The sequence below is a fragment of the Lathyrus oleraceus genome, chromosome 7 (genome assembly GCF_024323335.1).
Source record: "Lathyrus oleraceus cultivar Zhongwan6 chromosome 7, CAAS_Psat_ZW6_1.0, whole genome shotgun sequence".
NCBI lineage: Eukaryota > Viridiplantae > Streptophyta > Magnoliopsida > Fabales > Fabaceae > Lathyrus > Lathyrus oleraceus.
Window position 1 is genome coordinate 285,276,473 of NC_066585.1, and position 72,089 is coordinate 285,348,561.

Consider the following 72,089-nt stretch of genomic DNA (forward strand, 5'->3'; position numbering starts at 1 on the left):
CAACTCTGCCCCATCTGCTACTTCCTCATTCACCTGCCTGGCTGATAGAAATAAACTCTTTCCTTCTTCCATCTCAGGAAATATCACAGTCTTATCAAAACAGTTGATAGAAACTCGGTTAAACACCAACCAGTTCATTCCCAAGATAACATCAATCTGCACTAGTGGAAGACACACAAGGTCTATCCCAAATTCTCTACCAAAAATACTCAAAGGACAATTCAAACAAATTGAAGTAGTAGTCACTGAACCCTTCGCAGGAGTATCAATCACCATACTTCCAAGCATCTCAGATATCTCTAACTTAAGTTTCACAGCACAATCCAAAGATATAAAGGAATGAGTAGCACCGGTGTCAATAATAGCTACAAGAGGAAAGCCATTAATATAACACGTACCTCGGATCAAACGATCATCTGCAGAAGTCTCAGAACCCGATAAAGCAAAGACTTTTCCTCCTGACTGATTCTCTTTCTTCGGCTTAGGACACTGTGGACTGATATGGCCCACCTCTCCACAGTTGAAGCAAGTCAGAGTCTTCAACCGGCACTCTGCCGCCAAATGACCACCTTTACCACACTTGAAACACTTCTTTTCAACACTAGCACACTCATGGAAACGATGTCCCGCCTGACCACATCTGTAACACTTAGCAGGAGCACTAGAGTCTCCCCCACTAGGCCTCTTCATCCCACTCTGCTTCTGAAAACCTTTGCCAGCTGCATACGGTTTTCCACGATCATTCTGGTTCTTGCCTTTCCTATCAACTCTCTGTTGATAGCTCTCTGCTCTGGCTTTGGAATCCTGTTCAAAAATCCTGCAACAGTCAACCAAGTCAGAAAATACTCTGATCCGCTGATACCCAATAGCCTGCTTGATCTCGGGACGTAACCCATTCTCAAACTTCACACACTTTGAAAATTCTCCAGTAGCCTCGTTATAGGGAGTGTAATACTTTGACAGCTCTGTGAACTTAGCAGCATACTCAGTAACAGACCTGTTACCCTGCTTCAATTCCAAGAACTCTATCTCCTTCTTTCCTCTGACATCCTCTGGAAAATACTTCCTCAGGAATCTCTCTCTGAACACCGCCCAAGTGATCTCAGCATTCCCAGCAGATTCCAACTCAGTGCGAGTAGCAACCCACCAATCATCTGCTTCTTCTGACAGCATATGCGTACCGAACCTGACCTTCTGGTTATCGGCACACTCAGTCACTCGGAAGATCCTCTCGATCTCCTTCAACCACTTCTGAGCACCATCTGGATCGTATGCTCCCTTGAACATTGGAGGATTGTTCTTCTGGAACTCACTCAGTTGACGAGCAGCTCCCATTCCCACAACATTCGGATTTCCTCCAAGTACTCCAGCTAGCATACCCAGAGCCTCAGCAATGGCAGCATCATCTCTACCTCTTCCAGCCATCTCTATTCTGAAAACCCAAACAACTAAAACAATGAGTACTGATAGGGTTACACAACACCTATCCCGTACAGGGGAAACAGAATAATTACGACTCGACTCGACCGACTATGCTCTGATACCACTAATGTAACACCCTTCTAAAATACCCCAAATATTTTAATTAAAATAATAAACATATAACAATCAGAGTAATTATGCCATTCAAGGGTGTCACACAAATTTTTCCCACCATTCCTCATAATATTTAGTCATGCTCATTATTTAATTCAAAACATAAATCTTTGCATAATACGCAGCGAATGGAGATCAAATCGATCAAAACATGTAACATACTACATGTAAACTGGTTCAACAATCCTTAACATCATAATTAAAAGGTTCCCTCCCGATGTTACATCTATCAGAGCATGACCCACTAAGGAGACTACACTAGACTCCAAGCATTCGCTTCTACTCAACTCATTTCTCGTTACCTGAAAAATAGTTGTAAGGGTGAGTTCCTCAATCAATATAATAAGCATTATAAAACATCATGTCATGTTAAGTAATTTAACACATTAATCACCCTAATCACATAACACATTCAGTAACGGTACATCAACTCAAACATCATATTCAATACCGATGCAAATCATACTCATACTCAATATCAACACAAACACACGTATAATATTGGAATACATCCATTCATATTATACGCCATACACATTTTATGCAATGAGACTCCATGCATGCGGTACCGACTATTCGTGAACATATAGTTCAACTTCACCGACCAAATCCAGGTACGGCTACCAAGCTCACTAGTCCCACTCATTTGAGACCTAGTGACTCACATCACTAATTCCTCACCATGGGAATTAGCTACCACCCCAAGGGCCATGCTATGCACGCTAATCACCTAGCATGCAAATATCAACAACAGTCCAAAATGACTAACATCACTAATTCCTCACCATGGGAATTAGCTACCACCATAAAGGCCACAATATGCACGCTAATCACCTAGCAATGCAACATCAACAACAATTCAAGAATAGACATATGCTCACTGTCGCATCACGCGAAAAACCGGCGGGAAAACAAGAACAACAGAGCCGCCACCGTGCGTTATTTATCCCAAAAGAGGGAAAGGAAACGCTCAGAGTAAACCTGGGAAAAGACATGGTCTCGCGACCAAAGAGAATGGGATCGGGAGTCGGTTATGCGAAGGGAAGGTATTAGCACCCCTACGCATCCGTCGTACTCGATGGGATCCACGCACAATAGAAAGGAAAATGGTTGCTAAACACTGCTCAAACACACACACACACTGGCTGAAAGAGACACAAGAAAACAAACAAGACTGAAACTGACTCGGCAGGATATCGCATCCTGGGCCTACTTAGTATATCAGGCATAGACATCAGAGTCGAAGTAGTTCGGACCGGGGAAACGACACATGCTCGCTAGGATGTCGCATCCTATGCATACGTATCTTCTCGGACGAGAGAAGAATCAGAGCATTCGTAGCTCGGCTGACACGCACACAAACAAACACAGGCAAAGGCAAACGTGGAGCCTGAATGCCAATCACTGGACTTACATCAGCATCCGAACCAAAACGCACTCAAGAAGGCAAACATGGCGCCTGAATGCCAATCACTGGACTTACATCAGTATCCGAACCAAACAAACCCACACTGGAACCCGAATGCCACTCGATGGACTTACATCAGCTTCCAAGCACACAGCAAGACAAAACAAAGACACGGGCGCCCGGAGAGATCTGCTCATCTCCTGCCTACGTACCTCATCTGGTATGAGGATCAGGGCGACGTAGTTCCCCTACAGAGGGATAAAGGACTAGCCTAACCAGATAACAGAGGGAGACACAACACTAGGGAGACTACGACTCGAGCCTAGATGTTATCATGCAAATTCATCCCTAAGTTAAGGTTTCTAGCTAACTGGCACAGGGAGCCAGCCTATCCTAATCATGACTTGCACAGGAAGCAAGCCACACACACACTTAACTTGCACAGGAAGCAAGCCAAGCACAACCTAACTTGCACAGGAAGCAAGTCTAAACTAACCCTAACTTGCACAGGAAGCAAGTCAAACAAACATACAAGCACAGATAGCACACACTATACACAAGCAAGTGGCTCAAACAAGGGTTAGGTTTTAGTCGAGGGGTCACATCAACCTCAACAAACAAACCTTTGGAACTGGGTGAATGTGCTCTTAACCTTGCCATTGAGGGGCTAAGGTGAAGCAGATGGAAGGTGAGTGAAGATAAGACTTCACAGCTCTTATCCCTGGCCTGGGAGAGCTTAAGACAAGAATGTGTGGGTTCAGAAAGTGGGAACCCTTCTACACATTTGATACTGACTCAACTGTACGATTGTACAAGATCTTGGGTTTGTATCTGCAATGCATCAACACAGTGGTGTGAGCAAAGCGGATGACACACAGAATAGCAGGGGATAGATTGCGTATCCCTTGGGTTCTGCCAATTGCCTCTTCACTTAGGAGGACTTTGACTCTATGCAAGGACAAAATTAAACATCCACAAACATTGCCTCTTAAGGGGGACTTCAGACAGTTGCCTGGCCAAGTAACAGGCCAGGTCTTCCAGACTACATGAAGATTAGAAGTATACCTCAATGCAAATTGCTTATACAAGCAAAGCAAAGCAAAAGTTCACAAGGAACTGAGCAACTAAAGTACCTGAAACCAGTCAAGCACAGTTAGTATACAAGTCAAAGTTAAATCAAGATGAAACAGATATCAACCAGTCAACACAAGCAAGTGAATGTGCAAGGCACAAGGCTTAAGGCATGTGAGCCAAGCAACCTACAAAACAAAGAGGTTAGACAATGATATTTAAGCAAGCTCAATCAAAAGGAAATGGCCTCATTGGTCATTTGTTGGTCAACCTGAAAACATGAACTCAAAGGTGAGTAACAAGACCACTAGGGCAAACCTAGGGTCAAAAAGGAATGAAAAAGTCAAAACAGCAAAGGTCAAGTATCCAAAATCATGTTCAAACAATTAAGAAACACAACCAATTGGGTTCATATGCATATCAATCACTATCATCATTTCATGAACAATTTAGGTCAAGGTATGGCAAATGAGAGCTCATAGGAGTCAACAGCAAGACTTAACTCAAAACCAATCATAATCAATTCCAAAAATCATCAAATAATTCATGATCAATCACAATCCATAACATGACATGCATATCAAATTTCATCCCATTTGGACAAGTGGAAGGCAGTCAATGAAAATCAGAAAGTCAAAGCAATTTTGAACATGCTCAAAGAAGTCAACCAAACATGCATCAACTTGAGAAATTCATAAATCAGTGATAGCATATGAGAAATGAATGGGACTAAAACCATGGCAAAGATGAGGATGTCTAGTTATCTCATGTAAAATTTCATGTCCATCTAATAAAGTATGAGAATTTCACAAATGAAATGGGAACATGTGTCACAAAAAGTCAACATTTGACTAAGCAGGGGAGAAAATCTCAAACAATTAGGAAATGCCACAAATAATTCCAGGAAAATTCACATGTGAACTAGACATACAAGAGTAGGTTCATGCAAAAAATCAGATCAATTGGAGGTCCAGAAGCATGGTATCAAAAATCATGAAGTTGCACATCAATGGTGTGACACAAATTGTCATACCCTAATTCAAAAACTCATAACTCATAAACCAGCAATGATAAATTCACAAACTCTACACCAAAATCACCATGAGTGTGTCTAGTTTAAGCACAAAAAATTTGGGAGCCATTGGATAAAGCATCATCATTTCACAAATGTTTTGGCAAAGTGTACAAAATATGCATACATGTCACAAACCCTCATACAAATTAAAATCCATTGATCACAAAATTCTGGAAAAATTATGATAAAAAAGTAGAGATCATGATGAAGATAATGCAAAAATTCCCATGAGAAATGGATTTAAAATGAATGAGTTATGATTTTTCAAAGTTTGATGATTAAAATGAAATTAAAATAAAAAAACAATGTCATTTAATGGGTCATGTGCCACGCTGATGGCAAACTTGTAAATAAACCATCCACTTAATCAAACGGCCGTGTTTTGGCAAAGGAAATGAAATAATGTTATTGGTTGATGGCCCAACAATGCCATGCAGCACGTGAAACAGCAGAAAAAATCTGGAAAAAATGGCTTTAGGGTTTCTAAGCTACAGTAGCAACTTCATCTTCTTCCCAAATCGTGAAAATCGAAATATGCCCAGAAATTGGAAACAAGCATGGCAATCAAAACATTAGACAAACCTTATCAACATCCTAACATCAAAAATCATGAAATCGAGCTAGCAATGGAAGAACTAAGCAAAACATCATTCACATGTAAAACTTTAAAACAACATAACTTGCTAAATACTTGACCATTTTCAAAAACAAAACCATCATGAAGCCCAGCATGGAGAGACCTTTCTAAAGCATGCATCTATTTTAAGAAACAAGGAGGTCGAAATTTTACCAAAGTTGATGAACAGTTGTGATACAGTCGTTATTTGGTAGCTTTGACTCAAAACAGGTGCGCCTCAAGCTTCTAAAAGATGGATGATGCAGAAAGTCTGGTTTGAAACAACTTGATTTGGCTCTGAATAGCTTCTGCCATTGAAGATGTTTGAAGATGGACAGCCACGAAAAGCTTCTTACAGTGGAAGGATGATGGTTGAAATGTGCATGAAATGATGCTTGGATGATGCAGCAACAGTAGTATGGTCGTGCTCTTTGAAGGTTTTTACAGATTTTGGAAAAATGCAAAAAATGAAGTTTGAGAGAATGAGTGAAGTTTTTTTGTTTGGAGGCTGCAACTAGGGTTTTCTAAGTGACAGAAAATCATCTTTTAATTCTCTGTTTGAAGGTACAAATGATGGTTCATGAAAATATGGAGTAGAGTGGGTGAGAAGTGTACTTTCTTTCCAATTTTCAAGCAACTAGGTGATGGCTATGTGTACTGCATAAAAATGGGCTTGCAACAAGTCATAAACCACATTTCTGAACTATTTCAATTGGCCAAATGGTTTAAAAATGATTATTTTGAAAAGTCAAAATTCTACTCACTTGAAATTAATTAAGGCAAGTTCAAAAAGGCCATTTTGCATGGTGATGTTTTGGTGAATGAAAGTTACATTTTTGGAAAGAGGAGGTCAAATGTGACTTGTAGGAAAAAACCCCACCTAAATTGGCCAAATGGTTTGAGAGATATGGCCTTTTGAAGTTCAAGAATTTTTGAAAATGATTTGATCATATCTTGCCAACCATACATGGGAATTGAGTGTTCTTGGACTTTTTGGAAATGGGAGAACAAGATCTTCAACTTTCATGTTGGGCAAAAATTCATTTGAAGCTTGTATCATGATGTAAGTTTGAGGATCAAGACTTTCCATTTTGGGCAGGTTTCAATTACAGGTCCAGTTTCCATTTTTGGAAATTTCTGATCTGGCTTCAAATTCTTCCATGATGGTGTTTGACATGATATATGAGGCCTATTTGGACACGAATAAGCTCTCTCAAACCAATTTCCATCATCAAATCACTGATTAAATGGACAGTTGACCAACAGTTGACTTTTAGGGTTTCTGTCTGATTGTGCATTGACTGATGACTTCTGAACATCCAATCCTTGACCAAAACCCTTCAAATGGATCCCCAAGTCATGTGAACATGTTGGACCAACCCTAGGGCCTTGGCTCCTTGAGAATTGTGCTTGCTTGCTTGACTGACTGATCTCCTGACCAGTTTGACCTAATTTCTTGATTGGCTTGCACTTGAGGCAAATGGGACAATGCAATGCTATGCAGTGGACCATGTTATGTTATGACCTAATATGAGAATGTATGTACAATTATAGGTGCAAATTTGAGGTGCTACAGCTGCCCCTATTCAATCAGCTGGGAACCCGAACGGATGATAGCAACGGCTGTCAGACTTTCAGGGTAAACAGGGATTGAATACCAAGAACCGTAGAAATTTGCACTCTGTCGGATATGATACAAGGAGAACCACGTCATTTACCGATGACGCCTGCAATTGACAACTTCAGAAAGGCGAAACCATTTACCGATGGTTAGAAACTGGAAACTTGATATTTACCGATATCAACCTCAGCAAGACCATTTACCGATGGCTGTTGGGAAACAACTCTGATGTAAAAGGAAGCAAGACCATTTACCGATGGTGGCTTCAAAGAAACTTGACATTTACCGATATCAACTCCAACTCGACCATTTAACGATGGCTACTGCAACTGGGGATCCGATATTTACCGATATCGAAGAAAACGGGGCCATTTACCGATGGCGGATAAAACTGGGCATTCAATATTTACCGATATCGAAGCATACGGGGCCATTTACCGATGGCGTTTCCACTTGGGGAGGAACAAAATCTTTGTTGTGTAATCAGACAAGACGTTTACCGACGACTTCTGGGGATCTAAATTTTATCAACAAGGAATCAAAGCATGACCAGACATTTACCGATGACTGGGATGAGACTCGACGTTTACCGACATCGAAAGATGATGTTTACCGACATCAAAACAAACGACCAGACATTTATCGATGACTGGGAATGAGAAATTTATTGGGGAGATACAAACAAATATTCGCAACTGGAAACCAGACAGGACATTTACAGATGATTCTACTGGGGATCTCTAACTGGGGATTATCAGACATTTACCGATGACTGCAGAAAAGACTCGATGTTTACCGACATCGAAAGATGATGTTTACCGACATCAAAAAATGACCAGACATTTACCGATGACTGGGGAGAAAACCCGATGTTTACAGACACCGAAACAATGGTGTTTACCGACACCAAAAATGATGACCAGACATTTACTGATGACTGGAGAGAATACCCGATGTTTACAGACACCGAAACAATGGTGTTTACCGACACCAAACAAAGAAACACACGCGGGTGCTAGTATGACACTTACCGGTATCACAAGAACGACATCTTAGATATGTCAAGGCAAGGTTGACCACTTGCTGGGGGTCTCACTGGGGAGAAACAAACTTTCTGTCACCAACGGGTGAGGTAATAAACCTTTGTGGGGATATCAATCCTGAATGCTGTCAGGAGCAACTGTAGCAGACTTGCTGTGCTGATGTTGAATGAAATGATCCGCCTCTGCCGGGGATACGGTCTGGTGAGGTTAACACATGAATGCATATGTTTGAATTTTTCTATGGCGTAATGCTCCATATGGAATGGAAATGCTACGCGGTTTTGAGGATGCAATGATTACTACATGCAAAATGCAAAATGATGAAAAACTCCGGCTGGGGAGCCAAAACTGATTGGACATTCCAACTTTGCGGGGAGACTCTGCAGGGAGAGCAACGACTTCTCACTCATGTTGGAGAATAGCACTACTGCTGGGGGAAGGTAAACTCCGCTGGGGATATCCTTCAGTCCACATATAGGATAAATGTTGGAGATAAATTTCAAAGAACCTGCCTCACTCGGGGAGGAAATCGGCAAACACAGGCCTGCTGGGGATAGGCAATCCTTAGATCTGTTGGGGAATAGAAGGCACTATCCACAGACGTCTCCGCAGGGGAACATAGCTCTGATAGCTTCCAAACTTGCTTGGGGAAAATATCTGCTGAGGAAACGTCCTCACAGATGCCAACCTGAAAAACAGCACAACAAAATGCCCCCAGGGGATACATGGACAAGATACGCTCAAGTGTCCTCAACATTCAAAATGATTTTCAAATGTTTTATCTTTCTGCACATTATTGTGTAGCCTTCATGTTCTTATATGCAATGCTTATCAAAAGTTCGGACATTTTTGCAAACAAAACAGTAAAAAATAAAAACCAAAGAGCTATTTATCTGAATAACGACTTTTATTGATTGAAAATGTGCCTGAAAAGGCAAATACATTGGGAGGCAATTCCTAGAAAGAGGTAATTGCGCACAAAAGGAAAAATCTATCCTAATGGCAACGTGAACACGGCATCCACTATTTCCCAATTCTGTTATAACTCACAGATCATCAGTTTTCCTCCCAACTCCTTGCTTTCTGAGAAGAATGACTGGACGGATCACATCTTTCGAGATGGCAGACGACAAAGCTCGATGAAGTACAGACAACTCAGACTGTAGTCTTCGCTTTAATCCCTCTTTTGCCTGGATCGCCCTTTCGGGTTTTCAATCCACCGGGATACCCATTTTTGCCTAAGCCGCCCTTGCGGGTTTTCGACTTACCGGGTGTACAAATTCTTTTCATTTTATCCCTAATTTTTGCCCGAACCTTTTCTTTCTGTTTTTTGGTTCGCCGGGATGCCTTTTTTTTGCCTGGACTCTTTTTTTTCTTTTTGTCCAGCGGGTCAATTTATGCGAAGTATTTTTTGACTACATCTGAGTTAACAGGAGACGGAAAATCTTCACCATCCATAGTTGTAAGCATCAAGGCTCCACCGGAGAAGACCTTCTTCACAACATACGGACCTTCATAATTAGGAGTCCACTTGCCCCTGTTATCTGCACCGGGAGGGAGGATCCTCTTCAAAACTAGATCACCGATCTGATAGCTTCGAGGACGCACTTTCTGATCAAAGGCTCGCTTCATCCTTCGCTGATACAACTGTCCATGGCATACAGCTGCTAGCCGTCTCTCCTCGATAAGGCTCAACTCGTTAAACCTTGTTCGAATCCACTCGGCTTCGTCCAGCTTGACATCCAATAAAACTCTCAGAGAAGGAATCTCCACTTCAACAGGTAGGACAGCTTCCATACCATACACAAGGGAGTAAGGGGTTGCCCCGGTCGACGTACGTACTGAGGTACGGTACCCATGCAAAGCGAAAGGCAGCATCTCATGCCAATCCTTGTACGTAACGACCATCTTCTGCACAATCTTCTTGATATTCTTGTTTGCCGCTTCTACAGCACCATTCATCTTCGGTCTGTAAGGAGAAGAATTGTGATGTTCAATCTTGAAATCTTTACAAAGCTCTTTCATCATCTTGTTGTTGAGATTCGAACCATTGTCAGTGATGATTCTCTCAGGAACTCCATAACGACAGATGATTTCTTTCTTGATGAACCGGGTAACCACTTGTTTGGTAACGTTAGCATAGGAAGCTGCTTCCACCCATTTGGTGAAATAGTCAATCGCTACCAAAATGAAGCGATGTCCATTCGAAGCAGTAGGCTCAATCTTCCCAATCATATCAATGCCCCACATGGCAAACGGCCAAGGCGAATTCATGACATTCAGAGGGCTTGGTGGTACATGCACCTTATCAGCATAGATTTGACACTTATGGCACTTCCGAGCATACTTGAAACAATCGGATTCCATAGTCATCCAGTAATAACCCGCTCTCAACAATTTCTTAGCCATTGCATGTCCGCCGGCATGAGTACCGAAGGAACCTTCATGAACTTCCTGCATTAACATGTCCGCCTCGGGTCTGTCCACGCATCTGAGCAAGACCATGTCAAAGTTTCTCTTATACAACACATCATCCTGATTCAAATAGAAGCTTCCAGCTAGCCTTCTCAGGGTTTTCTTGTCATTCTTCGACGCACCTTCAGGATACTCCTGAGTCTTGAGGAAGTTCTTGATGTCATAATACCACGGCTTCTCATCAACCACAACAGACTCGGCTGCAAACACATACGCAGGCCTCTCAAGTCGATTCACCGCAACATGTGGCACATGATTCCACCAATGAACTTTGATCATAGACGACAAAGTAGCCAAGGCATCAGCCATCTGATTCTCATCCCGGGGGACATGATACAACTTCACCTTCTTGAAGAACGTCAGTATTCTTCTGGTGTAATCTCTATACGGAATCAAATGCGGCTGATTCGTATTCCAATCTCCGTTGACTTGATTGATCACTAGAGCGGAATCTCCAAATATATCAAGAGTTTTGATCCTCAGATCAATGGCTTCTTCTATCCCCATGATACAAGCCTCATACTCAGCTTCGTTGTTGGTGACGTCAAACGTCAATCTGGCAGAAAAAGGTATATGAGCACCTTTAGGATTGATCAATACTGCCCCAACACCGTTACCGTTCATATTCACAGCCCCATCAAACATCAGTGTCCATTTGTCATCCGGATCCGGTCCTTCCTCGACAAGAGGCTCTTCGCAATCTTTCATCTTCAGATACATGATGTCTTCATCAGGGAATTCAAACATCATAGGCTGATAATCTTCAATCGGTTGCTCGGCGAGGTAGTCTGACAGAATACTACCTTTGATGGCCTTTTGTGACGTGTACTGAATATCATATTCTGTTAGAATCATCTGCCAACGAGCAACACGTCCGGTGAGAGCTGGTTTCTCAAAGATGTACTTCACTGGATCCATCTTAGAAATCAATAAGGTAGTATGGTTCAACATATACTGCCTCAGTCGGCGAGCAGCCCAGGCCAAAGCACAGCAAGTTTTCTCGAGCAGTGAATATCTTGTTTCACAGTCGGTAAACTTTTTGCTAAGGTAGTATATGGCATGCTCTTTTCGACCAGACTCGTCATGCTGTCCCAATACACACCCCATCGAGTTCTCAGTCACTGACAGGTACATTATCAGAGGTCTCCCTGGAACTGGAGGTATAAGGATTGGAGGTTTCTGTAAATACTCCTTTATCTTGTCAAAAGCTTTCTGACAGTCATCATTCCACTTGATCGCTTGATTCTTTCTGAGCAGTTTGAAAATTGGTTCACATGTGGCAGTTAGGTGAGATATGAACCTTGCAATGTAGTTCAATCTCCCTAAAAACCCACGGACTTGCTTCTCCGTTTTCGGTTCAGGCATCTCCTGAATAGCTTTGACTTTTGCTGGATCAACCTCAATCCCTTTCTCACTGACAATGAAGCCTAACAACTTCCCTGATCTCACCCCAAACGTACACTTGTTCGGATTCAACCTCAGCTTGAACTTTCTCAATCGGTCAAACAGCTTCTGCAAATTAACCAGGTGCTCCTCTTCTGTCTGCGACTTCGCAATCATATCATCTACGTACACTTCAATTTCTTTGTGCATCATGTCATGAAAAAGAGTCGTCATTGCCCTCTGATAGGTAGCACCAGCATTCTTTAGCCCAAATGGCATCACCTTATAGCAGAACGTGCCCCAAGGTGTAATGAATGTCGTCTTTTCCATGTCCTCTGGCGCCATCTTGATCTGATTATATCCAGAGAAACCATCCATGAAAGAGAATACCGAGGATTGAGCCGTATTATCAACCAATACATCAATGTGAGGTAATGGGAAATCATCTTTCGGACTCGCTCTATTCAAATCCCGGTAATCGACACACATTCTGACTTTGCCATCCTTCTTCGGCACAGGAACGATGTTGGCCACCCATGGGGGATAACTTGTAACAGCCAAAAAACCTGCATCCCACTGCTTCTGAACCTCTTCCTTGATCTTAGTTGCCATGTCAGGACTCGTTCTACGAAGCTTCTGCTTGACCGAAGGACATCCTTCTCTAAGAGGTAATCGATGCACCACAATGTCTGTATCTAACCCAGGCATATCTTGATATGACCAGGCGAATATCTCCACATATTCTCTCAGCATCTCAATCAGCCTCCTCTTGACAGAGTCCTCTAAAGCAGCCCCAATCTTGATTTCTCTTTTGGCGTCCTCAGTACCCAAATTAACAACCTCCAACTCCTCCTGATGAGGTTGGATGACCCTTTCCTCCTGCTTCAGCAATCTGACCAATTCTGCAGGGAGTTCACAGTCTTCCTCACTCTCCTCTTCAGCTTGGTAGATGGGATTGTCGAAATCATACTGAGCCATAACAGAACTGTTCATAGTGAATGCCATAAGATCGCTTCTGCATGTTTAATGCTTTGTTTTAGAAAAAGAGTTCAATAAAGTCACAAAAACAAAAACATTGCCATTTTTATTGTTTTTGAAAAAAAGATGAAAACAAAAAATAGAAAGACAGGGATCACAAAGTTTGATTTCAAAAAATGTCCTTCATTAATGATAATCATTAAAACATGATGAGGCCCTACAATGAATCACTACGCCTTGGGCAGATCGTAGGATTTTCATGCAAAATGACAAAACAACAGAAAATTACTCTGTCAGAAGAGTAACTTGAACCACTTCTTCAGCCGTCCAGTTGTTGATAGACCCCCCTGGTGCACACGGGCGAACCCAGTTGTCCAAATCACAATCACTGTCACAGTCTTCACTACCGGTTGCAGAGACGTCGCCATGATTCATCAGCCCAGCGCTGGTAAAGGTACTCGGACCCGCTTGACCATTCTGCTCTGCTTGGAGAGGCTCATAACCAACGCCAAATTTGTCTTCTTTAACAGGCAAGTCCACCATCTTGCCCCAGCCTTCAGCTTTGCCAGAATCAACAACCTCCTTAGCCTGCTTGTAAGAAGTAATTGAAGCACCTGGCTTCCTCTGCTCAGCGTACGCCACTTTCTCAAGAGCCACAGTCTCAAACGCCTGGCATAAGGTTTCGTGGATCTCGCCATCCACCTCAACATATTTGAACGAGGATAGATGACTCACCAGAATCTCTTCTTCACCGCACACGGTCACAATCTGACCGTTCCAGACATACTTGAGCTTTTGATGGAGAGTCGACGAGACTGCCCCTGCTGCATGAATCCATGGACGCCCCAATAAACAACTATAGGCGGGCTGGATGTCCATAACATAGAAGATGATATCGAATACCTCAGGACCTATCTTCACAGGCAAGGTAACTTCCCCACACACAGAACGTTTGGATCCGTCGAAAGCACGAACGATCAGGTCACTGGGAGTAAGCACAAACCCTTCCACATCAATCTTCTTCAGAATCTGCTTAGGCAGCACATTCAGCGACGACCCGGTGTCTACCAATACGTGAGACAACACTGCCCCCTTGCACTCCATGGTGATGTGCAAGGCTTTGTTATGGTTTCGCCCTTCAGGCGGTAAGTCCAGGTTGGTGAAACCCACACCATGCCTGGTGCTCACATTGGCCATCACACCCTCCAGTTGATTGACAGAAATCTCCTGAGGCACGTAAGCCAGATTCAACATCTTCAGCAAGGCATTACGGTGTGCCTCAGAGCACAACAACAGTGAAAGTATAGAAATCTTGGACGGAGTTTGATTCAACTGATCTACAATCTTGTAGTCACTCTTCTTGATTATCTTCATAAACTCCTCCACGTCCTTCTCAAATGACCCCTCGGGCGCTTCCTTCTGGACAGGCTCTTCCTCAACCACAGCTTGCTTACCCTTTGCTTTGGCGAGAGCCTCAGCATTATTGTCCCTCAAAGGCTGCGGTGCGAACAGACGACCGCTTCTGGTAAAACCTCCTGGACCCCCTACATTATCCACAGCCGGACCAACAGTTGCAGGAACTCTATTCGGTAAACCAATTGTCACTGGAGTTTGATTCACTGGTCTCGTCTGACTTTCAGCCCTTCTGTTACTGCGGTAAGCATTATCATACTTCCACGGCACGGCTCTACTATTCTCAACAGCCCTTCTTCCAGACGCAACGATAGTAGTTGGAGCACTGATGGTTACAGGCACGGAAATGGTAACTGGGGTACCATTTGTTGCAGGTGCACTAACGACCCTTTGTCCACGTCCTTCAGACGGTTTAAAGTAAATGGTGATAGTTGACACTGTTCCACGATCTTTTACAGCCCTACTGAATTGCAAACAACCCTCATCCATCATACCCTGGATACCGGCCCTTAACTGGTCGCAACCATTCTCAGATTCTGCACAGCCCAAACAATCCTCATCACAGCCCGAGTAGACACCCCCATTCAGCAGACGGCCCTTCACAACTAGCAGAGAAGTCTGAACATCATCAACATTAACAACCAGATCTTCAGCTTCTTTCCCCTCAATATTGTTCACTCTATGCCCACCATGCTGAGGCATAGGGTTGTTTACGACGTTAGGCACTGGAGCGAAGTTGATTGCTTTGGCATCGATCAAATCTTGGACCTTGTGCTGGAGAGCCCGACACTTCTCAGTATGATGCCCTGGTGCCCCAGAGTGAAAGTCACAACGGACGTTGGCGTCGTACCCAGGAGGCAATACTGTAGGCGGAGCCATTGTACGCAACTCAACCATCCCCAACCTGAGTAGTTCGGGCAGCAGTTCGGCGTACGACATGGGTAGCGAATCAAAACGTCGATCAGGCATCCTTTGTCTGGGCTGATACGGACGTTGCTGTTGTTGTTGTTGCGGTTGTTGAACTCTTTGTTGTTGTTGTTGACGAGGTTGAGGTGCCGGAATGGTCACTGCAGTAACTTGACGGTATTCACTTCTGTTCTGATCTCTGCGGTGTTGAACAGCATTAGTTTCACCCTCTCTTCGACGAGGTGCCCCAGCAAATGGCTTCTTAGAAGAAGAGGAACCAGCATCTTGGATCTTCCCAGTTTTAATCAAGCTCTCAGTCCTCTCTCCACAAATGACAACATCAGAAAAACTACCGAATGGGCAGCTCCCCATCCGGTCCATAAACACACCTTGAAGAGTACCGATAAACATATCTGTCAACTCCCTCTCCAGCATAGGGGGTTGAACTCTAGCAGCCAGTTCACGCCACCTCTGGGCGTACTCCTTGAAGCTTTCATTGGATTTCTGACAAAGACTCTGCAGCTGAGTCCGGCTCGGTGCCATGTCCATGTTGTGTTTGTATTGCCTCAAGAAGGCCTCACCCAGATCCCTCCAGCATCGGATAGAATCTCTCTTCAATTCCATGTACCAGTCCAAAGAAGCCCCAGATAGACTATCTTGGAAAAAATACATCCACATCTTTTCATCATCGGTATACGCAGAGATTTTTCGATAATAAGCCTGCACATGGGTGCGAGGGCAAGAAGTACCGTTGTATTTATCGAAGGCCGGTGCTTTGAACTTGTAAGGGATTCTCAAACCTTCCACCAACCCCATATTGGTAACATCAAAACCGAGAGAATTCTGACATTCCATAGCTCGGATCTTCTCAGCAAGGGCATCAACTTTACGATCCCTCTCATCAACCCTTCCCAGAACGTCTTCGTCTCCACTAAGCAGAGAGAACATATCCTCTTGTCTGTCAACAATCGGAACAGGATTACGGGCCGGGGCACGGACTACTCTGGCATTAGCGGCATCTGGAACAATAGGTTGACCGTTGATTCGAATACCCCCCAACTCATCACCTACAGCATAGTTGTTGATGGGTACAGCAGCGGCAGCATTGTTATCATTGATTGGGCCTCCCTCTGGCGGAGCATGGTTGGCCGGTGGATTTGCAGCCTCTTGTCTCTGAACCATGGCTCGAAGCTCTTCCTGACCTTGTGCAACCCCTTGCATCATATTCATAAACTGGGCCATGTTAGCCTTCATCTCAGCCAACTCAGCTTGAACTTGATCCATACCTCTCTGTTGATTCAGTCTTGTTGAGTAGCGGTGCGGACGTTGATCAGCTATCCTGCCTCAAACAGGAACCAGAGTGAGAAGTCACGACCAAGAACACCTGTTATGCAAAATGATATGAGTATGGTGCTAATGATGCGTATGATGCACATGATATGTTCATTTCTCAGGCATTCAAAGAGCCTGAGTCATCCTCAAAAGATGGCAACCTGCAGCAAGAACAACACAGAAGCACAGAAACAACATACACAAGGGTGATGAGTACAAGGTGAAACCAACAACCCCATATATATGAGTAACAGGATCATACAACAAAGTCGACAAAGAAAATCCAAACAATCGGAGTACAACAATGAATCCCATCCAACAAGCCTGGAGGTGATTCTCAACATACATATCAAAGATACAAGCTAAGACAAACGGCCTCCCGGAATGAGAGTCTTCAAGTACTGACACTGGTCTATCAACAGGTCACATTCTGAACATTCTGGAAAAAGAGTGATCTTCTCCTTCAGTTGTCGTCTAAGCTCTACCACTTCTCCTCCAAGGTGGTCCTCTGATGCCTGTCTCAAGTCTACTTCCTTCTTCAACTGGATGTCTTTATCTCTGAGTTGCTTCTCCAAGTCTCTGATCTTCTTCTGATAGCTGGCCTCAACCCTCTGCAACCTCAAGCACTCCCGGTGTTCTGCATCTAACATGCTCTCCATCTCCTCGTAGGATCTCTTCTTGTTTCTCAGTCTGCTAGCATCTTCTTCTCGCACTCCTCTGAGTTGATGAGCCAAATTCAACCTATCAGCTTTGGCTTTGTACAGCTCCATCTGGGTATCTTGCTCCTTCCCTCTCAAACGGCGATTCTCCATCAGGGCTTGCTTGTAGTGCTCCGCGGGCACACTCTCAGCAAGGATCGAAGGTGGTTGCTCTTGCAACGGCTCCATCCTATCGTAGGGTAACAACAAAGTTTCTACTCTCTCCTTGACCCAATCAGTGTAATCAGGCATAGCAACGGCAAACTTCTTCCCTAAGACAGATCCATCCTTCACACCAATAGACTTCCAAGCTCTTCCTATCTGCTCCAATCTATCCGGGTCACTCTGCTTCTCAAAATACACACTTTCAGCTACCTCAGCCTCAAGTGGTCTTCCCTTCATCACAAACCCCAACTGGCGAAGAGAAAGAACCGGGTTGTAATTGATGCAACCCCTAGTCCCTACGAGTGGCACATTACGGAATCCTCCACAGCTCATAATGACGTTACGCACATCCATCCGGTAAGATTGCCACCTGATATCATAGGAGGTAAGAGACATAACCCTCTGAGTCCACTTATGCGTGCTCTGAGCATCCACAAAAGGTCCACTGACTGGCAGGAGAGACAAGAACCATCTGAGCAAAAGCGGGAGACAACACCTGATAGCCCCACCCTTACCATGCCTACTGTGAATAGCATAGTAAGTGTCAGCCAACAGAGTAGGAACTGGATTTCCTCCAATGAAAATACTGACTGCAGCATAGTCAACAAAATTGGGCATACTCGGAAACAGGACGATCCCATAGATCATGACGGCCAACTGAGCATGAAAGGCTTCCCAACTTCCCTTCTCTGCTTCTTCTCTAGCTACCCTCAACAGAAACTTCAAAGGCAATCCTACAACATCCCCACTGGACTTCCAACTATCACTGACTTCCTTGATACCCAAATGGAGAGCTCTGGCAACAACTCTGAAATCAACCTCCTTGGGCACATCCAAGAAAGGAACCTGATACCGGACCGGGACACTCAGCAGAATGGAGTACTCCTCAAGAGTAGGCGCCAACTGATAATCTCGAAAGGTGAAACAATGAAGCTCTGGGTCGTAGAACTGGAGAAGAGTCTGCAACGGCACCGGATCGACTACCATCTTCAACAGTGTCAGAATATCTCCATACTGGTCAACAAACCCCTTCTGGTTACCACTGGTCATAAGGTTGCTCAACTCAATCAGAGACGTCAAAGGTTCACGATGAAAGCTGTAGGAACAAGTCTTCCGCTTCAACTCTGGGACTGTTGCCATCTATATCAGTGAACAAGCTCTGGAATGTACCTGAGAAATGATATGCATGCAGGGATCAATTTTTTTCTTTTTCCTTTTTTTTCCTTTTTTTTTTTTTTTTGTATTTTTCATTGCGTTTCTTTTGAAAAATAAATATGCTATGATGCAAATGATGCAGACACGACTGGTTGGCTGTGTCTCTCAGAACACAGGATCAAAACTTCGGCTTGAACTCGGAACCACAAATTTATCTGAAACCCAAAGTCATCTGAGACCCCAAAATTCTGAACCAATAGTCACCAACAGGATCACAAGTCACCAACAAGTCACCAACAAGTCACCAACTGTACCTGTACCTGTGATAATGATCATTCCCTCCCCACTCACGGGTGTCATCTAGGCCAGGGTAAGGTCGGGAGAAACGCAGCATAAATAACCTTTCGCAGAACATCATCATATACACACCCGAAGTATGTAACGATAATATCCCACCAGGGTCTGAACTGCTCGTGATATCAATGTTCCGCTAAGTGGCGCAATACCACCCGCTTCCCATGAATCACTCTATTCCTAAGTATCCTAGATTTCACTCATGGCCTGGGTATTGGGCCTTTTACCTCATGTAACTCCCACCCCAGCAGAGAGAAACAGACAACCGACCAGGTGAATAATGAATGTGAATGAATGCAAACATAAGTGCAAACATAAATGCAAACAATAAATGGAATGAATGCAATAAAAAACAGCAAAAGCAACCAAACCCTAACCTAGAGAGCGCTAGGAGAGACTCGCTTAGGGAAGATGGACCAGCATAGGTCAACTTCTCTAGTAATCCCCAGCAGAGTCGCCAGCTGTCGCATCACGCGAAAAACCGGCGGGAAAACAAGAACAACAGAGCCGCCACCGTGCGTTATTTATCCCAAAAGAGGGAAAGGAAACGCTCAGAGTAAACCTGGGAAAAGACATGGTCTCGCGACCAAAGAGAATGGGATCGGGAGTCGGTTATGCGAAGGGAAGGTATTAGCACCCCTACGCATCCGTCGTACTCGATGGGATCCACGCACAATAGAAAGGAAAATGGTTGCTAAACACTGCTCAAACACACACACACACTGGCTGAAAGAGACACAAGAAAACAAACAAGACTGAAACTGACTCGGCAGGATATCGCATCCTGGGCCTACTTAGTCTATCAGGCATAGACATCAGAGTCGAAGTAGTTCGGACCGGGGAAACGACACATGCTCGCTAGGATGTCGCATCCTATGCATACGTATCTTCTCGGACGAGAGAAGAATCAGAGCATTCGTAGCTCGGCTGACACGCACACAAACAAACACAGGCAAAGGCAAACGTGGAGCCTGAATGCCAATCACTGGACTTACATCAGCATCCGAACCAAAACGCACTCAAGAAGGCAAACATGGCGCCTGAATGCCAATCACTGGACTTACATCAGTATCCGAACCAAACAAACCCACACTGGAACCCGAATGCCACTCGATGGACTTACATCAGCTTCCAAGCACACAGCAAGACAAAACAAAGACACGGGCGCCCGGAGAGATCTGCTCATCTCCTGCCTACGTACCTCATCTGGTATGAGGATCAGGGCGACGTAGTTCCCCTACAGAGGGATAAAGGACTAGCCTAACCAGATAACAGAGGGAGACACAACACTAGGGAGACTACGACTCGAGCCTAGATGTTATCATGCAAATTCATCCCTAAGTTAAGGTTTCTAGCTAACTGGCACAGGGAGCCAGCCTATCCTAATCATGACTTGCACAGGAAGCAAGCCACACACACACTTAACTTGCACAGGAAGCAAGCCAAGCACAACCTAACTTGCACAGGAAGCAAGTCTAAACTAACCCTAACTTGCACAGGAAGCAAGTCAAACAAACATACAAGCACAGATAGCACACACTATACACAAGCAAGTGGCTCAAACAAGGGTTAGGTTTTAGTCGAGGGGTCACATCAACCTTAACAAACAAACCTCTGGAACTGGGTGAATGTGCTCTTAACCTTGCCATTGAGGGGCTAAGGTGAAGCAGATGGAAGGTGAGTGAAGATAAGACTTCACAGCTCTTATCCCTGGCCTGGGAGAGCTTAAGACAAGAATGTGTGGGTTCAGAAAGTGGGAACCCTTCTACACATTTGATACTGATTCAACTGTACGATTGTACAAGATCTTGGGTTTGTATCTGCAATGCATCAACACAGTGGTGTGAGCAAATCGGATGACACACAGAATAGCAGAGGATAGATTGCGTATCCCTTGGGTTCTGCCAATTGCCTCTTCACTTAGGAGGACTTTGACTCTATGCAAGGACAAAATTAAACATCCACAAACATTGCCTCTTAAGGGGGACTTCAGACAGTTGCCTGGCCAAGTAACAGGCCAGGTCTTCCAGACTACATGAAGATTAGAAGTATACCTCAATGCAAATTGCTTATACAAGCAAAGCAAAGCAAAAGTTCACAAGGAACTGAGCAACTAAAGTACCTGAAACCAGTCAAGCACAGTTAGTATACAAGTCAAAGTTAAATCAAGATGAAACAGATATCAACCAGTCAACACAAGCAAGTGAATGTGCAAGGCACAAGGCTTAAGGCATGTGAGCCAAGCAACCTACAAAACAAAGAGGTTAGACAATGATATTTAAGCAAGCTCAATCAAAAGGAAATGGTCTCATTGGTCATTTGTTGGTCAACTTGAAAACATGAACTCAAAGGTGAGTAACAAGACCACTAGGGCAAACCTAAGGTCAAAAAGGAATGAAAAAGTCAAAACAGCAAAGGTCAAGTATCCAAAATCATGTTCAAACAATTAAGAAACACAACCAATTGGGTTCATATGCATATCAATCACTATCATCATTTCATGAACAATTTAGGTCAAGGTATGGCAAATGAGAGCTCATAGGAGTCAACAGCAAGACTTAACTCAAAACCAATCATAATCAATTCCAAAAATCATCAAATAATTCATGATCAATCACAATCCATAACATGACATGCATATCAAATTTCATCCCATTTGGACAAGTGGAAGGCAGTCAATGAAAATCAGAAAGTCAAAGCAATTTTGAACATGCTCAAAGAAGTCAACCAAACATGCATCAACTTGAGAAATTCATAAATCAGTGATAGCATATGAGAAATGAATGGGACTAAAACCATGGCAAAGATGAGGATGTCTAGTTATCTCATGTAAAATTTCATGTCCATCTAATAAAGTATGAGAATTTCACAAATGAAATGGGAACATGTGTCACAAAAAGTCAACATTTGACTAAGCAGGGGAGAAAATCTCAAACAATTAGGAAATGCCACAAATAATTCCAGGAAAATTCACATGTGAACTAGACATACAAGAGTAGGTTCATGCAAAAAATCAGATCAATTGGAGGTCCAGAAGCATGGTATCAAAAATCATGAAGTTGCACATCAATGGTGTGACACAAATTGTCATACCCTAATTCAAAAAATCATAACTCATAAACCAGCAATGATAAATTCACAAACTCTACACCAAAATCACCATGAGTGTGTCTAGTTTAAGCACAAAAAATTTGGGAGCCATTGGATAAAGCATCATCATTTCACAAATGTTTTGGCAAAGTGTACAAAATATGCATACATGTCACAAACCCTCATACAAATTAAAATCCATTGATCACAAAATTCTGGAAAAATTATGATAAAAAAGTAGAGATCATGATGAAGATAATGCAAAAATTCCCATGAGAAATGGATTTAAAATGAATGAGTTATGATTTTTCAAAGTTTGATGATTAAAATGAAATTAAAATAAAAAAACAATGTCATTTAATGGGTCATGTGCCACGCTGATGGCAAACTTGTAAATAAACCATCCACTTAATCAAACGGCCGTGTTTTGGCAAAGGAAATGAAATAATGTTATTGGTTGATGGCCCAACAATGCCATGCAGCACGTGAAACAGCAGAAAAAATCTGGAAAAAATGGCTTTAGGGTTTCTAAGCTACAGTAGCAACTTCATCTTCTTCCCAAATCGTGAAAATCGAAATATGCCCAGAAATTGGAAACAAGCATGGCAATCAAAACATTAGACAAACCTTATCAACATCCTAACATCAAAAATCATGAAATCGAGCTAGCAATGGAAGAACTAAGCAAAACATCATTCACATGTGAAACTTTAAAACAACATAACTTGCTAAATACTTGACCATTTTCAAAAACAAAACCATCATGAAGCCCAGCATGGAGAGACCTTTCTAAAGCATGCATCTATTTTAAGAAACAAGGAGGTCGAAATTTTACCAAAGTTGATGAACAGTTGTGATACAGTCGTTATTTGGTAGCTTTGACTCAAAACAGGTGCGCCTCAAGCTTCTAAAAGATGGATGATGCAGAAAGTCTGGTTTGAAACAACTTGATTTGGCTCTGAATAGCTTCTGCCATTGAAGATGTTTGAAGATGGACAGCCACGAAAAGCTTCTTACAGTGGAAGGATGATGGTTGAAATGTGCATGAAATGATGCTTGGATGATGCAGCAACAGTAGTATGGTCGTGCTCTTTGAAGGTTTTTACAGATTTTGGAAAAATGCAAAAAATGAAGTTTGAGAGAATGAGTGAAGTTTTTTTGTTTGGAGGCTGCAACTAGGGTTTTCTAAGTGACAGAAAATCATCTTTTAATTCTCTGTTTGAAGGTACAAATGATGGTTCATGAAAATATGGAGTAGAGTGGGTGAGAAGTGTACTTTCTTTCCAATTTTCAAGCAACTAGGTGATGGCTATGTGTACTGCATAAAAATGGGCTTGCAACAAGTCATAAACCACATTTCTGAACTATTTCAATTGGCCAAATGGTTTAAAAATGATTATTTTGAAAAGTCAAAATTCTACTCACTTGAAATTAATTAAGGCAAGTTCAAAAAGGCCATTTTGCATGGTGATGTTTTGGTGAATGAAAGTTACATTTTTGGAAAGAGGAGGTCAAATGTGACTTGTAGGAAAAAACCCCACCCAAATTGGCCAAATGGTTTGAGAGATATGGCCTTTTGAAGTTCAAGAATTTCTGAAAATGATTTGATCATATCTTGCCAACCATACATGGGAATTGAGTGTTCTCTGACTTTTTGGAAATGGGAGAACAAGATCTTCAACTTTCATGTTGGGCAAAAATTCATTTGAAGCTTGTATCATGATGTAAGTTTGAGGATCAAGACTTTCCATTTTGGGCAGGTTTCAATTACAGGTCCAATTTCCATTTTTGGAAATTTCTGATCTGGCTTCAAATTCTTCCATGATGGTGTTTGACATGATATATGAGGCCTATTTGGACATGAATAAGCTCTCTCAAACCAATTTCCATCATCAAATCACTGATTAAATGGACAGTTGACCAACAGTTGACTTTTAGGGTTTCTGTCTGATTGTGCATTGACTGATGACTTCTGAACATCCAATCCTTGACCAAAACCCTTCAAATGGATCCCCAAGTCATGTGAACATGTTGGACCAACCCTAGGGCCTTGGCTCCTTGAGAATTGTGCTTGCTTGCTTGACTGACTGATCTCCTGACCAGTTTGACCTAATTTCTTGATTGGCTTGCACTTGAGGCAAATGGGACAATGCAATGCTATGCAGTGGACCATGTTATGTTATGACCTAATATGAGAATGTATGTACAATTATAGGTGCAAATTTGAGGTGCTACACTCACACTCTAAGCCATAAACAGTCTATTCACAATGCATACATCACTGATACATTCACAGCATTATGCATACCATTACACATTATCAACACATTTTATCACAAAAGCATATTACATCATGCCAAAACAACAATCACAGTATTAGCACACTCTACTAATACCTACTACATCATACATCAGCTAAGTTACGTCACTCAGCCTAAACAACCAAAAACTGCACAACAACAGCTCAGAAAACCACAAGTCTGCCCATACGCGTACTGCCTAGTCCCATACGCGTATGGCCCATTCCTCAGCCAAAACCCATACGCGTATCATCTGCCTCATACGCGTATGCTACGCGTACCAACAGAGACAAATCTACGTTCAAAATATCATTTTCCTCACCCATACGCGTAAGGCCTCATCCATACGCGTACCAGCCATCACATACGCGTATTGCCTAGTGCCATACGCGTATGACCAGAAACCAGAATTTCCAGATCTGCAATGGCTTTCTCTGCTACGAGATCTATCCAATTCAACCTTCCACAGTCCAAATTTTACACACAATTCATTCATATCATCTAACACGAATCATACACTTTCGATTTCACAAATTGCTAACCTTTCTACCTCTAATTCCTACGAATTTCTTCAATTATAATCCAAATTTCGTTCATCCCAAAAGTTCATAAATTCATCATACATCATTCAATCAGAGGCAAATCAATGGTTTCTCACTACCCATCACATATTATCCCATAATACCCATTAATCGATGATAAACCCCCCTTACCTGAGTTAATCCGGCGAATCCTGCAGCTTCAAGTTCTTCCTCTCTTCAACCCTTGTTCTCTGGCTCTCTTTGCCCTTTTCCACTCTTCTGTCCCTTTTTCCTTTTCACGTGAAAAAAAATAACCTTTTTACTAAATGGGACCTTTTCTAAATTCCAACTTTTATTCCAATAAAATAATAACCCAATAATAATAATAATTTCAATAAGAATATTCCAATTATTTAATTAAATTAATAAATATATTATTAACTTAAATTAAACAATTATCTTGTTTTATCGGGGTGTTACATCGATCCCCGTAATGTGTGTTTTCTTTGGTGTCAAGTAAACATCATTGTTCGATGTCAGTAAACGTCGAGTTCCCTCCCAGTCATTGGTCAATGTCTGGTCGAGTTTTCTTTGGTGTCAAGTAAACATCATTGTTCGATGTCAGTAAACGTCGCGTTCCCTCCCAGTCATTGGTCAATGTCTGGTCGAGTTTTCTTTGGTGTCAAGTAAACATCATTGTTCGATGTCAGTAAACGTCGCGTTCCCTCCCAGTCATTGGTCAATGTCTGGTCGAGTTTTCTTTGGTGTCAAGTAAACATCATTGTTCGATGTCAATAAACGTCGAGTTCCCTCCCAGTCATTGGTCAATGTCTGGTCGAGTTTTCTTTGGTGTCAAGTAAACATCATTGTTCGATGTCAGTAAACGTCGCGTTCCCTCCCAATCATTGGTAAATGTCTGGTCGAGTTTTCTTTGGTGTCAAGTAAACATCATTGTTCGATGTCAGTAAACGTCGAGTTCCCTCCCAGTCATTGGTCAATGTCTGGTCGAGTTTCCTTTGGTGTCAAGTAAATATCATTGTTCGATGTCAGCAAACGTCGAGTTTCTTCCCAGTCATCAGTCAATGTCTGGTCGAGTGTCCTCTGATATGTCGCCATCGGAGTGGCGTTTTGGTGTTATTTCCGACGTTGCCAACGGAATTATCACAAGTTTCTGGAGAGTGGGGTTCAAATGGAGAAAAGGAAGGGTTGAGGCATTTTCTGGAGAACGGGGTCCAAATGGAGAAAGGGAGACACGGGGTGTTTTCTGGAGAGAGGGGTTCACAATGGCGATCGCAAGTTATCGTCAGGCGACTGGGGTTCAAATTGGAGAACGGGGTTCATTGTTTGGCAAACAAGACTACTATGAAGTTGCCGGGGTTCAACTACGGTGATCCGGGATCATTCGCGCAAAAGAAAATGTTCGTTCGGGGTCCAAGAAAACTAAAAAGAGTATCACTCAGAAGGTTCCGGGGTTCAAGAAAAGGTACAAAAATGATAATCCCCAGCGGATAGGTGGTGTTCAGGCCATGGTTATCCCTGTGTTACCATTTATTTCGGTATACAGGTCAGTATTTCTGTTCGGTATTCAGGCCGACTTTCTCCGTACCAGACGGGTTCTTCTTTAGAGATTGCTTCTTTGCCGATTCTAACAGGCCTTGTTGATTATTTTCCCATCAGAGTGCAAATTGTTCGTTTGTTCTTGGTATTCAATCACTCTTCACCCTGATCATCTGAAAGCTGAGGCTATTCATATCGACAGGTTCACAGTGGATTGAATAGGGGCAGCTGTAACACCTCAAAATTTGCCCTCCTCTCTTGGGACTAGCTTAGCATATTGCATTTCATTTTGTAGGTCATTAGTCATTGCATCTTTGCATGTCATGTGGAAACATTGAGCAAGTCATCCTCCTAAGTCTTGTTCAGAAGATAAAGAGGTTAAAAGATTCAAGCCTGATGGTCTTGTTGAATTGATCACTAATCATCTGAGGATTGTGCTTCAATTGGGGTTTTCTTGGTTCCTCAAGGAGGTTGATCTTTATCTTGGTTGAAGTGGTACACCATCATCATGGATACATCATCATCACCAAGAGGTTCATTATTCCTGGCAAGTTTCCTTGGGATTAGGGTTTTGACCTCTGGTCAACCCTAATCAGTTGAATTATGCCAATCAGGGTTTTTCAAGGAGAAGAGGTCTTTCATGAAGATGGGGATCATTATATGTGTTTTAATGAGCTTGTATAAGCTAGGGTTTCATTTTGGAGCCATTTCATCAGGAGAATGAGGCCCAAGTTCATCTGTGCATGACCAAGTCATCTATCAACTGAAAAAGTCAACCAAAAGTCAACTGTTGGATTTGGAGGTGGGAAGTGGTTAGAAATACTTCATTCATGTTCAAACAAGTCTCATTTGACATTTCAAACATCAACATTGAAGAAAATAAAGTCAGGACAAAAATTTCCAAAAATGGAAAGTGACTTATAATTCAAAATTGCCAAAAATGGAAAGGTTTTCTCCTCAGGATTACATCATCAAAAATGCTTCAAATAAAATTTTGTTGAACATGAAAGTTGTAGATCTTGTTCTCCCATTTCCAAAAAGTCCAAGATCATGAATTTCTCATGTATGGTTGAAGAGATATGGATCAATCTTGGTCAAATGAACATGGAACTTCAAATGAGCATAACTTCTTCATAAAATGTCCAAATGAGATGGCTCTTTTTGCTAAATTCTTGTTATGACCTCTAGTTCCCAAATTTGACATCACATGGCATGCATTCCATTCACATAAATATTTGAAAATTCAATGCATTTTGGAGGGAAAAAATCAAGTTCAAAATTGGTGAATCATTTGCACATTCTATCAATTCCATTGGTCTTAAAACATTATTTTGAGAGAAAATGAATGCAAAAACGTGCACTATTCACATGCCATGCCATGCATAAGGTGAAAAAGTCATTTTTGCAAAACACCTCCAAAATTAACCATTTTTCATTAGCACTTGATTAGAGCTTAATTAATCATGATTAGTGGAGCATATAAATAGAAAATCATAACAGAATTTACACAATTTCCAAGTTTGGATCTAGAATTTTCAACTTTCTCTCAAATTTTTCTTCACTTTTTTTTCAAATCAATTCACAATTTCTTCAAACACTTTGCATTTTTCTTGGTTGATTCATCATCTAGCATCATTGTGGAGCAAGATTGAAGCTAGAATCACATGAATTCGTGGAGTTTGAAGCCTATGCAAGCTTGAAGTTCATCAATGGTGGAATCAAAATTTTGTTGAATCAAGTGCAATCAAGCCTCAAGACTTCATCCACACACTCATACAAGCTTGCTAGAACACATTGGAAGCATTGCAAGACATTGAAATCACACGAATCCAAAGCTGCTCTTCAAGAGGTCCGTTTTTCGATCTCTTTAATTCATGAAATTGTTGATATGTTCTTGTAGATCTTTTAATGGTGAGAATTCTGCGATTTGAATCGAGTGATTTGGTGAAATATTCATGAAGTTACATGCGTTTAAAGTTTCACTCATGATTCTTGAAACCTTCGATTCTTGCATATGGTGTTGTTTCGTGTCAAATTAATTGTTGATTATTGTTATGTGATGAAAGATCTACCAATTAGTATGTTTAATTTTAAGAAACAAGAAATTTGTTCTTGATGATGTTGAATTCGTACTGTTCATGGCGCGAAATTCTGGTGAAGAAGAAGAGGAACTTTTGGCCACGGTTTTTTCCATGTAATAGCGTTGCCTTAGGTCTGGTAGGGTTTGCATGCTACTGTTTGCATGGGACGCACATGCAAGCATCTTGGTTGGCTGGGCAAGCGCGCCATTCTCATTCAAAAGGCTGCTGGGTTCGAATCCTGGCAGCGTGTGATTTCCTTATGCTTCATTGTATTTTTCTCCATGCTATGAACCTTGCTCCTTCATGTTTTTTTTTGTTTTTTTTCTCACTTTAAAAGTTCATAACAATTAAAATAATCATCCAAAAAATATGGTTGTTTTTGCATTGTGTCAAATTTTGTGTCTAGTTTTTTATCATCATTTTTTCATGAATTGTGCCTGGCTGGATTTAATTTTGCCCTAGGGTTTGTGTATACATGTCATGTTTTGACCTTGCCTTGATATGTCAATTGTGAAATGATGGTTGTTTATCCAATGCTCATGAAATTTTACATGCTTAAACTAGACATCTTGCTGAACATTTTGGTGTTGAGTTTGCATTTTTATCAATTGCCATTGCTGAGTTATGAGTTTTCTAAGTCAGGTGTGACAATGTGTGTCACACCTTTGCTTGTCCAACTTGATGGATGCATTTACCATACCAAATAAATGCCAAATGTTCTGATTTTTTGTATGGTGCTTCTTGTGAATGTTAGTATTGCTCATGAATTTTTATGGAATTTTTGGAATCATTTATGGTTTGTTTGGGATTTTTCTTTCTGGATGACCATTTGTGGACTTTTGAATAGTCATGAACTTCAATGATTTGGGAAATGCTGGTTGTTTATCATGTGAATTTGAAATTTTGCACATTGTTTATAGACACATTGAAGTTTATTGTGGCTTTGGTTTGAGGTCTTTATCATTTGCCAATTCTGTTTTAGGCTTGTGCTAAGTTGATGTACCAAATTGTGTCTCAATTGAGCTTGTTTGTGCTTGCCTTGTCTTATGGAATTTGACTGCCTTGCCTAAACTTGTCCAAATGCCTTGATTTTTGGTGTGTTGATCATGTGATGTGTTCTATTTAGCCATGATTTTTCTTGGGATTTATTGAATCATTTTGGAATTAATGTGGATTTATTCATTTTGTTGCTTCAATGTGCTTCCAACTTGCATGCCTTGCCTTATTTGTTTTGTGAAATGAATTTGGTTGATGCTATTGACATGAGACTTTTTGGATTGTGTTCCTAATTGGTTTAAGTTGATTCATGTCAATTTTCATGTTCTGTTTTGAATTATTTCTCCCTCTTTGACCCTAGGCCTTGTCCTAGTGGTTTGTGCTTATGTTTGAGCTTTGTTTTCAGGATAAGAAGCATATGGCCATGAGGGGATTGATTCATTTGCTTGAGTTGGATTATTTGGTTGATGTTGACTAATATTGACTTGTTTTGTAGGTGGCTTTTAGCTCATATGAGTTGAGCTTGTGCCTTGCACATTGTTGCATAGCTTGTTTGACTATGTCTGTTGACTGTTGACTATTAACTGTCTGTTTGACTTTTTGACTTGTATACTGATTGAGTTGGATTGTTTTCAGGTACATTAGTTGCTTGAGTTCTTTTGAACTTGCATTTGCTTTTGTGGGTTGCTTAACCTAGGTATAATTTCTCTGACTTCATGTAGTCTGGAAGACCTGTCCTGTTACTTGGGCAGGCACCTGTCTGAAGCCCTCCTTAAGAGGCAATGCTTGTGATTGTTTACTTTTGTGCCAAGCAGGAAAAGACCTTTGATAAGGCAATTGGCAGATAAAAGAGATGTGCAATCCATCTCCTGCTATTCAGTGTGTCGTCCACTTTGCTCACACACCTTGTGTTGATGCATTGTGGATATTAACCCAAGATCTTTGTTGAGTCAGTCATATGTGGAGAAGAGTTCCAACTTTCTGAACTCCCACTTTCATTTGTCTGAAGCTCTCCCAGGCCAGGGATAAGAGCTGTGAGGTCTTACCCTCACTTCCCATTTCATCTGCTTCACCCTAACTCTCAATGTTAAGGTTAAGAGCTAACATCACCCGATTCCAGTTGGCTTGTGTTGCACAACCTAACCTTGTGTGAGCCCACTTTGTTTGTATATAGTGTGTGCTAATTGTGTGTATGTTTGCTTTGCTTTGCCTGTTTAGGATAACTTGCTGCCTGTGCAAGTTAGATAGAAACCTCAACCTAGGACCATTGTGGAATACATGATAACTATTAGGCTCGAGTCAGTCTCCCTTCTAGTTTGTCATTTCCCAGTCTCTGGTTAGGAGAAAGTTTCTCCCCTGTTAAGGGGAACTACGTTGCCCTGATCCTCATACCAGATGAGGTACGTAGGCAGGAGATCATACGAGATCTCTCCGGGCACCCCTTTTTCTTTTGTGTGTGTTTGTTTGACAGTTACTAGGCTCGAGTGCCAAACTCCTTAGTAACTTGTTGTTTGTTGATCCTTCTTGTGTGTGTTAGGAGATGGATGTAAGCCCAGCGATTGGCATTCCGTATCCTATTGGCGTTTGTTTGTGTGGAGTCTGACGTAAGTCCAGCGATTGGTAGTTGGTTTCCTGTGTGTGTTTGTTGGTTCGGAGTCTGATGTAAGTCCAGCGATTGGCATTCGGTTTCCATGTTTGCCTGTTTGTGTGTGTTTTGTTTCGGCGTGCGTGAGCCGAACTACGGTAGCTCTGATTCTCATTCTAGATGAGATACGTAGGCATAGGATGCGATATCCTAGCGAGCCCTTTCCCCTCTTCATCCACCTGTGTTGTTTCCAGTGTGTGTGTGTGATGTTTGTGAGCAGTTTTAGCAACCTTATTCTTCCTTTCTGAGCGTGGATCCCGTCGAGTACGACGGATGCGTAGGGGTGCTAATACCTTCCCTTCGCATAACCGACTCCCGATCCCATCTCTCTTTGGTCGCGAGACCATGTCTTTTCCAGGTTTACTTCGAGCGTTTCCTTTCCCTCTTTTGGGATAAATAACGCACGGTGGCGGCTTTGTTTGTTTTGTTTTAACCCGCCGGTTGTTTTTCGCGGATGCGACACATCTGACACTAAATTTTGTGAAACCTTTACTCGATCTCGACTTCTATCTTCCCACTTCAAGAATTCCACTCCAAGCTTCCATTATGCAACGACCTTTACTCAACTCTACCGGTTCCTTGAGCCTTGAACTTCCCAAAGATGAGGAAAAATCCAACTTCATCTGTAGCAACTTCCACACAACTCTACCGAAGCAATCTTAGAGAGAAAAGCCTCCTTATTTTTCCACTGAATTTTATGCATGCGTAAAAACAATTTAGCACTCAATCCTAAAATGCACAACTATGTGAGGAAACTCAATTACAACAAACAAACCCAACTACTAAATTGACATGCAATAAAACATAAATGGGTAAATCCTATGAGGTATAACAACTTTATGTATATATCATCATGAATTAGGGTAAACAAATGTTGCATTTCCGTGAATGAACCTCTAATAATAAACCAGTATGTCGATCTTGACTTATACATCTGCTGCACATTTGTCAGATTACTAATACACATATCTTTCAATGCAGTCACTATGAACCTCAAAGTTATGCGGCTTTGTCATTTCATTCACAAACTATATTTCATTGGGTTTTAGACATCCTACTATGTTATGACCGTTTAAGTCCTTAACTAGATAATGGTTGTGAATACCACATCTAATCGTTATATTCCAACCACAATCGCTTGACATAAAACTCAACTTAAAGGGGATATTTAACTCTTTTACTGCAAGTGACTTTCAACTTTTTTTGGTTCTTATAATTTCCTCCCCTCTCGTAACCAAGAATAGTTTATCAGTCCTACCTCTTTGCCCATTAGTTGTATCAGAACGAACGATATCAACAATAATATCGTGTTGTCTGCCAATAGATTGTGGCCATGATAACACTTTGGCCCAAGACATAAATATCTGTACATTAAAACATACGATAAATTACTCATAAATTCCATAGCTCGTTTAAATATTTTAAAAGTTTAGATAAAACATGTAAGTAAAACATATCAAATCTATTGTGAAGAAATGTATAAAATATGTAAGAGAACCATCAATCTTAGATACGTTCGAAATGAACATGTAATATAACTACAAGATTTTTAGGAGTGATGAAAAAATATTCGGTATACTTTTTATATACATGGCGGACTAAATTACGCACCAATTATTTCATGTAAAAAAGTTCACACCGAATTTTTTAAAAATTGATAAAAAAAATGTTTTTCTTTTGATCAGTATATAGTTCTACCTGATTTTTTTTATTATTACTACCGAAATTTTCGCATTTTACTGATTTTTTTAGAGTATCTTTCTTTTTAAAACTGTAAAATTTATGAAAAGGAAATAGTAATAAAATGATTATTTTTGATATTAATGAATTATGCAGGGATGCCATGTTTAATTATAGGGGTGCGTGCTAGATTCCTCACTATAAGGTCATGGTATTAGAATTAGGCCCAAAATATACCCCTCTTGTTGGAATAACTAAACTCAGTCAATAACTTCTATACTAAAATCTGCAAGTAATATCGAAACAGAAGAACCTCTCTTACAAACAAATCTCATCTTTTCTCCTTTCTTCCACCTTGGTATGTTTTTTCTATCTCTAATTTTCTTTTTCTTCCCTCCCAGCTCTTTCATTTCGTTTCCGCTTTTTTGCTTCTGGAAAATATTTCTCAAATTTCTCTTTCCCAACGTGTTTTTGTTATTATTATTATTATTTTTTTACATTTTGTGCTTACTGAACAAATTATTGCTTATAGTTGAGGAGAGAATTCATTGCAATTAGAAAAGTGAGATGTTTTTCACTAAACACGGTTAATTATAGTCCTTGAGTTAGGTTATTGATGATTATTTGTGTGAGGTGCATTGCAGATGGAGGGTAAGCTTGCTGAAGAACTTTATGGTGAAAGTTTACAATTCTCTAAATTAGAATTAAGTTCGAATCACGCCGATGATGATCACGGACATAAATTAAAAGGTAAATAAGATTCTGTATGGGTGAATTCATTTGGAAAATCTATTACTAAATGTATAGGTGAATTGCTTTAATGCATCTAATTGTGTATTATGCTTTCAGATTGTGATGGTGATAATTTGAACCTTGATGATTCTTTGTGGGGTGATTCTGATGATGACAAGGTGAATAAGTCATCAGATTTGGACAGGGAGTGGCAGAGGAGGCGCGACCAGTTTCATACGGTGTTTAACAATTTAGAATCTATGAATCCATTTTCGTTGTTTTAGTTTTTATTTTTCTACTGCTAGAGAATGATTAGCTACTGATTTTCATTCTTCATATGCTTTAGATTGGTTATCGAGAAGGTCTTATAGCAGCTAAGGAAGCTTCTGCACAAGAGGGATTCAATATCGGTTTTAAACAGTCTGTCCATGCTGGTTATAACTGGGGTGTTGTAAGAGGAGTAGCCAGGTATAATGTTTTAAACAACGTTCCGTTTTTTATTATAAGCAAAGTTTTATTTTTTAGGTTTAATTGAATAACTGATGTATCTGGTCTAGCTTATAATAAGGAATTGAGGGAAGGGAGTAGACGGTTTTGCAAGTTTATTGAATTTTAAACTGTTACTAGCTGACTAGTTTATTTTTTGATTATTTTCTTTTTCACTTTTTTGTTCCTGTGAAGTGCTTTTGCTCATCTTCCAAATCAGTTAAAAGAGAAATTGGTTGAATCACTAGAAAAGAGAAATCAATTCCAAGAGCTGTATGAATCAGTGCAATCTTTGTCAACAACAGATTCCCTTAGGTTGTTTCATGAAGACTTCAAAGCACAAGAAGCTATGGAACAAAATGAACACACAGATGTTATCAGCCAAACAGTAAGTTTGCAAGAGCCAATTCCACATAACACTCCTTTGACAAAATATCGTGCACAGCTTGAATCTCTGATTTGCGATACTCCTTCCATTGACAGTCATTTACCTGAACCGAAATAAGTGGCGATACCCTGTATTCTATGTAAAATACTTTAGCCTAGAATGGGAAGGGCTTCTTGTGGAAACTATCTTGAGTATCTTCCATTTGCATGATTGTAAAAACTTATAGGTTGTGTAATTCAGTTCCATCTATAAACTCTGTTTTTGGTAATGAAAGCCATGTTTTTTTTTATACAAACAAGTGTTTTTTTACCTTAGTTGTAATCATAATTATACTAGGTAATTAAACTTAAGTTGCAGTTAACAGAATTTGTGTTAGCTATTTCACCTCAAATAAACAAATAATGTTCCACCTGTAATCTCTGCTTAATTAAACACAGTTGAACTTAACGAAACAAGTCGAAATTCAGTTGCAATTTGCATTATGATCCGTAGTTAATAAAACTATATTCTCAGTGTGGTTCTTTGTCATGTTGATTTTTCATTTTTTTCACATATATATAATAAATGTATAGCTTAAGTCGCCCCTATTGGACCTTTTCTTTTTCTGTATATTTATGTTGTTTGTTTATTAGTATTAGCTTGTAAGATATTGTTTATGGTGTTTACTTCATATCATCATATCAGGCTCTTTATCATGTATGTATATGAATATTTTGACTAATGGAAAGAAAAGGTTTGTTATTTATTGATCTCTTCGAATATTGAATCGCTGTGGTTTATAATTTCTAGCTGCAGATATATGTGAACTACCTATCAGAATCTGAATAACAAAAGCTGAAAATTATTATAAATTTTACTTTTCATGTGTAATAGATTCCTCCATTGGTTATAGAACCTCGAAACTGATCACTGGAATTTATCACGAGAGCAATTTACTAGTCAAATTTTGGTATTTCTTAATGATGAATGATAGAAAAACAAGAAGAAAAAAAATATATAAAGCAAATTTTAGCTATGCATCTACATTACACAAAAAATAGAATGTATTATCAAATTTGGAGCATGAGTGCTTCTTATATTATAACATGAAAGTGCTAGTGCAACAAAAACAACTTAAAGAAATTAATACACCAGGTTCCAGAATACAACAAATAAATTGATGAAGAAAATCCACAAAGTTTAGTGGAAACCATAAAATCCCGTTCTTTGTTTCTCTTTCCGTGTAAGCAATGTCACTGCAAGCTGAATTGTCTCCATGCTTCAGTAAAGGAGATGTAGAACAAATTACTTGTTGTAGTAGGTTGTATATTGCTCATAGAAATTGGCTTTCTCTTGCGTTGCTTACTCCTCTGCTACCGGGGCAAGATAGCACTTCCCGAAAAGTATAAGGTCAGGCCTTTTTTTTAATCTCAGTAGCATGCATTAGCTTCAAGCTTGAATAGGTCTTGCATGAGCTATGGTTGAATTGTTTCTTATATGAGTTTCTCATTTCGATGTTGACATTACTGTTTCAAAAGCTTCAACAAGCAATGCAACCTTCTTTTTCCTGACAGGAGCAAGTTTTGTAACAGCTTGTCTGAGTGAAAAATCAAGCATCCATTCCTCTGCATTTTTTCTATCGTCTATCATTTGGTGCCTCAGTTCAACCTTTTCTGGTTCTGGATCAGGAATCAAGGACAGGAAATTTGGCTTTCTTGGGTTGATCTTTCTCATTTCCTCGACATCTTGAATAGTTCTCTTGTTCTTAGCTAGCCATTGCCAATTATTGCTTGTGTTCCGCCCTTCACCACCTTTGCAGCATATCGTCTGGAACTTAGTAGCTGTAACTTGATCTTCCTCCAGCAATTCGTGGTCCTGAACAATAATGGCGCTTTCTTCAGGCACATCAAATGAGAGAATTTGGTTCCTTTGGCTAATTTCTTTATCATTATTCTCTAGGCGTGTGTTGCTGTCTTCATGACTCTCTTCAACCTTGTGAGTTTCACTGATCCTGTGAGCTTCACTATTTTGAACTGAATCTTCATCAAGTACCATCGAGGCACAACTGGTCCTGTTATCTACATGCTTTTCAATTTCTCGAACATTATCTTCTATGTTTGTCGGAAACTGAAATTCTTCCTCTTCCAAATACGGCGGGTCATACTCATGATCAGTGCCTTTGGACAGATAATCAGCCTGTATGCGTTCACTTGAGGTTTCTTGGACAAAATTTGTATCATGAGGTTGTGCATCAAAAGATGTGCTTTTCTCTTCTTTACCTTGCATTGCTTTTTCAACCATGTTATCTGCGTAATGGTTGCTAAGGATGTCATCTAGCAACATTTCAAATATATCATGTGAATCCTCTGATAGGGACTTGAATTTTGAGTCAGTCTCCTGAGTGATGACAGAAGAACCGAAATCCGACTCTTTATGGTTGACTGGACAAAACTGTTCCTCATGGCTGTAGCTTCCAGTACACATTCCTTCATGAAACCAGCTAGGCGGGTGGTTTTTGTCTGCATCTTCTGCGTTTAGTTTTTGGTGAAAACTTTCCTTGGTTTCTGCTTCAATTTCAGAAGCGAGAAAGTAGTTTTTGAATTTCACCTTGTAATTGATTTCAGACTTGGTGAGATCACAAGGCACAAAAGGAGTTACCAGATAAACACCTTTCTCTTCTGCTATGTCGCCATTCCCCTGCGGTGCAAACTTGATACCTTCTTGATCCTCAAGGTGTTTGACAGTGTCAGATCTTCCCATTTTGTATGCTTTTTCCCTTTCCTTGTCATTGACTTGAATAGAGAAATCTATACCAATTTCTCGTATTAAGGTAATGCTTGTTGGATTACCCCTATCAGCTTCTTCACATGCTGGTTTTCCATCAAAGTCTTTCCTTGTCTCACAAGGCACCTTCAATTTTTCAGAACTTTCCAGCTTTATACTTTTCCCAGTCTTCAAAAAGTGCCTCTTTTCTGGAAGATGGTGATTTCCATTGAAAGAGCAGTATGTATATGGGCAAACCTTCATGATCAAAGCTCCCTCTGACTCACTGCCTCCAGTATTAAGCATGAGGTGTTCAGGGAACGTGGAATCTTTCAAAGTTGAAGAGCAGGTAGCTCTGTATGGTGCATTAATATCTGCACGCAGCAGTATTGCTGTAGATTTTCTCGGATAAATTCTACTCGACTTAAAACTAAGAGTCTTTGTTAATGTTCTCACCAAATTCACACTAGATGATCTTGACATAATTTTTGCAGTTTTTTTGTTAGGAGCAGAACTAGATTTTGACTTGCTCAAACTTTTTTGTGGTAGATTCTTACCATCTGAACCAAATTGATTATTCTGAAGACTCACTGGTAAAAGCTTCTTTTTTGCATCTGAACTGCTTGTAGGATTCATGTAATTGGGTGACTTTCTCAGCAAGGGCTTATGCTTTTGTGCTGTTACTGCAGTGGTTGGAACATGAAGGGGTAACATCTTTTTTGATTGAGATAAACTCCTCCTTGGAGGTGGTGATTGAAGAGCCTCCATATCCGAAAGCTTAATTAAACTCGACTTTTTCATTTTCTTCATCCCATAGGTTCCTCTGCCCTCACCATCTTGGTGCTTAGAATAAGCTAACTTCAGGTTTGCTGTGCCATTGTCAGATTTGAAATTATCAGCTTGGATACCCAACTCACTGCAAACCTTTCTCTGAATCATATTGAAGCGAAAATCACATTTATAACAAGTAAGATTTCGGAATCAAAGTTGGTTTTCCTTTCTGTGAAGTTCAATCACAAGAAGGAAAAGAAACATTCTTATGCTTCACGCCGATATGTTTCATGCTGACATGTACTAACAGAGAGTTTAGTGACCCTTTCTGCTTGAGCATTATTAGTACTTGTAACATGGGAACACTCCATTTGCTTGTGACTTGTTCCTTATATTTTAAAACTAAATATTGTTGCTATTAGCTAACAAAACATCACAATATTATGCCTTTTTTGATTCCTTAACTCATCAATATCCAAATGACTGAATTACCCTCATGATTTGGATAATGAAAACCTTGAGGCCTTTTCTAGGTGATAGGTGAATACAGTAAACTATTAATACATTTTTCACTTACTGTTATTTAATGGCAATCAAGTTCTATCAATGCAACCTTTTGGTTCACGAAATTTCTTCAATTGTCTTTACCTTCCCACTCAATTGCTTAATAGTTTTGTCACGTAAATATCTTTAAATTGTAGACATGATTATTGTGTAGTAATGGTAAGTTTGGGTTTGTATTTATTTGTGACAGGAAGAATAGTAGTTGGAAATTTGAAAGTTAGTTAAGTTTCTTAACTAAAATAATTTCTGTAACTTCAAAGATAGTAAATTGCAGTAGCTGTGTAATTTTCTTATTACTTATTTGGAGAAATTTTATCCTTTGAAACGAGTAATTTGATCCATCTATGGATAAAATGCCAATGATTGGCATTGTTTAACGCTTTGTTCAGCTGTTTGTGAACATGTAAGATTCAAAGTTGAAACAAATAATTGAATATATAATGGTAAAATAACATGAACGTTGATCCCTATGCTACTATAATAATTCAACATTCTTTGGCAGTTTACCAAAAACGGCAAAGTTGTATAATATTTGCTGTTTCAAAGGCATTTATAGGATTTCCTGAGTTGAGAGAAATAACAAGACTAGAAAAGAGGGGGGCCTAAATGCCTTTTAAAAAGTTAACAAATTCTAACATTTCCGAAGAAGAAAATTTGAGTGGTATCATCAAAACAAAAATTCAATTTGTATGAGTAGGTTTCTCAAGGATGATTAACTTTGAATTGTTTAAATTAAGTCTACAGTTGATTAGTTAATTTATACATCGATTTCTTTCATACTGTTGAATTTGATGCGTCAATCAGTCTGAATCATATAATTAATTCAACATACTTAGGTTGGTATACTATAATCCTCCACAGTATTACGACAAACCATACCCATAAAAGCTTTATAATTACTTTCCAAAACAAGATTTGTGACATTGTCTACATTTCCGCATATAGCACCTCAATGGTAAATTTTATGTTGCTTATTGCATCCTTACAGTATTCTCAAACCTTTAGTATTTCAAAAGTGCCTCTATGAAATCGTTCGAATTTTAAAACTCGGATGGATTCAATGAAAATAGACAAGTCCATACATTATGATATAAATTTATCGGATTATTTGATATATTCTATTTTTATGTATAAAGCTTCCACTCTTAAAATGTTCTTAATGTATTTGGATATGCATCTTCGGATCCACCTAAAATCATACAATCTTTCGGAATTTTTGAAAGTCACCCACTCTATTATGAACAAAATTTGGTTCAGAGATGCAACTTCGTATGATATTTGAGTGTATTTGGAGATGCATCTCCGTATGATATTTCAGTGCATACGGAGATTCATATATGAAACACCATCTATATCCAATTATGGTGTTTTTATTCATTAAATTTGATATTTTTTTAGACCAACATATTTTAGGTCATTTTAGGCCAACATATTTTAGGTCATTTTAGACCATGAATTAGAAACAAAACGCATACATTAATTGACTAAAACATAGTACACAATTATGAAAAAAAATCCATACAATCATCAAAATGCCCCGACAATATATAAGTTGTTCCAAAAATACAAAGAAAATACAACCAAGCAAAAATTCTACTAGATATGTCTAGCCCTCCACCTTCTCCTACTCCTTTACTGCAAGACATTCCGTGTCTCGACAATTATGCCTTCTACGAGGGCCAATAGGGGTCTGCCTTCCTCAAAAATCTTGTCGTTATGTCTGATCTCTCCATCTCCACAATACGCTGATAGACCGTCGACACATCCTCGGTGTGGTCATCCCTAGCCTAAAGTACCTCTTGATTAGTTGACCTACGTTGTCTTTAAGGAGCTCTAGTGTCATGATATGGTGTGACACCCTATAGAACCATGTAGTCGTATGCATATGGCCAATGTACAAGAGCTAGTATCCTGCAATACTCCTCGGGTACTAGATAAAATCGTCAATTATCATCGAGATATCTATGGCACAAGGTGGGAGGAGCATACTCTGAGAGCGGTCTCAAAATTATATGCAAATAGCCAAACTGACACACACTCGTTCGAGATGATAAGGATACATCAGACCTGATCCACATGTCGGTCATCCGAAGTATAAGGATATGATGTCTAGTTGACGCGTCTCGTGGTGACCCTCGTATGGGCAAAAGGAAATGTCATAGGGTATGTGACGATCAAGATACACCCTGAATGACTCAACCACATCATTTCCCCTATACGGGATAAATGCGACAACATGTGGTCAATCCTTAGTATAGACATACTCAACTTTCCACCCGGTGATGCGAGGGAAGTATGAGATGATTCATCCCTGAAAATAGTTCAGATACAATATTAATAAGAAATGTAACAAATGAGTTATGAAAATATCAGCATCAATAAATTACCGTAAGCAGCGTGCAACTCTTTGTCATCTGCTTTGTCTTCCAAAGATAACCCTTTTCCCAACCTTGAGTATAGGTAGACCAGATTGGCGGCTCCCATTTTTACTTATGAATCATTGTCAAGTTGATGAAGTACTTAAGGTAGACCACATCGATATAGGTTGCACGTGCCAACCAAGAACAAGAGGTAGCACCTCAACACATAAGTCAGATGGTAGTCAACCTGCATATCATCACCTTCGGCTTTCTCAACCCACTGCAAGTGGTCTTTATAAATCTTTTTCAAAAAACTAATTCTAGCATTAACACCTCTTATGTCAGCTACCTCTTTTAAGGCCTTAGTTGGGTCATCCCCACCAAATGGATGATCATTATCTCAACGACTTTTTCTCGACCGATCCTTTCGTCTCAGTTATTTTTCCCTGATGGAAAGATGTCGGAGGCATAAGACATCATCCAAGGTGATGGTCATCTCAACAATAGGTAGGTGGAAAGATGACGTCTCTGAATGTCATCTCTCCATATTGGAGTTACCAATGAAAGACAACAAGTTCGGGATTGGGTATCAGCCAGCTCTGACTTCTACAACTTCAGCACTTCAGACTCGTCATGGGCCGATTACTTTCTCCAGTTCTGGCGTCATCCAATATGGCCAGATCTCTGCGATCAACGATGAAGACGAGGATAGTGATTGCGAAAATCAAAAATATCTGGCAATGTTTTGTTTCGTTTTCACTTTTTTTCACACTCATAAGCACATACCATCACTCATGTAGATGCACATCACCGGATCCTATTGATAACATTTCTGCTATGGCTCGCTTCGACTTTGAAAGTCCAACCTTTCAAGTTGAAGAAGAGGGTGATGAAGACTGTGAAATCCCTGAAGAACTTGCCAGGCTGTTAAAGCAAGAGGAAAGAGTCATTCAATCGCATTAAGAGGCTACTGAAGTGATTAATCTCGGCACCGAGGACGTCAAAAGAGAAATCAAGATAGGGGTTGCTTTGGAAGATGATGTGAAGAAGGGGTTGATTGAATTGCTGCGAGAGTATGTCGACATCTTCGCTTGGTCTTATCAGGATATGCCAGGGCTTGACACAGACATCGTGGTACACCGTTTGCCTCTCAAAGAGGGTTGTCCTCCGGTCAAGCAGAAGCTTAGAAGAACGAGACCAAAGATGGCTGTCAAGATAAAGGAAGAAGTGCAGAAGTAGTTGGATGTAGGGTTTCTAGTGTTGGAGAATTGCCATCCAAGGCGCAGCGGAATTTAAAATTTTCTCCATTAGTGATCCTTACGAATGAGCATGATCAGTGATAGAATCGTTACCTCTTGTGGCGATTCAAACCTTTGGTGCAGATCTCTGATAATGATCGAATCCTTTGAAGCAAATCCACGGGGCGATCACGAACGTTGAATGATGACAACGTCTCTACTCAGTCCACACGAACGGATTCCTTCAATCGCAGTGCTAGTTGTTTGTGAATGAAGGCTTTGAGTGAGGGAAAGAGAGATACGAAATTCCAACTCTTCAGTTGTGTTGTATTCCCATACAAAGCTTCTGCACAAGAGCTCTATTTATAGAACCACTTGTGTGGGCTTCAAGCCAAAAAGCCCACTTAAGTGCATTTTGGCCTATATCTCATAATATGCCAAAATCACTTAAGTACTTGGTACCTTACCATATTTCGTATTCTACTTAAGTACACCGTACCTTACGATGTTCCTTAATTATTCTATCTCTCATCAATCCGTCCTTTGTGTGTGACCCTATAGGTTTTCGCGACGTTGGCAATTATATTAAATCACGCATTTAACATAATAAACAGTGAGCGGTATCTAGCAACACATCACTGCTACCCAAGTCACGAAAATGTCATGTGATCTGACAAAACCTCATGTGATAATAATTATGTGTATAATTACCCCTTTGCCCTTATGTCTATATTGAACACAAGGTATAGACCGTGTCACCCTTGTCCAGTTCAATATTGGGCCCATAGACATTTATCCTGTTACGCAGGATTGGCAAATTCCATCTAGGACACTCATGTCCCTCAGCATGCTTCGTGGAGTACTCATCAACTGTCTTTATGGTCATCCAGTTACGGATAACGTTGGATCAGTAATAAAGCACTCAACTCTACATCTAGGATCCATAGTGGTTTCAGGTCGAAGAGTGGTATACACTATTATCACCATGAGAATAACTTATGACACTTTGCATAACTTTCTATATAGTATTCTCATAGCGGGTCAATCCGGTATAAATATTACTCCTAATATTCATACCTATGTTTAAGACTTGATAACTCTTTATCCATGATCCATGAGATGTGATCATCAGTCTACAAACATAATAGTCTTAATGCTTTAATGTTATCCCACTTCACATTAAAGCTCGACTACAGATACTTTAAGAATAGTGCCCTTATGTTTAATGTGTTCTCATGATTAAGTCACACTTAATACATTAAACAGACTATCTATTCTAGGGACTTTATTAATCAACCATAATAAAGAAAATGCCTTTTATTATTAATAAATAATTCGATACAAGTATCAAAAGTATTGGCCTCTAGGGCTTACACCAACAATCTCCCACTAGCACTAGAGCCAATCAGACATACCCCGTATGCCCATTGATCTAGTATGGCCATCATGCTTCTGCTGCGCAAGAGGCTTTCTCAGTGGGTTAGCAACATTGTCAAGTGTAGGTACTTTACATATTTTCACACAACGCCTAAGTATGTGTTTGGATCGTTGGTGAGATCTAGGCTCCTTAGCTTGTGCGATAACACCATTGTTATCATAATAGAGACCAATGGGATCCACAATGCTAGGGACTATGCCAAGTTTATTGATCCAAACAGCTTCCTTTGCTGCACTTAAGGCAGCAATATACTCGGCCTCAGTTGTAGAATCAGCAACTGCATCTTGCGTTGAACTTTTCAAGCTCACAGTGCCACCATTTTAGCAAAACACATAACCAGATTGGAATCATTCATATTAAAGCGTCTCAGCACTTTGTCTATGTACTCTGACTTAGGCCAAGCATTTCATGATCTATCTCTATAGATTCTGATAGGCTGCTTCACCCAGGTCCTTCATAGAAAAGCATTTCCCCAACCAAGACTTTACTTGTTGCAGGGTAGGGATATCGATTCCAATGAGTAATATGTCATCTACATATAATACCAGGAATACGATCATGCTCCCACTAACCTTCTTGTAGACACAAGTCTCATCTTCGTTCTTGATGAATCCATACAGTTTTACTGTTTCATCAAAACAAAGATTCCATGAGTAGGCCACAGGCTCATCTTGATCCATGAGTAATACATCACCTTGATCAGATATCCATATATCTCAAGTAGGTGACGTATCCTGCCTGACCTACGCTGGTCTTGTTCTATTTGAGCAGGTTGCTCTTACACAACTACTTGTGTTTCCTGCTCTAATTCCTCCATAGGTGTATCGATACTTTGTGATTCTTGAATTTCTTCAAGTTCTACTTTCCTCCCACTGATTCCTTTGGAAATAAAATCCCTTTCTAGGAAAACTCAAGTTCGAGCGACAAACACTTTGCCCTCAGAAGGATTGTAGAAATAATATCCTCTTGTTTCTTTAGGATACCCCACAAATAAGCATTGGTCAGATTTGGGCTCAAGCTTAGTTGAAATTTGTCGTTTCACATAAACTTCGCAACCCCAAATCTTCATGTAAGACATATGTGGTCTCTTACCACTCCATATCTCATATGGTGTCTTTTCAACCTTTTGGATGGAACACGGTTAAGTGTGTAAGCTGATGTTAATGGTGTATGTCCTCAAAAGGAGTTTGGAAGATTGGTGTGACTCATCATGAATCGGACCATGTCCAACAGGGTTCGATTTCTTCTCTCAGATATACCCTTCCATTGGGATGTTCTAGGAGGAGTAAGTTGGGATAGGATCCCACACTCTTTCAGATGGTCATCAAACTCTAGGATTAAATACTCATCACTTCGATCTGATCGAAGAGTTTTAATATTCTTACCTAGTTGTATTAATGTTATTAATAGGCATTTCAAGATCAAGGACATATAGTCCATTGTTCATTGTGCAGTAGCATAGAATATATCATTCAAATAAATTGAGCAACAATTGTTCTTTATTATAAATGAAAAACCAAACTTGTCCAAACAAGCAATGGAAATAATATTCCTGCTAATTGCAGGTACATAATAACAGTTCTCTAACTGAATTATTAAACCACTAGGTAAAGTCAATACAAAAGTTCCTACGGCTAAAGCAGCAACCTTTGCTCCATAGCCAACTCGTAGGTCGACTTCACCTTTTGCCAAATCTCTACTTCTTTTCAGCCCCTGCACATTTGTACAAATGTGAGAACCGCATCCAGTATCTAATACCCATGATGCAGAAATAGATAAATTAATAACAAAAATACCTGAAGTTGAAGTCTATACTCCATTCTTCTTATCTTCCAGGTACTTTGGGCAGTTCCTCTTCCAGTGTCCGGTCTTACCGCAATGGAAGCAGGTGCCTTCTTTTGCTATGCCTCCACTAGGCTTCAAAGCAGCAGTGGGTCTGGGATTGGCAACTTCCTTGCCCTTCCCCTTATCACTATGCTTAGTGGGCCTTTTGTTCTGTCTCTTTCCATTTCCGATCAACAGAATGGACTTCCCTTTTGACTTCAGATTCTGCTCGGCAGTTCTTAACATGGCGAGCAGTTCAGGAAGAGATTTGTCCATATCAATCATATTGAAATTTAGGACAAATTGACTGAAACTATCTGGCAACGACTGCAAGATCAAATCAGTTGCAAGTTCCTTTTCGAGGGGAAAACCCAATCTCTCAAGGTTTTCCACATACCCAATCATCTTGAGTACATGGGGACCTACAGGGGCTCCCTCAGCTAACTTGCTTTGAAAAAGGGATTTTGAAACTTCAAACCTCTCATGCCTTGCTTGCTCTTGATAGAGCAACTTCAGGTGTTCGATCATATCGAACGCTGACATGTTCTCATGTTGCTTTTGCAATTCTGAGTTCATGGTAGCCAGCATGAGACAAGCAGTTTCATTGGCATCATCGACATGCTTCTTATAAGCATCTCTTTCTGCCTTAGGTGCAGAACTAGGAGGTTCCTCTTCAGGGACAGGTGTCTCCAAGACATACAACTTTTTATCATGTTTGAGGACAATCCTCAGGTTTCGGTGCCAATCCAGAAAATTTGTCCCAGACAATTTTTCCTTATCAAGGATTGATCGCAGGATGTTGTTAGAGGTGTTTGCTGTCATGGTAATCTACATAAGGATTAATGAAAATATAAGTATCATTGACATATTCAATTAGGCCTTTAATTAAATATGCTCCCACTATTTTACTCAAAACAAATGACCCTCATCATTTGATTCGGAAAATCCCGTTGGAAGATTTTCTAGTGGGTCGAGATCCATATTTCACTTCGTTCTAAGTCCGCGTAGGCGGATTACACAAAACTAGGTTATTTAGGTAGGAACTCCTTCCAATTGTATCTCATACAACTCTCGAAAATTTCAATTGGGTGAATAACTCCTTATTCCAATCCATCATATGGATTATTCCCAACTCTTGCTTCTAAACATATATAATAAAATTATAATTAAGTTTGAACCATTGTCTTAGCAGTTGGATATTACATTTATCCCATCGCACCCTACTAATATAGAACATGCACCTCGCGTAGGCGAAACCTACATATCCTATACCAATCTTGATGAGTGCTAAAACTTGGAAAGCAAACACATATAATATTATTATAATTTGTTTAGTTAAATTTGACCCATTGTTTTAACAGTTGGATATTACAATTATCCCATCGCATCTTACTAATATATAGATCATGCACCTCGCGTAGGCGAAACCTACATTATCCATTACTAGTCTTGATGAGTGTTAAAACTTGGAAAGCATAAACTTAATATTTAATTTTGAGGGAATTGCAATTTTCTGATCTCACCGGCTTGTTTATCATATAAACCGTCTCTCACATGCATCAATATACATTCACATGCATCAACATACATACATACATAATGAAACAGTTATGGCCCCTAGCGCAATTGTTCTCCCAAGCCAATGAGAGAACCTAAGCTAACCTATAACGATCTAAGCTTCTCCAAGCAAGACCTTCAAGGTTGTTCCTTTGGCACTGACTTCTTTGCTTTCTTCATATTATTACATTACATGAAAGAAACTCGTTTTACATACGAGGGAGTGAGATGAGAAAAGAAGTTACATTTGGGAGATTAAGAGAGAGGCACGACACGCAGGTCGTATTTTAAAAACCCAAAATAAAACAAAGGAAAACTAAGGCCATAACCGATCACCACAAGACAATAATAAACACTTTATTATTATTATTATTAATTCCTTTAATTAATTAGAATCAAATTAAATTTCGATGACCGATCACACTACGTAGAGTTAGCCGGGGGTCCGCTGCCCGGACAGCGGGAACGGGTGTTCCGCTGCCCGGTTAGCTCGAAAATTTTAATGAACAATTCATTTAAAATTGACGTCGTTTTTCGTATCAACACTTGATACTTCAAAGCACTTTTTATAGCCGAACCGGTGAATTTTTCCTTGCGTTAACCGGTTAACCATATGCGTTAACCGGTTAACACTGTTTGAAAATTTTTAGAAAATTCTTTTCTGCCTTGCGTTAACCGGTTAACCAAATGCGTTAACCGGTTAACACTGTTTGAAAATCTCAAAAATTTTATTTCGCATTCCGTTAACCGGTTAACCATATGCGTTAACCAGTTAACACTGTTCCAAAAATTAAAAAAAATTATTTCGTATTACGTTAACCGGTTAACCATACGCGTTAACCGGTTAACACTGTTCGGAAAAGTGTTTAGGAAGCACAACTCTTGTGCGTTCAAACCCCAATCGCATAACTCTCTGACAACACAACCCTTGTGCCGTCACTAACCCTAATGCACCAATTTCAGACCGTCAAACACGTCTCGATTGTTAATTCAGTATGATTGATCAACACGTCATTGCTTCACCATACTAATGTCGGATCAAGAAGCAAACGACCATTGATCGCTCAAAGGAAAACAATCATCGAGGTTTTGAATGAACGAAACAAGAACATTATATCATATATAATGTATTTTGCATCAGGGTTACATATATCACATATATGTAACTTGATCGATCTCAATTTAACCTTTGATTCATTCTGTTTTAATCATATTATTACAGAACAAAAACAGCTATCAGATTCATAGTTTCGTAAGTGGCTCTGATACCACTGTTGGAGAATTGCCATCCAAGGCGCAGCGGAATTTAAAATTTTCTCCATTAGTGATCCTTACGAATGAGCATGATCAGTGATAGAATCGTTACCTCTTGTGGCGATTCAAACCTTTGGTGCAGATCTCTGATAATGATCGAATCCTTTGAAGCAAATCCACGGGGCGATCACGAACGTTGAATGATGACAACGTCTCTACTCAGTCCACACGAACGGATTCCTTCAATCGCAGTGCTAGCTGTTATGAATGAAGGCTTTGAGTGAGAGAGAGAGATACGAAATTCCAACTCTTCAGTTGTGTTGTATTCCCATACAAAGCTTCTGCACAAGAGCTCTATTTATAGAACCACTTGTGTGGGCTTCAAGCCAAAAAGCCCACTTAAGTGCATTTTGGCCTATATCTCATAATATGCCAAAATCACTTAAGTACTTGGTACCTTACCATATTTCGTATTCTCCTTAAGTACACCGTACCTTACGATGTTCCTTAATCATTCTATCTCTCATCAATCCGTCCTTTGTGTGTGACCCTATAGGTTTTCGCGGCGTTGGCAATTATATTAAATCACACATTTAACATAATAAACAGTGAGCGGTATCTAGCAACACATCACTGCTACCCAAGTCACGAAAATGTCATGTGATCTGACAAAACCTCCTGTGATAATAATTATGTGTATAATTACCCCTTTGCCCTTATGTCTATATTGAACACAAGGTATAGACCGTGTCACCCTTGTCCAGTTCAATATTGGGCCCATAGACATTTATCCTGTTACGCAGGACTGGAAAATTCCATCTAGGACACTCATGCCCCTCAGCATGCTTCGTGGAGTACCCATCAGCTGTCTTTATGGTTATCCAGTTACGGACAACGTTGGATCAGCAATAAAGCACTCGACTCTACATCAAGGATCCATAGTGGTTTCAGGTCGAAGAGTGGTATACACTATTATCACCATGAGAATAACTTATGACACTTTGCATAACTTTCTATATAGTATTCTCATAGCGGGTCAATCCGGTATAAATATTACTCCTAATATTCATACCTATGTTTAAGACTTGATAACTCTTTATCCATGATCCATGAGATATGATCATCAGTCTACAAACATAATAGTCTTAATGCTTTAATGTTATCCCACTTCACATTAAAGCTCGACTACGGATACTTTAAGAATAGTGCCCTTATGTTTAATGTGTTCTCATGATTAAGTCACACTTAATACATTAAACAGACTATCTATTCTAGGGACTTTATTAATCAACCATAATAAAGAAAATGCCTTTTATTATTAATAAATAATTCGATACAAGTACCAAAAGTATTGGCCTCTAGGGCTTACACCAACATCTAGCAGTTACCAATTATCCGCCATGGGTTGCAAACATCGTTCCCGTACCTAAGAAGGATGGCAAGGTACAAATGTGTGTTGACTACCGGGATCTGAATAGAGCTAGTCCTAAAGACGATTTCCCATTTCCTCACATCGACGTTTTGGTGGATAACACGGCTCAGTTCTCGGTATTCTCCTTCATGGATGGCTTTTCTGGCTATAATCAAATCAAGATGGCACCAGAAGACATGGAGAAGACAACTTTCATAACCCCATGGGGCACCTTCTGCTACAAGGTGATGCCGTTTGGTCTGAAGAATACTGGAGCAACATATCAACGAGCTATGGTGACTCTTTTCCATGATATGATTCATCATGAAATCGAGGTTTATGTTGATGATATGATTGCCAAATCTCAGACAAAAGAAGAACATTTGGTGAATCTGCAGAAATTGTTTGAGCGTTTGAGAAAATTCAAGTTGAGGCTTAATCCAAACAAGTGTACTTTCGGGGTGAGATCTGGAAAACTGTTGGGTTTCATTGTTAGTGGAAAAGGGATTGAGGTGGATCCTGACAAAGTAAAAGCGATACAGGAAATGCCTGAGCCGAGAACAGAGAAACAAGTTTGTGGTTTCTTAGGGAGGTTGAACTACATTGCAAGGTTCATTTCTCACCTAACGGCCATGTGTGAGCCAATTTTCAAATTGTTGAGGAAAGATCAGGCTATCAGGTGGAATGATGATTGTCAAAGGGCTTTCGAGAAGATCAAGGAGTATTTGCAGAATCCTCTCATCCTTATGCCTCCAGTCCCAGGGAGACCACTGATTATGTACTTGACAGTACTTGACAATTCCATGGGTTGTGTTCTCGGTCAACACGACGAGACAGGTAGGAAAGAGCATGCCATCTACTACCTGAGTAAGAAATTCACAGACTGCGAGTCGAGATACTCAATGCTTGAAAAGACATGTTGTGCACTTGCATGGGCTGCTAAGCGATTAAGGCAATACATGCTGACTCACACAACCTTACTGATCTCCAAGATGGATCCAGTCAAGTATATATTCGAGAAGCCAACTCTCACCAGAAGGGTTGCTCGTTGGCAAATGGTACTGATAGAGTACGACATCCAGTATACATCCCAGAAATCCATCAAGGGGAGTATTTTGTCAGATTATCTCGCTCAACAACCGATTGAAGACTATGAGCCGATGAAGTTTGATTTTCCAGATGAAGACATCATGTTCCTCAAGATGAAAGACTGTGAAGAGCCAGTTGTTGAGGAGGGACCTGATCCTGATGAAAAGTGGACGCTAACGTTTGATGGGGCCGTCAATGCCAGAGGAAGTGGAATTGGTGTTGTCATTACTACTCCGAAAGGTGCCCACATGCCTTTCACCGCTCGTCTGACTTTTGAGTGCACCAATAATGAAGCTGAATATGAGGCCTGTATCTTGGGTATTGAGCAAGCCATTGATTTGAGAATCAAGACTCTGGACATCTTGGGAGATTCAGCTCTGGTGATCAATCAAGTGAATGGTGATTGGAATACTCTCCAGCCTACTCTGGTCCCTTACAGAGATTACACGAGAAGACTGTTGACTTTCTTCACAACAATAAAACTGTATCATATACCTCGTGATGAGAACCAGATGGAAGACGCACTTGCTACACTATCCTCCATGATCAAGGTGATTCGGTGGAACCATGCTCCCAAGATCGATGTTATGCGTCTTGATAGGGCCGCGTATGCGTTTGCTGTTGAACTGGTAGTTGATGACAAACCCTGGTATCACGACATCAAGTGCTTTCTGAAGAATCAAGAGTACCCTGCAGGGGCATCCAACAATGACAGAAAGACTTTGAGAAGATTGGCAGGCAGTTTCTTCTTGAACAAGGACGATGTGCTGTATAAGAGGAACTTCGACATGGTTTTGCTCAGATGCGTGGACAAACACGAAGCAGACATGTTAATGCAAGAAGTTCACGAAGGCTCCTTCGGTACTCATGCCGGCGGACATGCAATGGCTAAGAAATTGTTGAGAGCAGGTTATTACTGGATGACCATGGAATCTGATTGTTTCAAATATGCTCAGAAGTGTCATAAATGCCAGATTTATGCTGATAAGGTGCATGTGCCGCTGAATCCTCTGAATGTGATGTCTTCGCCGTGGCCGTTTGCTATGTGGGGCATCGATATGATTAGAAAGATTGAGCCGACTGCCTCCAATGGGCATCGCTTCATCCTTGTCGCCATCGACTATTTTACCAAGTGGGTCAAAGCAGCATCATTTGCGAATGTCACCAGGCATATGGTTGCCCGATTCATCAAGAAAGAAATCATTTGTCGTTATGGGATTCCCGAAAGAATCATTACTGATAATGGTTCTAATCTCAATAACAAAATGATGAAGGAGTTATGCCAGAACTTCAACATTCAGCATCACAATTCTTCCCCTTATCGCCCTAAGATGAACGGCGTTGTTGAGGCAGCAAATAAGAACATAAAGAAGATTGTGCAGAAGATGGTCGTCACGTACAGAGATTGGCATGAGATGCTACCCTTCGCCTTGCATGGGTACCGTACTTCAGTACGTACATCGACCGGGGCAACCCCTTACTCCCTTGTGTATGGTATGGAAGCAGTCCTACCTGTTGAAGTGGAGATTCCTTCTCTAAGAGTCCTGTTGGATGTCAAGTTAGACGAAGCTGAATGGATTCGGACAAGGTTCAATGAGTTGAGTCTTATCGAAGAGAAGCGAATGGCAGTCATTTGTCATGGGCAGTTGTATCAGAGTCGGATGAAGAGAGCCTTTGATCGGAAAGTGCGTCCTCAATGCTTCCAAGTTGGAGATTTAGTGTTGAAAAGGATCCTTCCTCCTCAAACAGATCACAGGGGCAAGTGGACTCCTAACTATGATGGACCATACATTATCACCAAGATTTTCGATGGTGGGGCCTTAATGCTTGCAACTATGGATGGTGAAGATTTCACTTCCCCTGTGAACTCAGACGCAGTTAAAAAATACTTCGCATAAAATAGACCCGCTGGACAATAAAAAGAATAGTCCAGGCAAAAAAAATGAGCATCCCGACGAACCAAGGAAATGAAAAGGTTCGGGCAAAAATCAGGGATTAAAAATGAAAAGATTGTACACCCGGTAAGTTGAAAACCTGAAAAGGAAACTTAGGCGAAAATGGGTATCCCGGTGGATTGAAAACCCGAAAGGGCGATCCAGGCAAAAGTTAGGGATTAAGCGAATGGCTGCAGTCTGAGTAGTTCTGAATCTCATCCCGTATCGATAATTGGAAGCGTTCGAAGGATAAGAAACAGTTCAATCACCTTTTTCAGAAAGTTGATCATCTGGAGGATCTTGAAGACGAGCGAGTCATAGCAGAATTGGAACCCGATAGAAATCCATTTCACATCGCCATTAGATTAATTTTTGTTTTTATCTTTTGTGCAATTACCTCTTTCCAGGGATTGCTTCCTGATGTAAATGCCTATTCAGAGGCCATTCAATCAATAAAATCATGTTATTTAGTACATCTATGTGTTCATTTTCATTTTACTGTTTTGTTTGCAAAAATGACGTCCGAATTTTTGATAAACATTGCATCATGAAACATAAGACCTTTACAGGTACATGCTCAATGAACATTTAAAATCGTTGTAAATTTTAAGTACTTTGAATCGTCTATTCAGAATAGAGCTGATCAGAGCATTGGATTCTTCAATTCCCAGCAGGTTCTCACTATGGTGCTTCCCCAAGCATGTGTTTCAGACTATACATTCCCCAGTAGAGTTGACAGTGTCAGACTGTATATCCCCAGCGGAGTTGACAGTGCCAGACTAAATCTTCCCAGCAGAAGCGGCTGCTCCTCAGAGCTCGATGCCAGATCGATGATCTCGAAGCTAGATCTGTGGTCTCCTTTCTTGAAGCAGAATCTCGGTACCGTATCAGTGTTTGCTTCCCCCGCTGAGTCGTCTCTCTCGCAGATTATGGTTTCCAGAACCACTGTGGCTTTCCTCAGCAGCAAGCTCTCAGTTCCATTCTCTCCCTAGTCAGAGTCTCGGTATCTTGTTGTTGCCAAAACACAGTGTGGCCGGTCATTTCCCCACAGAGTTCTTGGTGCTGTGCATCTCCAACAGCAGTGCCAGGGTCCAGAAGATTGTAATCATCTCCCCAACAGACTTCCTTGTCTCGGCTTGGCATTCTACCCAGCATTTTGCATTCCTGGATGTAGAATCATATTGCATTACATCCTCCCAAACCACGTAGCATTTCCATTTTCATGGGGAATTACGCCATTGAAAAATTCAAACATACGCATGTGAAGCATAAAACATTCTCGGTATCCCAAGTGATAAACCAGAAGCTTGTTTCCAGTACTCAGACTGAAGGTTATTCATGACTTATTATCCCCAGCATAGGTTGTTGGCCCACGTGCCGCCTCAATTATCATTTTCCTTATTTTTGCCGATGCTGACAGGCATGAAAATTTTCCGGTATCCAGACCGAAGTGGCATTCAGGCCAATTTTCCGATGTTCAGATCGAAGAAGTTTCCGACGCTGCAACTTGTGGCATTCAGGCCAATTTTCCGGTATTCAGACCGAAGTGGCATTCATGCCAATTTTCCGATATTCAGATCGAAGAAGTTTCCGACGTTCAGGTCGGTGCAACTTGTGGCATTCAGGCCAATTTTCCGGTATCCAGATCGAAGTGGCATTCAGGCCAACCTCCCGATGTTCAGATCGAAGAAGTTTCTGACGTTTAGGTCGATGCAACTTGTGGCATTCAGTCCAATCTCCCGATGTTCAGATCAAAGAAGTTTCCGGCGTTCAGGTCGATGCAACTTGTGGCATTCAAGCCAATTTTCCGATATTCAGACCGAAGTGGCATTCAGGCCAGTCTTCCGGTATTTAGACCGAAGTGGCATTCAGGCCAATCTCCCGGTATTCAGACCGAAGTGGCATTCAGGCCAATCTCCCGGTATTCAGACCGAAGTGGCAGTCAGGCCAATTTACCGGTGTTCAGACCGATGTTAATAATCTCATATCTTTCGATGTTCAGATCGAAGTCGTTTCCAGTATTCAGACTGATGAGCGGCATTCAGGCCATGGGTTATTTCTCTGTGACCATGTATTTTGGTATTCAGACTTACATTCTTTTTCGGTACTCAGACCGATTCTCACCGTACCATACGAATTTTTGTTCAAGACCACCTCTTTGCTGATTCTGACATGCATTGTTACTTCACTTCACTTCAGTGTAAATTTCTGGGTTTCTATTGTATTCAATCCCTTGATACCTCGAGAGTGCGAAAGCCGCTGCTATCTTCCTTTCGGGTCTCCAGTTGATTGAATAGGGGCAGCTGTAATACCCCAAAATTTACCCTTCATTTTTTATGGAAGCATGGGATTATATTTCACATTGCATTAGCGTCATACTAGGTCATACTCATTGCATACTACATCAGTGACTTGGGAAATCAGGGTTTGATTGACCACTCCTTACCAGAAGGAGCCCACACAAGGCAAGATCGAGATTTGAACTTCATTCTCCAAATATACAAGTCTCAAGGGGTTCCATATTGTTGGTGTAATCCCTATAGGCCAATACTTTTGGTACTTGTATCGAATTATTTAAAGGCATTTTCTTTATTATGGTTGATTAATAAAGTCCCTGGAATAGATAGTCCGTTTAATGTATTAAGTGTGACTTAATCATGAGAACACATTAAACATAAGGACATTGTTCTTAAAATATCTGTAGTCGAGCTTTAATGTGAAGTGGGATAACATTAAAGCATTAAGACTATTATGTTTGTAGACTGATGATCACCTCTCATGGATCATGGATAAAGAGTTATCAAGTCTTAAACATAGGTATGAATATTAGGAGTAATATTTATACCGGATTGACCCGCTATGAGAATACTATATAGAAAGTTATGCAAAGTGTCATAAGTTATTCTCATGGTGATAATAGTGTATACCACTCTTCGACCTGAAACCACTATGGATCCTTGATGTAGAGTCGAGTGCTTTATTGCTGATCCAACGTTGTCCGTAACTGGATAACCATAAAGACAGCTGATGGGTACTCCACGAAGCATGCTGAGGGGCATGAGTGTCCTAGATGGAATTTTCCAGTCCTGCGTAACAGGATAAATGTCTATGGGCCCAATATTGAACTGGACAAGGGTGACACGGTCTATACCTTGTGTTCAATATAGACATAAGGGCAAAGGGGTAATTATACACATAATTATTATCACAGGAGGTTTTGTCAGATCACATGACATTTTCGTGACTTGGGTAGCAGTGATGTGTTGCTAGATACCGCTCACTGTTTATTATGTTAAATGTGTGATTTAATATAATTGCCAACGCCGCGAAAACCTATAGGGTCACACACAAAGGACGGATTGATGAGAGATAGAATGATTAAGGAACATCGTAAGGTACGGTGTACTTAAGGAGAATACGAAATATGGTAAGGTACCAAGTACTTAAGTGATTTTGGCATATTATGAGATATAGGCCAAAATGCACTTAAGTGGGCTTTTTGGCTTGAAGCCCACACAAGTGGTTCTATAAATAGAGCTCTTGTGCAGAAGCTTTGTATGGGAATACAACACAACTGAAGAGTTGGAATTTCGTATCTCTCTCTCTCACTCAAAGCCTTCATTCATAACAGCTAGCACTGCGATTGAAGGAATCCGTTCGTGTGGACTGAGTAGAGACGTTGTCATCGTTCAACGTTCGTGATCGCCCCGTGGATCTGTATCAAAGGTTTTGATCATTATCAGAAATCTGCACCAAAGGTTTGAATCGCCACAAGAGGTAACGATTCTATCACTGATCATTCCCATTCGTAAGGATCACTAAATGGAGAAATTTTTAAATTCCGCTGCGCCTTGGATGGCAATTCTCCAACACATATGTCTTATTATGGTCCTCGGTTCATCAGTGGAAGATTCAAAGCTCTCAGAGTGTGCATCCAGATTTAATCAAAAATCAGGGTTTCATGGCTATCTGCAACAGGCAAGGTTTGGTTGGAAGTGAAGGGGCTCATTCATGTCATGATTGGAGAGGCATCTTGGCCTAAGAAGATCCATAATTATCACGGAAAGATCCATTGGCAATCAATGCAATCAGTTCCTAGTCATTTTTGCCCTAAAACTAGGGTTTTGCATAAAATCGGTTTATTTCTGATTCCTTGGGTGAAACTCATTTCCATGGCCCTCCACATGTCCACAAGGATCTACATGCAAAAAACAACTCTTTATTTGAGCCAGAGGTGCTTCAATTGATCAATGGAATCGAAAATCAGACAGATTGGGAAAAGTCAATTGTGGGGCCAGAAAAGTCAACTCCTGACATTTTGAAAGTGGAATCTCAAAATTCATGCCTAAGGGAGCCTACATGTGAAATTTGATCAAGGTTGGATCATGGATTCATCATTTAATCAAGAGTTTGAAAAGTTACTAAATTTGGAAATAATTGACTTTCCATTTAAGGCAAGTTTTATGGTTTTTGCACCCACTTTAAGCCAATTTTCCCTAACATGAAAATTATTCCTCTTGTTCCAAGCTTTCTAGAGATATAAAGTTTGTTTCATTTGGATTAAAATTGAGAGAGTTATGTTTGGTCAAAGTAAGACATTATTTTAGAACACTTAGAAATTTTTCTAAGTCCAAAATTTGTAAAATTTGTCAAGACCTATGGGCCAGATTTCTTGCACTTCAAGGCATCTTTTGAAAACACTTTCTTCATGACAGTTGTACCTTGATATGTCCTATTTCACACCTTTTTGGAACCACCCCATTTGGATAATTGGTTTGGAAGATACACTCATCTAAAGTTGGTATCATAGGCTGAATTTTTTGACAGCATTTAGGCCAAACTGGCCCAACCATTTTGCAGCCATGAAACCTGAACTTTATGGCCATTTTCCACCCCTTTCCACTCACCATTTCAAGATGTGTTCAACATGAAAAATGTTAAGTTACATGCCCTCTTTCTACTGTTTGCATTGCCTTGCCATTTGGACATTTATTCATCAAGTTACAATGCCTTAAAGTCACCTAGTTGGTTTGATTTTTATGCTGCACAAGAAAGACCAAGTTTAACCACAAAAATGACCAACACATCTTTTACCTCATTTGACCATTTGCTTTTGGTTCATTCACTTAAGTTTTGCCACATTTAGCCATTTCTTTTCACACCTCATTTTTGCATCATTTTGCATGAATCAAAAACCAACACTTAAGCCCATCCACACACTTGAAACCCTACATATATAAACTCCTAAAACCCTAATCAGAAGAGGAGGCTGCCACTATCTTCAAGCAAGAAAGGCAAGAGGAAAAGACCAAGTTTCATTCCATTCCATTTCACAAGCATTGAAGCACCATTGAAGAGCATCTCATTTCCTTCCATTCCTCCACTATCAAGAAGCAGTGGACTGTCTTCCACTAGGTAAGTTTGCTACTCTCTTCCATGGCTTTGCTCATTTCATGAATATTATACTTGTTCATCACTTGTTTCTTCCATGCCTACCATCCATATTTCATGCTATCTTTCATTTATACCATGCCATGCCATGCTTATTTTCCATGTTAACAATATACCATGCTTGTTTATGAAGCCCTCACCATGAGGCATTGCTTTAAGTTGGAGTTTTGTAACTTTGAATTTTCACTCATGTCCATGTTCATGAGCCTTCCTTGCTGTCCATATTTCTCTATGATAAAGTCATTATTTTGCATAAAATAAAATACCATGATGTTCCTCTCACTTTGTACTTGAATTTTGCTTTTTACATCATCCAATTTCGTGAAGTGTAGAGTGAGATAAGTTGAGTAGAAGATGGAAGGTTTTGTTCCATTTTTTTTCGAAAATACATGCTGTTATGTTGCTGTTTTTACGTTGCATGAAGGAAGGAAAACATGTCATGTTGTAGCCGTTCGATCGTGCGCCTGGAATTAATCACAACCGTCCAACATTCTTTTGTCTTTTAGTGACTTTAAATGAAACTTTGACCAACTGATATTTGTTACATAGATTTAATTTAAATGAAAATTTTTATTTTGGTCACATTCTGAATATTCATCTTGGATCGGACTGGGCTTAGCGTTGGTTGCTATCCGCCCCCCACCACTCATGGCCCATTTCTCCTTTTACTTTCATTTCTTTTCATTCTTCTTATTTCCATTTTATTTTTCTGTTTTACTTTTTAATTATTAAAAATATTTTATTTGCTCACAAAAATACCAAAAAATAATTTTCACGTTCTCTAATGCCTTATTTAATTTATTTTAATTTTTATTTTCGTTTTTATTTAATTCTAATATTTTATTTCAATTATTTGTTTCAAATAGGCCATTTTAACACACTTTTTTTCATTTATTTTATTTTCATAACTTAAAATTATTTTTAGATTTTGATTTTTGGGATGAGGGTTGACCAATGTCTCATGGTGAACCTGACCTTTTCTTGGGATTTTATTTCTCATTTTCAATTTATTTTGGATTTATTTTTGACCTAGTTTGCTTGGTTGACTTTTCATTTGACTTCTGTTTTATTTCAATTAATTTATACACTAATTTTCATTATTTTTGAAATCTTTTTGGGGGATGATGATGTCCTGACCCCATCTAACTTATTTTAATTTTTCATATTTTATTGAATTAATTTATTATTTATTTGATAATTTTTAAGTTGACTCGACTTTATAGTTGACTTTTTTATGATTGATGTTTGACATAGGGATTGCTTAGGGCAATTGAAGAGATCTTTTGATACTCCCTTGTTCATCTCATGTGCCACATATTAGAGGCCTTTCATATTGATTTTATTTGATCCTTGCATCATTTCCCGATTAAATTATTCATTGATTCTTTGTGTGCATAATTTCACCTGTCTTATTCATCTGATATTTTTTATACTTGTTTCTTTCATCCATGTCTTTATTGTTTGATTGCTTAATATGTTTATACTTCTCATACATTGTTTAATGCTTCATTATTTAATTCTTTGATTATTTGATTTGATTATATACTTGTTTATATCTTACTTGTTTGATTAACTATGGCCTACTTGTATGGTGTATGAGGCATATATTATTATTGTTTAATTGCCATGTACAATCCCCATTCATTACAAATGTATCCCTCTCCCATGAATTGTATAATGTTTATTTCTCTCATTCTTTATTCATCTGTTAATACAAGAAATAAAATGAACATCCGATAACCATTTCATAACAAGATCAAAACCTCGATTCAACATCGAGTAATCATTTTCAAAACTTAACAGAACCAGCATGTATTCATCCATTTACCTTGTAAGTCGATTGCTTTATACATCGCCATCAACCTTGTAAGTCAATTGCTTTATGCATCGCCATCAACCTTGTAAGTCGATTGCTTCATGCATCGCCATCTACCCTTATCCCTAGCACCTCTCCTTGCTCCATTTGTCGATTCTTATTCCGTTTAGGTAGCACCCATTAGGTAGAACCCTTTGTATGATAACATAGGTAGGATTCCCATATTCTTTTATATGATAACATAGGTAGGATTCCCATATTCTTTTGTATGATAACATAGGTAGAATTCCATTATTCTTTTGTATGCTAACATAGGTAGAATTCCCTCATTACTTTGCATGCTAACATTAGGTAGATGTTCCCATTTGTAAATACTTACACATAGGTCCACATTGCATGACAACTCTAGGGCAAAGCTTCCCCATCTTTAGACCTTTCCGAGAGTCTCCAATCTTGTGGCATGTAGTCCGTTCTATTGCAAAGAGGTAACTGCCTAAGACTCGATTCAGCGAGCTGCGACACCTGCTGCTAGGACGTGAACACATTGCCCACTCTCCTTTGACACAACTGGTGTCCTCCTTTGTAAGTCCATGTTCATATGGCAATCCCTATGTAGCCGAACTACGGAAACTCTGATTCTCATGTTCAGATGAGATACGTAGGCACAAGATGCGATGTCTTGCCGAGTTTTGATTGACGATTAACAACTAATCCTTGCTTGCTTTCGCCATTGCTGCGATTCTTTTCTCTCGCCCTCGTTGTGATCGAGACCTCCCCTTTCTCTTGCCCTAGTTGCAATTGAGACCTTCTTGCCCTAGTAGGCATAAGACGCGATGTCTTAGCGAGCACACTTCTCTTTAACCCATAGGTAGCCGAGCTACGAAGACTCTGATTCTCATATTCAGATGAGATACGTATGCAGTGGATGCAACATCCTTGCGAGTCATTTTCTTTTGACCTCTTTTTTTAGTAAATAGTACATTAGATAAACACACACCCTCTAGACAAAAAAAAAGTGGATCCCGTAGAGTACTACGGATGCGTAGATGTGCTAATACCTTCCCTTCGCATAATCGACTCCCGAACCCAAGATTTGGTTGCGAGACCTTGTCTTTTCCTTTCCTTTCTTCAGGTTTACTTCAAGCGCTTCCTTTCCCTCTTTTGGGATAAATAACGCACGGTGGCGACTCTTCTGTTATTTCTTTTTCGCCGGTTGTTTTTGGCACACTATATTTTTTTAGGCTGCGACACATCCCTCTCCACCTCCCCCAGTTCCCCTCCTTATTATGACCTCACTTGTAACTCTCAACACTCTAATTCAGATTACCCTGACTTAACCTCACCAAACCATGAAGACCTTCAGGCCACAACTGACTCTAAAAAGAATCCTTTTGTACCTGAACCATCTAAACCCATTCCCGAACACTTTGAACCTGACCTCATTCAACCTACCTTTGATGAGGCACTAGCCAAATTCTCAGAGAGTTCAGCTTCCAAATTCAAGAAGCTCTCTGACGAATCCAACACCAGTGACACTCCTTCTAAAGTAAGAACTAACTGAAATGGATTCATCAGATGGATGACTTCTGAAGTCTTCAAGCTGAAGGGCCTATCTGAGTAAGTCAAAAATGACTCCATTAGAGATGATGAGGAGAGGCTAGATACTTGTCTGATGAAGGAAGTAGCTGAGAAGGCAGAAAGGGAAGCATTAGAGAAAGATGCTAGGGAGGCTGCTGAAAAAGCCACTGCAGAAGCTGCAGCCAGAGAGAAAGTTGAAGTTGAAGCAGCAATGGCCGCCGAAGCTTCTCAGAAAGCCGCTGAAGATATTGAGAAGATCGTTGAGGTTACTCTGATTCAAGGAGAGTCATCAACAGCTGACCTTGCTCCTCTAGTCATCAGGACTCTATAAGAGTTATAGAAGGAACAACAACTAGTCAGAGCCAAACTCAACAAATAGGATCAAGTCAACTCCAACATTCGGAGTTTGCTAGCTGAGCTACTTCAGAGGATGCCTCCTCCACCAAACCTTTAGACGCTATAGTATTTATATGTTTTTGTATAAGTGTTTTTTCCTCTAAGGCTCTCTCTTTTGCTTCTTTATGTACTATGTGAAGTTTTTCTTATCAATGAAATTTTGAGTTACTTACTTTTTGAGTCTGACAAAAAGGGGGAGAATTAAATAGAAGTCTTTTTATGAAGTAATTTATCTAACTCTCAGAAATACACTACTTATATTTTGACATAAGTTATTGCATAAACTAAGTCATTTTTCAGGATCTATCTGAACCAAGGGAAACTGAATCCTTATCTGAGAAACTACTAAATCAAGTCAAGCAACCTAAGAAAATTTGGTAAGAAATTCTCTACCCCAAAAACCAATATCTGATACTAAATATCTTTAAATTTTTCCCCCAAGTATAAGACTTAGGGGGAGATTGCTAATCTCAGGGGGAGTCTCTTCTCTATCTGACTATGATCATTTTCAATTTAGTATCTCTAAAAGTACTTAGTGTTTCATCAAAATTCTAAGTTTTGTCATCATCAAAAAGGGGGAGATTGTTATAACAAGATTTTGATTCTGCAATATATCTCAAAGTTTTGATGATCACAAAGAATGAAACAATTTGGCACCCTAACAATTTTCTTAAGTGTGCAGGATTCTAAGTTAAAATGACTCTGAGGAAATGAATATCTGGCATCCACATCAGCTCAGAAACGCTGACCGAACACAAAGAGAAATCAAATCTGACTCTAAACAGAATACATCTAAGGAGCAATCACCTGAAGAATCTGACTCTAACGTTCAAGCTCTGATTCTAAAGACTCTAGAAGAGATATCTGAAGACTCTGAAAGAGATAACTAAAGACTCGACAAAAGATATCTGAAGACTCTGCGAAAAGAGATCTAAAGACTCTAACTCTGAAGACTTTGATCATGCTCACCTTACTCTGACACATGCTAAGAAACACGCCATTAAATATCACCTGATCAGAAACTTAAGCTGGAAGCATTCAAAGTGTAGTACAATTATTTTTAAGGAAATAATAGATTATACTCCAAGACTACTATGGAAAGGGCAAGAATTTTACTACCTTTAACTCCCACAGCTGGAAAAAATCTCCATTGATTTCCCCATAACAATATCATCTCAAGTGCTATATAAAGGCCTCCTTACAACTTGTTGAATACATAACTTTGATACAACAAAAATCTCATATTCTGAATATTCTTCACCATTATTATTGTAAGAAATAGTATCCATACAAGAGTTGTTGCTCAATATTGGGTGGTTGTCTTTCATTGTTCTTAAAGTGTGTTTATACTGCTTATCTAAAAGCATCTAGTGAAACACTTGTAATTCTTAAAATTGTTTGTGATTCCTCAAGTGACTTGTTTAGGTCTGTAGACTCGAGAGAGCTAAGAGGTTGTTAAACGCTTAGACGAATTTTGTAATCTGTTGAGATTAGTAGATTAAGTCCTTATTGAAGGCGAAATCATCTTGGCCGGGTGGACTGGAGTAGCTTTGAATTTCAAGCTAACCGGATAAATCCTTTGTGTTGTTAGTATTTATTTTGTGTGTGTGGTATTGCAAAATATTTTAATTCCCGTGAAAACAACTAAAACCCCCCTTTCTTGTTTTTCTCCGCCTTTAGTTGAGGTGTGGTGAAATTATTGTTTGGCCCATTGTATATTATTTGAATCCACAAATAGTGGTGTGTATGAACCAAAATGTTTATGACGGTAACCAATGATTGGTTGGCCAACAAAAGAAAATAGTATGGAGGTAACCAGTAAGTGGTGTGGCCCTAGAGGAAAAGAGTGGTGGTAACCAATAAGTGGTGAGGCCCTAGAAAAAAAAGGTATGGTGGTAACCAATAAGTGGTGTAGCCCTAGTTGAAAAGAGTGTGGAGGTAACCAATAAGTGGTGTGGCCCTAGAGGAAAAGGGTGATGGTAACCAATAAGTGGTGTGGCCAAAGAGAAAAAGGTATGACGGTAACCAATAAGTGGTGTGGCCCTAGAGTAAAAGATTAGCGGTAACCAATAAACAGTGTGGCCAATAGATTGTGGTTCAAAGATGGGTTTTTTAACCATGCGGTGATTAACCTTAAGAATGCATGGATGCCAAAGAAGATTGTGTTTTGTCCAAGGAGACAAGTGTACTGTTTATGAAGTTGTGTTGCAATGTTGAGTGTAGTGTTGATGTGTTGTCTATGGAGAAGAAGACTAGACAGTTATTTTATTCGAATTGCACTAAAGTCTATAAACAAAGGTGAATACTCTGAATAGCTAGGGCCTATGCTCTATACATAAAGGTACTCAAAACAAGGATAGGAAAAATCCCTCTCATTCTTCTTCGTTGTTTAAGACTCGTGGCGTGCAATTTTTGTCATGACTGACAAGTGTTGAAGATGAATATTTTTGTTGTGTTGGATGTTCACAATATTCATCCTTGAGGTTCCTTTGTCTTCAAGCTCTTGATTATGCAATCTTGAGTTGACTAAAGTGTGAAGCCCTGAACTTGAGTTGAATTCCAATGTAGTTCCAGTACAAAGGATCAATCCTATCAGGGGATCAAGAGACTTTTAATCACTTGACTAGACAGAGGAATCAAACATATCAAAGGGCTACTTGATCATAGATAACTTTGATCTGTCAGTCAAGGGTAAGATCAAAGTGTCAATCAAGCATTTAGATTTTTATGCCTAACCTAAGAGAGTTAAAGCACTACCAAGTAAATTAAGTTCTAACATTAAAACTATTCTTAAAAAAATTATGAACATGGCATATTATTAAATTGAAAATTATTCTAAAACTAATGATTATTTATTTATCTTCAAAAGGTGGATTAAAATCAATTAAAATTCTAAATATAAAAGTAACAAAGTTGGAAAATGTAGTAACAAGTGTTAGAATGTATTAACATGACTAAAATGCATAAAAAACTACTAGCTAAAAAAAAGAGATCAAAAGAAGAAAAGGAAGGCATGGGTGAGTGCTTATGGTGTGATGTGTGTATAGCACAAGGGTGTTGGGTTTACTTGAAGAGCCCATGGTTGTTTTTGTTAGGTTCAGAGGGTGTGTGAATATTGTTTAGGGGTGTAGGATGTAAATTGTTTGGGCTTAGGGCTTTGATAAGCCCAATACGAGCCAACCATGTAAGAGAGGAGGGGAACTTAGATTTTCACTCCATCGTTCCTCATTCTACATGCGTTTCATACTTCACCTCGAGCGAGAAAAACTCTGCCGCGTCGGAAATTGCCTTGGCGGCGGCGAAGGTCCAATCCCTTCAACCTACACATCAAGGTACTCTCCTTTATCCCCTCTTCCACAATCCAATATCCATTTATTTTAATTCCTAATTTAAATTCCAAAAATCGACCTAAGAAACAAAGGAACCCTAAAACCTAAAAACCAAATTAAATGAGGAAGATAAGCTAATTGGAGCCCAAACCATGGGGGTTTGGCTCCCACGAAGGAGCATTACATCGTGGTAATGGTGAATTGAAGAAAGGGAGTAGAAAGGCCTACCTGCCAAAGAAAATCCAGCGGTTCTTCAAGGTATTAACACCGATGAAAAGAATGTCTAGAGATTGTCTTCTTCTTCGGGTACGTGAATATTCTTCTATATTTGATGCTCAATTCCTCTTATTCTTCTTCTCCGCGTGTGGGAGTATAAGATGGAGAGAGTGATGATAGTTGTGATGATGATGCATTGAGATTGATGAGGGATTATGTCTAATGCTCAAAGAGAGTTCAAATTCAATTGATGATTGTGCTGTGATTTTTAGTGAGTGTGATTGTCAATGAATTATGTGATGATTCTGAATGATTGTCAATCAGATAATTTAGAGAGAATTATCAAAGAATTAAGAATTCAGAGAGAGTGTTTTTGGTGAATGTGATGGATATCCATGATTGGAGAGTGATGATGAGTTTATAGAGCTTGAAGGTGCAACCAATTAGGCAGGCTCGGGCCAGGTTAGTTGGAAGTTAGAGTAAGTTAAATCATGTTAAGTTTCTAAGAGCAAAGTGGTTAGGGATGAATAACTCTGTTAATTTTGTCAAGTTTAGTTATGAATGTTTGTTAAATCTATTGACATTGTTAGGTTCTGTTAGAGTTTGTTGTTAGCAGTTAGTGAAATGAAGTTAAGTTATTAGTTACAGTTAACTTGATAAAACTGTTAGTGCATACTTTTAGAATTTAGTGGTTTTACTTTGTCAATTCGGAAAGTTGTGAACTGAATGTTAGGGAGTATTAAAAGGTTGAAATGTTAGTGAAGATATTAGTTAAAATGGAATTTGTTAACTTAGTTATAATTAGAGTGTAAGTAACGTAGTTGTCAATTGATATGAAAATTTGAAGTAGTTAGTGAATGACATTTTCTGTTAGGAACATTGGTTATGTGATAGTTAAATCGAATTGTTGAATTATTATGTTAGTTAGTCATAGATACTGATGAAAATTTGAAGATAAATGTCATGAAAATGAGTGAATTTGATTGTTAGTTAAAAAAATTAGAACTGGTAAAATAGTTAATGTGGAAAGAAAATGATTAGGTTAAGTGGTCTTGCAATGTTAGTAGGTTGGATTGGACTATCATGGTTGTTTAATGCATTGTATAATTAACTTGTTGGTAGGTTAGTTAATTGATTATACATGTTTTATAAGAATTTGAAATTGTTTTTGTCTATGATGATTGGTTAGAACTGAAGTTGAGTTAATATGTTAGTGAAATCCAATGGTTAGCTAAAGGCTGTTATGGATGGATTGAGTGAGTGTATTTGAATGCCTATACATGTGAATCATGCTTGATTGGTCATGGAAAGTTTTAGAACTTTGAAGACTTAGGAAGTTCATTTGACAGTAGGAATTCAATGTGAAATATTGAAGGTTATACTAGTTGGTATGCTATTTGAATTGGCTTGTTTCTTGGTTTTTTTGCATGTTTAAATTACTTCTAATTTTGATATGGAGGTAATGTTATAAATTGGAAATGGTATGAATGTAATGAATATATGTATATGAATGGTATGCTGATGATGTTTTATTGATCTAGCCTTGTTTATTGCAAGTGTGCACATAGGATGGCTTGGTATGCAAGGCTTGATCAAAGTTGTTTAGCACATCATAACACATTAAGATGGAAGTCAAAATCAAAGGAAGGAGATTGGAGACTTGGATGCTCAATAATGGGGGGACCTTGTGGATGTAGAGAAAATGAGATTAGGGTCATAAGATTAGATAGTTGACTTTGGTTAACTGGTTGACCAAAGAGTCATTAGTTAACCAAAGTAAAATGTAGGTCAAAAATGAAATTTTTGTATAGGATTGGGCTTTGAATTTCTTGTAATGGAATTGGTGGATTTTTACTTTGACTTTTGTAATATAACTTGCTTTCCCTCCGAAGTTTTGAATATTTGAATATGTGTTGATCTTTTGCAAAATAACCTTGACCCTTGAATTTGAATCATGAATCTTGTATGAACCATAATGCACTGCCTTGGATCCAACCCAAACAACTAAAGGACTAATGTATGGAAGAAGGTCCATAAAGAGATACAAACTTTGATGGTTGGCCATGATGATACTTGTAGTTCCTGATTAAATCAAATACCAAGATGCAACCCACACGATCCATAGGTACCTAAGATCAAGAATTAGGGCTTCCAGGCTTGATCCATAAGGAGTGAACCAATGTAGCATAAAATAGAAAAACCATTGAATCATGTCATGTATGTTCTTTTTAATTAATGACCTAAATGAATGTGGTATGAATATGCAGATGAATGAATGATAGTATCTAAATGACTGACTAATAAGAGAACTATATGCATAGGGATGTAGTAATAAGCCAGATAAAATTGAAAAAAGTACGAAATTTTTTGGGGTATTACATCGTTCAAATGAAATTTGTAAATTTGTTTAAATATGTGTTGTGGAAGTTTTTCTTATTCATGTTTTTGTTGAAGCTTCTATACATTTTAGAATGACTCGCCTAGTTGAAGATATTAAGAACATAAATGATGATAAGGATTTATGAAAGACTTCTGTTGGAATCAAAGATTTATGGTCTGTTATAACCATGGCTAACAAAGAACATTTGGAAATGGTGGTTATTGATTCAAAGGTATCATATAATTCCCGATTATAGTTTGAATTTTTTAAAGTATGAAGGATCCTTGCCGCCCTACGAGGCAAATACATCGTTGGACTGTTGTAGAAGAATCTTTAACACCTTAACATGATGATCTCTCAATGACAACACTATGAGTAATAGGAAAGACACTATGCTAAGAATGTCATAAACAAACCACCAAAATGCGTGAACATATGCATTTAATAAAATCCCCTAAAAGGTGGGTTATAAAATGTCCTATAAATGGAGAGAATATGGATAACATGCTAAATACAAATAATTGAACCCTCCCCAAGCAGTGCTTGAGGGAATCACCCTATGAGGGACTCAATCAAATTCTCGTATGAGAGACTCAACTAAAGTCTCCTCTGAGTGACTCAACTAAAGTCTCATTTGAGGGACTCAATTAAAGTCTCGTATGAGGAACTCAACTAAGTCTCTCTTGAGGGACTTGACTTAAAGTCTCTCCTAAGAGATTGACTTAAAGTCTTGTATGAGGGACTCAACTAAATTTTTGTATGAGGGACTCAATTAAAGTCTCGTCTGGGTGACTCAACTAAGTCTCGTATGAGGGACTCAACTAAAGTATTGCCTAAAGGACTTGACTTAAAGTATCATCTAAGGTACTCAACTAAAGTCTCACCTGAGGGTTTTGACTTAAGTCTTGCTTGAGAGACTTGAATTAAAGTATCTTCCGAGAGACTTAATTAAAATATCGTTTGAATGACTCAACTAAATTCTTGTATGAGAGACTTAACTATGTATATCTGAGTAACTCAACTAAAGTCTCGCCTAAGGGGCTCGATTTAAAGTCTCGTTTGAGTGACTCAACTAAACTCTCGCCCGAGGGATTCAACTAAGTCTTGTTAACCATCTTCAAGAAGTATCATCTAAGACATTCTATACCTAAGACAACAATAAAGCCTCATTGAGATTATTTAAGAAGATTTGAAGATGGTTCAGGGGTTAAAACACTTCGACCTCTACAAGCCCTCGTGTTTGAGGGACTGTATGGTATAATAGAGAGATACCTTGGGGAGGGGATAACGAAATACACCTAGTTCTTCATCCTTCTCGAGTCTCCCTTTTATTAGTTAGAGCACCCCTCTTTTAGTTTGACCATCCTTTGTACAAATGTATCGCCCGAACCTCCAATTTCTCCGTCCATAACGTGCGATCGTGTGTATAGTGTATATCCAGTTAAGAAACTTTACATAGGAAATTATGGGACTTAACTACATTTTTTGGATTTCAGTGAATCAACGACTCATTCTTGTGGTTGTTGTTATATTCTAGGGAGACTCGATACAGTCCCCAGGACTATAAATACATAAGTATCATAATACTGGAAGACAACCAATAACAGTGAAATACATAGATATAGTAATTTCTCACCTTATGTGACTTAGCTCTCAATTTATATACATTTGTCAAACATTACATTTTCAAATTATTTGAGATTGTCATACTTTTTTTTTATCAAACACATATATGAAGTTAGTATTAGAAATATTGGTAGTTAGTCATTTATATACATAGAAAGTTGTCACTTGAAATAAGATCACTTTTCATCCCTTTATACCTGTCATACGGTGAACTGGACCTTATTGGATTTGTAATCGCAATGTCGCGGTTAGCAAGAGTCGCCACCGACTTTTCTTTTATCCCTTAAGGAAAGGTGGAAAAGAACAGGAAAGACCTTAATTTTAAATTCTTAGGTTCGGGAGGTACTTTATACAAAGGGAAGGTATTAGCACCCTTTGTATCCATGGTTATCCATGGGCTCTTAATTGCTCAATCATTTATGTTTTCTTTGTTTGAAAAAGGTGGTTGAGAAATGTATGAAAAATGTTTTGAAAATGAGAATTTAACTTTGTAATGATTCTTGCATGAATGTATACAAAGTGGTTATCTCGTTTAATTTAGGAAAGAGTTTAGAAAAATATAACTCGGCAATGATCCTAGTACGGATGTATGCTAAGTGGTGATTTTCCAAAAGAAGACGTTTGAAAGGTGTGAGGCGCGAAAAGTATATTTTTTTAGGTTATGAATGAGCAATTAAGGTTATACCTGTCCGAGGTCTTTCTGGGCATTTCCCATCCTTATGAGGGTAAAACTGTCCTTACTATTGAGAAGTAAGTAGTTTTATCCTGGGGATGTAAAAGGGTCATCGTAGGGTCATCGATTGGTCATTGAAGGCAACAGTTGTGAGGATACCTTAGCATTTGAAGGGACTATCATCATTTAACCGTAGGCTACACCGAAGGGTCATCGAGGGACAAAATCGTATTTTAGAAGGCAACATCCGAGGGACTATGATGATTTTACCGAAGGGTCTTTGCTAAGGATATCCCCATATTCGCGGGACATGACCGTAATATTGTAATCGTGGGGTAATAAAGAGAGGTCCGATGTCATTTATTTAAAGTCCATGTTTTAAGTCCATTAGGTAATTATGGTGATACCGCATTAGATCGATACATTAAAGTCAACATTACATTAAAAATTAATATAGTAAAATTAATTAGGCAATCAATATGAATCTTCACATTAAAGTGAAATAATTTAGAATCCCTCTCCATGAAGGCTTCCCATGCGTAAAGCGGAGTACCTAGCCGGCTATCTCTTCGGAAGTATGCTAGCCTTTACACCATGAACACACGGATTAAAGCATAAAATACAATTGGAAATTGCATCATAAGATAAATATAGCAGCCAAGAATTTAGGCCAAATAATGCAGAATCATCATTAGGTAAACATGAAATAGGCAGCAAAAAGCAAAGCAGCCCCTGGCCCGGTCGCCTCTGCTTCGCCTAGCGAAGGCTCAGCGAAGGCTCGCTGCGGGCTCGCCTAGCGATGAGCTAGCGAGCGGCCACGGGTTTGAAATTTGAGAACATTATGACCTCAACCTGCAGCATGGCTTATGGCATCCAACATACAATTATATGGTTCAGTTTCACAATAGGCAACCACATTTAAATTCTCATGCAAGACTTCAAAATGTTTATGAATTCAATTATAATCCACAAATTAAGAACATGAAGTGGTACCATATGCCAAGTGAAAATACAAAACGATATCACATGCAAATTAAGATACTAAAGTGATACCACATGCAAAATAAGGACACCAAATGATAATCATATGCCAATTAATCATATGCCAATTAAGAAGCTAAAGCGAATAATAGTGAGGCTAACCTGTTTGCAAATCAAGTTGTAACCTTGAATTGGCGAGCCGGATTGAGTTGGACGGCGGTAGCTTCGGAGCGAGTAAGCGGCCTTCAGGGTTTCCGCCTTCTGAATTCTTTGGATCAGCAGGGTTTCTGTGTTTCTCCCTCTGGATGCGTGTTTCCGTCCGTCTTCGTCCGGCTGTGTCTGTTTTTTCGTAGCAGAGGAGCAGGTATTTATAGTAGAGGTAGTGGTGACCTAATGGGCTTAAAATGAGGTCCAAAAATCTCAAACTTCGCAAGCTTCGCTAGGCGAAGGAATTGCTCGCCTAGCGAGCAAACTAGGTCTGGGCCTTTTCCTGGATCTGACGCTTCGCTGGGCGAGTGTCATGACGAAGCATTCGCTAGGCGAAGGGATTGCTCGCCTAGCGAGCAAGCTATTTTGGGCCCCTTTTGGATTGGGCCTGTTGTGAGCTGGGCTTGATGTCGGTGCCTTGCAGAATAAGTCGGGGGGTCTTGGAAAATGCTTTGTAATACCAACGGGCAAATTTTGGGGTATGACAGC

At 39.7% G+C, this 72,089-nt stretch overlaps 2 protein-coding genes and 1 long non-coding RNA gene across 4 annotated transcripts; 2 read left to right on the forward strand and 1 right to left on the reverse strand.

Moving 5' to 3' along the window:
• The first annotated feature begins 33,377 nt into the window (after positions 1 to 33,377).
• Positions 33,378 to 35,074, forward strand: LOC127105863 (uncharacterized). Its single transcript, XM_051043076.1, has 5 exons — positions 33,378 to 33,517; positions 33,804 to 33,909; positions 34,009 to 34,130; positions 34,238 to 34,359; positions 34,573 to 35,074. Exons 2-5 carry the CDS (start codon positions 33,804 to 33,806, stop codon positions 34,880 to 34,882), a joined length of 660 nt encoding a protein of 219 aa, XP_050899033.1. The 5' UTR covers positions 33,378 to 33,517; the 3' UTR covers positions 34,883 to 35,074.
• Positions 35,075 to 36,071: 997 nt separating this feature from the next.
• LOC127103464 (uncharacterized) lies at positions 36,072 to 38,446 on the reverse strand. The gene has a single exon (XM_051040719.1). It carries the CDS (start codon positions 38,444 to 38,446, stop codon positions 36,251 to 36,253), a length of 2,196 nt encoding a protein of 731 aa, XP_050896676.1. The 3' UTR covers positions 36,072 to 36,250.
• A 26,832-nt stretch (positions 38,447 to 65,278) lies between these two features.
• Positions 65,279 to 67,634, forward strand: LOC127105980 (uncharacterized). Of its 2 annotated transcripts, none has more exons than XR_007795198.1 (2): positions 65,279 to 65,823; positions 67,275 to 67,634. It is a non-coding gene; the product is annotated as an uncharacterized LOC127105980 (long non-coding RNA). The 2 variants fall into 2 exon arrangements; XR_007795199.1 differs by having other exon boundaries at positions 67,291 to 67,634.
• The last annotated feature ends 4,455 nt before the right edge of the window (positions 67,635 to 72,089 follow it).

Coding starts and splice junctions, on each gene's coding strand:
- LOC127103464 (XM_051040719.1), bottom strand. CDS start 38,446: ATGATTCAGAGAAAGGTTTGCAGTGAGTTGGGTATCCAAGCTGATAAT.
- LOC127105863 (XM_051043076.1), top strand. CDS start 33,804: ATGGAGGGTAAGCTTGCTGAAGAACTTTATGGTGAAAGTTTACAATTC. Junction 33,910..34,008: donor TCACGGACATAAATTAAAAG/GTAAATAAGATT, acceptor TTATGCTTTCAG/ATTGTGATGGTGATAATTTG. Junction 34,360..34,572: donor GTTGTAAGAGGAGTAGCCAG/GTATAATGTTTT, acceptor GTTCCTGTGAAG/TGCTTTTGCTCATCTTCCAA.